Source organism: Watersipora subatra, chromosome 3 (genome assembly GCF_963576615.1).
Source record: "Watersipora subatra chromosome 3, tzWatSuba1.1, whole genome shotgun sequence".
Taxonomy (NCBI): Eukaryota; Metazoa; Bryozoa; class Gymnolaemata; order Cheilostomatida; family Watersiporidae; genus Watersipora; species Watersipora subatra.
In genome coordinates this window covers 34,073,469-34,145,557 of record NC_088710.1, presented here as the reverse complement: position 1 = coordinate 34,145,557, position 72,089 = coordinate 34,073,469, and positions in this window count along the sequence as shown.

Genomic DNA, 72,089 nt, shown 5'->3' with positions numbered 1-72,089 from the left:
AAGTGTTTGGGTAAGACACTATATAAAATGACTGCCCTAACACAACTACCACTGTTATAGTAATAGTTTTATGAGGAAATTGTTCAAGTGTTTGGGTAAGACACTATATAATATGGCTGCCCTCACACCACTACCACTGTTATAGTAATAGTTTTATGAGGAAATTGTTCAAGTGTTTGGGTAAGACACTATATAATATGGCTGCCCTCACACCACTACCACTGTTATAATATTAGTTTTATGAGGAAATTGTTCAAGTGTTTGGGTAAGACACTATATAATATGGCTGCCCTCACACCACTACCACTGTTATAATATTAGTTTTATGAGGAAATTGTTCAAGTACTTGGGTAAGACACTATATAATATGACTGCCCTCACATCACTACCGCTGTTATAGTAATAGTTTTATGAGGAAATTGTTCAAGTATTTGGGTAAGACACTATATAATATGACTGCCCTCACATCACTACCGCTGTTATAGTAATAGTTTTATGAGGAAATTGTTCAAGTGTTTGGGTAAGACACTATATAATATGGCTGCCCTCACACCACTACCACTGTTATAGTAATAGTTTTATGAGGAAATTGTTCAAGTGTTTGGGTAAGACACTATATAATATGGCTGCCCTCACACCACTACCACTGTTGTAATAATAGTTTTATGAGGAAATTGTTCAAGTGTTTGGGTAAGACACTATATAATATGGCTGCCCTCACACCACTACCACTGTTATAACAATAGTTTTATGAGGAAATTGTTCAAGTATTTGAGTAAGACACTATATAATATGACTGCCCTCACACCACTACCACTGTTGTAATAATAGTTTTATGAGGAAATTGTTCAAGTGTTTGGGTAACACACTATATAATATGGCTGCCCTCACACCACTACCACTGTTATAATAATAGTTTTATGAGGAAGTTGTTCAAGTATTTGGGTAAGACACTATATAATATGACTGCCCTCACGTCACTACAACTGTTGTAATAATAGTTTTATGAGGAAATTGTTCAAATGTTTGGGTAAGACACTATATAATATGACTGCCCTCACATCACTACCGCTGTTATAATAATAGTTTCATGAGGAAATTGTTCAAGTGTTTGGGTAAGACACTATATAATATGGCTGCCCTCACACCGCTACCACTGTTATAATAATAGTTTCATGAGGAAATTGTTCAAGTGTTTGGGTAAGACACTATATAATATGGCTGCCCTCACACCACTACCACTGTTATAGTAATAGTTTTATGAGGAAATTGTTCAAGTATTTGGGTAAGACACTATATAATATGGCTGCCCTCACACCACTACCACTGTTATAATATTAGTTTTATGAGGAAATTGTTCAAGTATTTGGGTAAGACACTATATAATATGACTGCCCTCACATCACTACAACTGTTGTAATAATAGTTTTATGAGGAAATTGTTCAAGTGTTTGGGTAAGACACTATATAATATGACTGCCCTCACATCACTACCGCTGTTATAATAATACTTTCATGAGGAAATTGTTCAAGTGTTTGGGTAAGACACTATATAATATGACTGCCCTCACATCACTACCGCTGTTATAATAATAGTTTCATGAGGAAATTGTTCAAGTGTTTGGGTAAGACACTATATAATATGGCTGCCCTCACACCACTACCACTGTTATAATAATAGTTTTATGAGGAAATTGTTCAAGTATTTGGGTAAGACACTATATAATATGACTGCCCTCACACAACTACCACTGTTATAATAATAGTTTTATGAGGAAATTGTTCAAGTATTTGGGTAAGACACTATATAATATGGCTGCCCTCACATCACTACCACTGTCATAATATTAGTTTTATGAGGAAATTGTTCAAGTATTTGGGTAAGACACTATATAATATGGCTGCCCTCACACCACTACCACTGTTATAATAATAGTTTTATGAGGAAATTGTTCAAGTATTTGGGTAAGACACTATATAATATGGCTGCCCTCACATCACTACCACTGTCATAATATTAGTTTTATGAGGAAATTGTTCAAGTATTTGGGTAAGACACTATATAATATGGCTGCCCTCACACCACTACCGCTGTTATAATATTAGTTTTATGAGGAAATTGTTCAAGTATTTGGGTAAGACACTATATAATATGGCTGCCCTCACATCACTACCACTGTCATAATATTAGTTTTATGAGGAAATTGTTCAAGTATTTGGGTAAGACACTATATAATATGGCTGCCCTCACACCACTACCACTGTTATAATAATAGTTTTATGAGGAAATTGTTCAAGTATTTGGGTAAGACACTATATAATATGGCTGCCCTCACACCACTACCACTGTTATAGTAATAGTTTTATGAGGAAATTGTTCAAGTATTTGGGTAAGACACTATATAATATGGCTGCCCTCACACCACTACCACTGTTATAATATTAGTTTTATGAGGAAATTGTTCAAGTATTTGGGTAAGACGCTATATAATATGACTGCCCTCACATCACTACCGCTGTTATAGTAATAGTTTTATGAGGAAATTGTTCAAGTATTTGGGTAAGACACTATATAATATGACTGCCCTCACACAACTACCACTGTTATAGTAATAGTTTTATGAGGAAATTGTTCAAGTGTTTGGGTAAGACACTATATAATATGACTGCCCTCACACAACTACCACTGTTATAATAATAGTTTTATGAGGAAATTGTTTAAGTATTTGGGTAAGACACTATATAATATGGTTGCCCTCACACCACTACCACTGTTATAATATTAGTTTTATGAGGAAATTGTTCAAGTGTTTGGGTAAGACACTATATAATATGACTGCCCTCACATCACTACCACTGTTATAATATTAGTTTTATGAGGAAATTGTTCAAGTATTTGGGTAAGACGCTATACAATATGACTGCCCTCACATCACTACCACTGTTATAGTAATAGTTTTATGAGGAAATTGTTCAAGTGTTTGGGTAAGACACTATATAATATGACTGCCCTCACATAACTACCACTGTTATAGTATTAGTTTTATGAGGAAATTGTTCAAGTATTTGGGTAAGACACTATATAATATGACTGCCCTCACACAACTACCACTGTTATAGTAATAGTTTTATGAGGAAATTGTTCAAGTATTTGAGTAAGACACTATATAATATGGCTGCCCTCACACCACTACCACTGTTATAATATTAGTTTTATGAGGAAATTGTTCAAGTATTTGGGTAAGACGCTATATAATATGACTGCCCTCACATCACTACCGCTGTTATAGTAATAGTTTTATGAGGAAATTGTTCAAGTGTTTGGGTAAGACACTATATAATATGGCTGCCCTCACACCACTACCACTGTTATAATATTAGTTTTATGAGGAAATTGTTCAAGTATTTGGGTAAGACACTATATAATATGACTGCCCTCACATCACTACCGCTGTTATAATAATAGTTTTATGAGGAAATTGTTCAAGTATTTGGGTAAGACGCTATATAATATGACTGCCCTCACACAACTACCACTGTTATAATAATAGTTTTATGAGGAAATTGTTCAAGTATTTGGGTAAGACACTATATAATATGGCTGCCCTCACACCACTACCGCTGTTATAATAATAGTTTTATGAGGAAATTGTTCAAGTATTTGAGTAAGACACTATATAATATGGCTGCCCTCACATCACTACCACTGTTATAATAATAGTTTTATGAGGAAATTTTTCAAGTATTTGGGTAAGACACTATATAATATGGCTGCCCTCACACAACTACCACTGTTATAGTAATAGTTTTACGAGGAAATTGTTCAAGTGTTTGGGTAAGACACTATATAATATGACTGCCCTCACACAACTACCACTGTTATAGTAATAGTTTTATGAGGAAATTGTTCAAGTATTTGGGTAAGACACTATATAATATGGCTGCCCTCACACCACTACCACTGTTATAGTAATAGTTTTATGAGGAAAGTGTTCAAGTGTTTGGGTAAGACACTATATAATATGGCTGCCCTCACACCACTACCACTGTTATAGTAATAGTTTTATGAGGAAATTGTTCAAGTGTTTGGGTAAGACACTATATAATATGACTGCCCTCTCACCACTACCACTGTTATAATAATAGTTTTATGAGGAAATTGTTCAAGTATTTGGGTAAGACACTATATAATATGGCTGCCCTCACACCACTACCGCTGTTATAATATTAGTTTTATGAGGAAATTGTTCAAGTATTTGGGTAAGACACTATATAATATGACTGCCCTCACATCACTACCGCTGTTATAGTAATAGTTTTATGAGGAAATTGTTCAAGTATTTGGGTAAGACACTATATAATATGGCTGCCCTCACACAACTACCACTGTTATAGTAATAGTTTTATGAGGAAATTGTTCAAGTGTTTGGGTAAGACACTATATAATATGACTGCCCTCACACAACTACCACTGTTATAGTAATAGTTTTATGAGGAAATTGTTCAAGTGTTTGGGTAAGACACTATATAATATGGCTGCCCTCACACCACTACCACTGTTATAGTAATAGTTTTATGAGGAAATTGTTCAAGTATTTGGGTAAGACACTATATAACATGGCTGCCCTCACACCACTACCACTGTTATAATATTAGTTTTATGAGGAAATTGTTCAAGTATTTGGGTAAGACACTATATAATATGGCTCCCCTCACACCACTACCACTGTTATAATATTAGTTTTATGAGGAAATTGTTCAAGTATTTGGGTAAGACGCTATATAATATGACTGCCCTCACATCACTACCGCTGTTATAGTAATAGTTTTATGAGGAAATTGTTCAAGTATTTGGGTAAGACACTATATAATATGACTGCCCTCACATCACTACCGCTGTTATAATAATAGTTTTATGAGGAAATTGTTCAAGTGTTTGGGTAAGACACTATATAATATGACTGCCCTCACACAACTACCACTGTTATAGTAATAGTTTTATGAGGAAATTGTTCAAGTATTTGAGTAAGACACTATATAATATGGCTGCCCTCACATCACTACCACTGTTATAATAATAGTTTTATGAGGAAATTTTTCAAGTATTTGGGTAAGACACTATATAATATGGCTCCCCTCACACCACTACCACTGTTATAATATTAGTTTTATGAGGAAATTGTTCAAGTATTTGGGTAAGACGCTATATAATATGACTGCCCTCACATCACTACCGCTGTTATAGTAATAGTTTTATGAGGAAATTGTTCAAGTATTTGGGTAAGACACTATATAATATGACTGCCCTCACATCACTACCGCTGTTATAATAATAGTTTTATGAGGAAATTGTTCAAGTGTTTGGGTAAGACACTATATAATATGACTGCCCTCACACCACTACCGCTGTTATAATAATAGTTTTATGAGGAAATTGTTCAAGTATTTGAGTAAGACACTATATAATATGGCTGCCCTCACATCACTACCACTGTTATAATAATAGTTTTATGAGGAAATTTTTCAAGTATTTGGGTAAGACACTATATAATATGGCTGCCCTCACACAACTACCACTGTTATAGTAATAGTTTTATGAGGAAATTGTTCAAGTGTTTGGGTAAGACACTATATAATATGACTGCCCTCACACAACTACCACTGTTATAGTAATAGTTTTATGAGGAAATTGTTCAAGTATTTGGGTAAGACACTATATAATATGGCTGCCCTCACACCACTACCACTGTTATAGTAATAGTTTTATGAGGAAATTGTTCAAGTGTTTGGGTAAGACACTATATAATATGACTGCCCTCTCACCACTACCACTGTTATAATAATAGTTTTATGAGGAAATTGTTCAAGTGTTTGGGTAAGACACTATATAATATGGCTGCCCTCACACCACTACCACTGTTATAATAATAGTTTCATGAGGAAATTGTTCAAGTATTTGGGTAAGACACTATATAATATGGCTGCCCTCACACCACTACCGCTGTTATAATATTAGTTTTATGAGGAAATTATTCAAGTGTTTGGGTAAGACACTATATAATATGACTGCCCTCACACAACTACCGCTGTTATAATATTAGTTTCATGAGGAAATTGTTCAAGTGTTTGGGTAAGACACTATATAATATGGCTGCCCTCACACCACTACCACTGTTATAATAATAGTTTTATGAGGAAGTTGTTCAAGTGTTTGGGTAAGACACTATATAATATGACTGCCCTCACATCACTACCGCTGTTATAGTAATAGTTTTATGAGGAAATTGTTCAAGTATTTGGGTAAGACACTATATAATATGGCTGCCCTCACACAACTACCACTGTTATAGTAATAGTTTTATGAGGAAATTGTTCAAGTGTTTGGGTAAGACACTATATAATATGACTGCCCTCACACAACTACCACTGTTATAGTAATAGTTTTATGAGGAAATTGTTCAAGTGTTTGGGTAAGACACTATATAATATGGCTGCCCTCACACCACTACCACTGTTATAGTAATAGTTTTATGAGGAAATTGTTCAAGTATTTGGGTAAGACACTATATAATATGGCTGCCCTCACACCACTACCACTGTTATAATAATAGTTTTATGAGGAAATTGTTCAAGTATTTGGGTAAGACACTATGTAATATGGCTGCCCTCACACCACTACCACTATTATAATAATAGTTTTATGAGGAAATTGTTCAAGTATTTGAGTAAGACACTATATAATATGACTGCCCTCACACCACTACCACTGTTATAATATTAGTTTTATGAGGAAATTGTTCAAGTATTTGGGTAAGACACTATATAATATGGCTGCCCTCACACCACTACCACTGTTATAATATTAGTTTTATGAGGAAATTGTTCAAGTATTTGGGTAAGACGCTATATAATATGACTGCCCTCACATCACTACCGCTGTTATAGTAATAGTTTTATGAGGAAATTGTTCAAGTATTTGGGTAAGACACTATATAATATGACTGCCCTCACATCACTACCGCTGTTATAATAATAGTTTTATGAGGAAATTGTTCAAGTGTTTGGGTAAGACACTATATAATATGACTGCCCTCACACAACTACCACTGTTATAGTAATAGTTTTATGAGGAAATTGTTCAAGTATTTGAGTAAGACACTATATAATATGGCTGCCCTCACATCACTACCACTGTTATAATATTAGTTTTATGAGGAAATTGTTCAAGTATTTGGGTAAGACACTATATAATATGACTGCCCTCACACCACTACCACTGTTATAATATTAGTTTTATGAGGAAATTGTTCAAGTATTTGGGTAAGACGCTATATAATATGACTGCCCTCACATCACTACCGCTGTTATAGTAATAGTTTTATGAGGAAATTGTTCAAGTGTTTGGGTAAGACGCTATATAATATGACTGCCCTCACACCACTACCGCTGTTATAGTAATAGTTTTATGAGGAAATTGTTCAAGTATTTGGGTAAGACGCTATATAATATGACTGCCCTCACACAACTACCACTGTTATAGTAATAGTTTTATGAGGAAATTGTTCAAGTGTTTGGGTAAGACACTATATAATATGACTGCCCTCACACAACTACCACTGTTATAGTAATAGTTTTATGAGGAAATTGTTCAAGTATTTGAGTAAGACACTATATAATATGGCTGCCCTCACATCACTACCACTGTTATAATATTAGTTTTATGAGGAAATTGTTCAAGTATTTGGGTAAGACACTATATAATATGACTGCCCTCACACCACTACCACTGTTATAATATTAGTTTTATGAGGAAATTGTTCAAGTATTTGGGTAAGACGCTATATAATATGACTGCCCTCACATCACTACCGCTGTTATAGTAATAGTTTTATGAGGAAATTGTTCAAGTGTTTGGGTAAGACACTATATAATATGGCTGCCCTCACACCACTACCACTGTTATAATATTAGTTTTATGAGGAAATTGTTCAAGTATTTGGGTAAGACACTATATAATATGACTGCCCTCACATCACTACCGCTGTTATAATAATAGTTTTATGAGGAAATTGTTCAAGTATTTGGGTAAGACACTATATAATGTGGCTGCCCTCACACCACTACCGCTGTTATAATAATAGTTTTATGAGGAAATTGTTCAAGTATTTGAGTAAGACACTATATAATATGGCTGCCCTCACATCACTACCACTGTTATAATAATAGTTTTATGAGGAAATTTTTCAAGTATTTGGGTAAGACACTATATAATATGGCTGCCCTCACACAACTACCACTGTTATAGTAATAGTTTTATGAGGAAATTGTTCAAGTGTTTGGGTAAGACACTATATAATATGACTGCCCTCACACAACTACCACTGTTATAGTAATAGTTTTATGAGGAAATTGTTCAAGTATTTGGGTAAGACACTATATAATATGGCTGCCCTCACACCACTACCACTGTTATAGTAATAGTTTTATGAGGAAATTGTTCAAGTATTTGGGTAAGACACTATATAATATGGCTACCCTCACATCACTACCACTGTTATAATAATAGTTTTATGAGGAAATTGTTCAAGTATTTGGGTAAGACACTATATAATATGGCTGCCCTCACATCACTACCACTGTTATAATAATAGTTTTATGAGGAAATTGTTCAAGTATTTGGGTAAGACACTATATAATATGGCTGCCCTCACATCACTACCACTGTTATAATATTAGTTTTATGAGGAAATTGTTCAAGTGTTTGGGTAAGACACTATATAATATGACTGCCCTCACACAACTACCACTGTTATAATTATAGTTTTATGAGGAAATTGTTCAAGTGTTTGGGTAAAACACTATATAATATGACTGCCCTCACACAACTACCACTGTTATAGTAATAGTTTTATGAGGAAATTGTTCAAGTGTTTGGGTAAGACACTATATAATATGACTGCCCTCACACCACTACCACTGTTATAATAATAGTTTCATGAGGAAATTGTTCAAGTATTTGGGTAAGACACTATATAATATGACTGCCCTCACACAACTACCGCTGTTATAATATTAGTTTCATGAGGAAATTGTTCAAGTGTTTGGGTAAGACACTATATAATATGGCTGCCCTCACACCACTACCACTGTTATAATAATAGTTTTATGAGGAAGTTGTTCAAGTGTTTGGGTAAGACACTATATAATATGACTGCCCTCACATCACTACCACTGTTATAGTAATAGTTTTATGAGGAAATTGTTCAAGTATTTGGGTAAGACACTATATAATATGGCTGCCCTCACACAACTACCACTGTTATAGTAATAGTTTTATGAGGAAATTGTCCAAGTATTTGGGTAAGACACTATATAATATGACTGCCCTCACACCACTACCACTGTTATAATAATAGTTTTATGAGGAAATTGTTCAAGTGTTTGGGTAAGACACTATATAATATGACTGCCCTCACACCACTACCACTGTTATAGTAATAGTTTTATGAGGAAATTGTTCAAGTATTTGGGTAAGACACTATATAATATGGCTACCCTCACATCACTACCACTGTTATAATAATAGTTTTATGAGGAAATTGTTCAAGTATTTGGGTAAGACACTATATAATATGGCTGCCCTCACATCACTACCACTGTTATAATAATAGTTTTATGAGGAAATTGTTCAAGTATTTGGGTAAGACACTATATAATATGGCTGCCCTCACACCACTACCGCTGTTATAATATTAGTTTTATGAGGAAATTGTTCAAGTATTTGGGTAAGACACTATATAATATGGCTGCCCTCACATCACTACCACTGTTATAATATTAGTTTCATGAGGAAATTGTTCAAGTGTTTGGGTAAGACACTATATAATATGACTGCCCTCACACCACTACCACTGTTATAATAATAGTTTCATGAGGAAATTGTTCAAGTGTTTGGGTAAGACACTATATAATATGGCTGCCCTCACACTACTACCACTGTTATAATAATAGTATTATGAGGAAATCGTTCAAGTGTTTGGGTAAGACACTATATAATATGGCTGCCCTCACACCACTACCGCTGTTATAATAATAGCTTTATGAGGAAATTGTTCAAGTGTTTGGGTAAGACACTATATAATATGACTGCCCTCACACAACTACCACTGTTATAGTAATAGTTTTATGAGGAAATTGTTCAAGTGTTTGGGTAAGACACTATATAATATGGCTGCCCTCACACCACTACCACTGTTATAGTAATAGTTTTATGAGGAAATTGTTCAAGTGTTTGGGTAAGACACTATATAATATGGCTGCCCTCACACAACTACCACTGTTATAGTAATAGTATTATGAGGAAATCGTTCAAGTGTTTGGGTAAGACACTATATAATATGGCTGCCCTCACACCACTACCGCTGTTATAATAATAGCTTTATGAGGAAATTGTTCAAGTGTTTGGGTAAGACACTATATAATATGACTGCCCTCACACAACTACCACTGTTATAGTAATAGTTTTATGAGGAAATTGTTCAAGTGTTTGGGTAAGACACTATATAATATGGCTGCCCTCACACCACTACCACTGTTATAGTAATAGTTTTATGAGGAAATTGTTCAAGTGTTTGGGTAAGACACTATATAATATGGCTGCCCTCACACCACTACCACTGTTATAGTAATAGTTTTATGAGGAAATTGTTCAAGTGTTTGGGTAAGACACTATATAATATGGCTGCCCTCACACCACTACCGCTGTTATAATAATAGTTTTATGAGGAAATTGTTCAAGTATTTGGGTAAGACACTATATAATATGACTGCCCTCACATCACTACAACTGTTGTAATAATAGTTTTATGAGGAAATTGTTCAAGTGTTTGGGTAAGACACTATATAATATGACTGCCCTCACATCACTACCGCTGTTATAATAATAGTTTCATGAGGAAATTGTTCAAGTGTTTGGGTAAGACACTATATATTATGACTGCCCTCACACCACTACCACTGTTATAGTAACAGTTTTATGAGGAAGTTGTTCAAGTGTTTGGGTAAGACACTATATAATATGGCTGCCCTCACACCACTACCACTGTTATAATATTAGTTTTATGAGGAAATTGTTCAAGTATTTGGGTATGACACTATATAATATGGCTGCCCTCACACAACTACCACTGTTATAGTAATAGTTTTATGAGGAAATTGTTTTGGTATTTGGGTAAGACACTATATAATATGGCTGCCCTCACACAACTACCACTGTTATAATAATAGTTTCATGAGGAAATTGTTCAAGTGTTTGGGTAAGACACTATATAATATGACTGCCCTCACATCACTACAACTGTTGTAATAATAGTTTTATGAGGAAATTGTTCAAGTGTTTGGGTAAGACACTATATAATATGGCTGCCCTCACACCACTACCACTGTTATAATAATAGTTTTATGAGGAAATTGTTCAAGTGTTTGGGTAAGACACTATATAATATGGCTGCCCTCACACCACTACCACTGTTATAATAATAGTTTTATGAGGAAATTGTTCAAGTATATGGGTGAGACACTATATAATATGGTTGCCCTCACACAACTACCACTGTTATAGTAATAGTTTTATGAGGAAATTGTTCAAGTGTTTGGGTAAGACACTATATAATATGGCTGCCCTCACACCACTACCACTGTTATAATATTAGTTTTATGAGGAAATTGTTCAAGTATTTGGGTAAGACACTATATAATATGACTGCCCTCACACCACTACCACTGTTATAGTAATAGTTTTATGAGGAAGTTGTTCAAGTGTTTGGGTAAGACACTATATAATATGACTGCCCTCACATCACTACAACTGTTATAATATTAGTTTTATGAGGAAATTGTTCAAGTGTTTGGGTAAGACACTATATAATATGACTGCCCTCACATCACTACCGCTGTTATAATAATAGTTTCATGAGGAAATTGTTCAAGTGTTTGGGTAAGACACTATATAATATGGCTGCCCTCACACCACTACCACTGTTATAATAATAGTTTTATGAGGAAATTGTTCAAGTATATGGGTGAGACACTATATAATATGGTTGCCCTCACACAACTACCACTGTTATAGTAATAGTTTTATGAGGAAATTGTTCAAGTGTTTGGGTAAGACACTATATAATATGGCTGCCCTCACACCACTACCACTGTTATAATATTAGTTTTATGAGGAAATTGTTCAAGTATTTGGGTAAGACACTATATAATATGACTGCCCTCACACCACTACCACTGTTATAGTAACAGTTTTATGAGGAAGTTGTTCAAGTGTTTGGGTAAGACACTATATAATATGGCTGCCCTCACATCACTACCACTGTTATAATAATAGTTTTATGAGGAAATTGTTCAAGTGTTTGGGTAAGACACTATATAATATGACTGCCCTCACATCACTACAACTGTTGTAATAATAGTTTTATGAGGAAATTGTTCATGTGTTTGGGTAAGACACTATATAATATGACTGCCCTCACACAACTACCACTGTTATAGTAATAGTTTTATGAGGAAATTGTTCAAGTGTTTGGGTAAGACACTATATAATATGGCTGCCCTCACACAACTACCACTGTTATAGTAATAGTTTTATGAGGAAATTGTTCAAGTATTTGAGTAAGACACTATATAATATGGCTGCCCTCACATCACTACCACTGTTATAGTAATAGTTTTATGAGGAAATTGTTCAAGTATTTGGGTAAGACACTATATAATATGACTGCCCTCACATCACTACCGCTGTTATAATAATAGTTTTATGAGGAAATTGTTCAAGTGTTTGGGTAAGACACTATATAATATGACTGCCCTCACACAACTACCACTGTTATAGTAATAGTTTTATGAGGAAATTGTTCAAGTATTTGAGTAAGACACTATATAATATGGCTGCCCTCACACAACTACCACTGTTATAGTAATAGTTTTATGAGGAAATTGTTCAAGTGTTTGGGTAAGACACTATATAATATGACTGCCCTCACACAACTACCACTGTTATAGTAATAGTTTTATGAGGAAATTGTTGAAGTATTTGGGTAAGACACTATATAATATGGCTGCCCTCACACCACTACCACTGTTATAGTAATAGTTTTATGAGGAAATTGTTCAAGTATTTGGGTAAGACACTATATAATATGGCTGCCCTCACACAACTACCACTGTTATAATATTAGTTTTATGAGGAAATTGTTCAAGTATTTGGGTAAGACACTATATAATATGACTGCCCTCACACCACTACCGCTGTTATAATATTAGTTTTATGAGGAAATTGTTCAAGTGTTTGGGTAAGACGCTATATAATATGACTGCCCTCACATCACTACCGCTGTTATAGTAATAGTTTTATGAGGAAATTGTTCAAGTGTTTGGGTAAGACGCTATATAATATGACTGCCCTCACACCACTACCGCTGTTATAGTAATAGTTTTATGAGGAAATTGTTCAAGTATTTGGGTAAGACACTATATAATATGACTGCCCTCACACAACTACCACTGTTATAGTAATAGTTTTATGAGGAAATTGTTCAAGTGTTTGGGTAAGACACTATATAATATGACTGCCCTCACACAACTACCACTGTTATAGTAATAGTTTTATGAGGAAATTGTTCAAGTATTTGAGTAAGACACTATATAATATGGCTGCCCTCACATCACTACCACTGTTATAATATTAGTTTTATGAGGAAATTGTTCAAGTATTTGGGTAAGACACTATATAATATGACTGCCCTCACACCACTACCACTGTTATAATATTAGTTTTATGAGGAAATTGTTCAAGTATTTGGGTAAGACGCTATATAATATGACTGCCCTCACATCACTACCGCTGTTATAGTAATAGTTTTATGAGGAAATTGTTCAAGTGTTTGGGTAAGACACTATATAATATGGCTGCCCTCACATCACTACCGCTGTTATAGTAATAGTTTTATGAGGAAATTGTTCAAGTGTTTGGGTAAGACACTATATAATATGGCTGCCCTCACACCACTACCACTGTTATAATATTAGTTTTATGAGGAAATTGTTCAAGTATTTGGGTAAGACACTATATAATATGACTGCCCTCACATCACTACCGCTGTTATAATAATAGTTTTATGAGGAAATTGTTCAAGTATTTGGGTAAGACACTATATAATATGGCTGCCCTCACACCACTACCACTGTTATAATATTAGTTTTATGAGGAAATTGTTCAAGTATTTGGGTAAGACGCTATATAATATGACTGCCCTCACATCACTACCGCTGTTATAATATTAGTTTTATGAGGAAATTGTTCAAGTATTTGGGTAAGACACTATATAATATGGCTACCCTCACACCACTACCGCTGTTATAATAATAGTTTTATGAGGAAATTGTTCAAGTATTTGAGTAAGACACTATATAATATGGCTGCCCTCACATCACTACCACTGTTATAATAATAGTTTTATGAGGAAACTTTTCAAGTATTTGGGTAAGACACTATATAATATGGCTGCCCTCACACAACTACCACTGTTATAGTAATATTTTATGAGGAAATTGTTCAAGTGTTTGGGTAAGACACTATATAATATGACTGCCCTCACACAACTACCACTGTTATAGTAATAGTTTTATGAGGAAATTGTTCAAGTATTTGGGTAAGACACTATATAATATGGCTGCCCTCACACCACTACCACTGTTATAGTAATAGTTTTATGAGGAAATTGTTCAAGTGTTTGGGTAAGACACTATATAATATGGCTGCCCTCACACCACTACCACTGTTATAGTAATAGTTTTATGAGGAAATTGTTCAAGTGTTTGGGTAAGACACTATATAATATGACTGCCCTCACACCACTACCACTGTTATAATAATAGTTTCATGAGGAAATTGTTCAAGTATTTGGGTAAGACACTATATAATATGACTGCCCTCACACAACTACCGCTGTTATAATATTAGTTTCATGAGGAAATTGTTCAAGTGTTTGGGTAAGACACTATATAATATGGCTGCCCTCACACCACTACCACTGTTATAATAATAGTTTTATGAGGAAGTTGTTCAAGTGTTTGGGTAAGACACTATATAATATGACTGCCCTCACATCACTACCACTGTTATAGTAATAGTTTTATGAGGAAATTGTTCAAGTATTTGGGTAAGACACTATATAATATGGCTGCCCTCACACAACTACCACTGTTATAGTAATAGTTTTATGATGAAATTGTCCAAGTATTTGGGTAAGACACTATATAATATGACTGCCCTCACACCACTACCACTGTTATAATATTAGTTTTATGAGGAAATTGTTCAAGTATTTGGGTAAGACGCTATATAATATGACTGCCCTCACATCACTACCGCTGTTATAGTAATAGTTTTATGAGGAAATTGTTCAAGTGTTTGGGTAAGACGCTATATAATATGACTGCCCTCACACCACTACCGCTGTTATAGTAATAGTTTTATGAGGAAATTGTTCAAGTGTTTGGGTAAGACGCTATATAATATGACTGCCCTCACACAACTACCACTGTTATAGTAATAGTTTTATGAGGAAATTGTTCAAGTGTTTGGGTAAGACACTATATAATATGACTGCCCTCACACAACTACCACTGTTATAGTAATAGTTTTATGAGGAAATTGTTCAAGTATTTGAGTAAGACACTATATAATATGGCTGCCCTCACATCACTACCACTGTTATAATATTAGTTTTATGAGGAAATTGTTCAAGTATTTGGGTAAGACACTATATAATATGACTGCCCTCACACCACTACCACTGTTATAATATTAGTTTTATGAGGAAATTGTTCAAGTATTTGGGTAAGACGCTATATAATATGACTGCCCTCACATCACTACCGCTGTTATAGTAATAGTTTTATGAGGAAATTGTTCAAGTGTTTGGGTAAGACACTATATAATATGGCTGCCCTCACACCACTACCACTGTTATAATATTAGTTTTATGAGGAAATTGTTCAAGTATTTGGGTAAGACACTATATAATATGACTGCCCTCACATCACTACCGCTGTTATAATAATAGTTTTATGAGGAAATTGTTCAAGTATTTGGGTAAGACACTATATAATGTGGCTGCCCTCACACCACTACCGCTGTTATAATAATAGTTTTATGAGGAAATTGTTCAAGTATTTGAGTAAGACACTATATAATATGGCTGCCCTCACATCACTACCACTGTTATAATAATAGTTTTATGAGGAAATTTTTCAAGTATTTGGGTAAGACACTATATAATATGGCTGCCCTCACACAACTACCACTGTTATAGTAATAGTTTTATGAGGAAATTGTTCAAGTGTTTGGGTAAGACACTATATAATATGACTGCCCTCACACAACTACCACTGTTATAGTAATAGTTTTATGAGGAAATTGTTCAAGTATTTGGGTAAGACACTATATAATATGGCTGCCCTCACACCACTACCACTGTTATAGTAATAGTTTTATGAGGAAATTGTTCAAGTATTTGGGTAAGACACTATATAATATGGCTACCCTCACATCACTACCACTGTTATAATAATAGTTTTATGAGGAAATTGTTCAAGTATTTGGGTAAGACACTATATAATATGGCTGCCCTCACATCACTACCACTGTTATAATAATAGTTTTATGAGGAAATTGTTCAAGTATTTGGGTAAGACACTATATAATATGGCTGCCCTCACATCACTACCACGGTTATAATATTAGTTTTATGAGGAAATTGTTCAAGTGTTTGGGTAAGACACTATATAATATGACTGCCCTCACACAACTACCACTGTTATAATTATAGTTTTATGAGGAAATTGTTCAAGTGTTTGGGTAAAACACTATATAATATGACTGCCCTCACACAACTACCACTGTTATAGTAATAGTTTTATGAGGAAATTGTTCAAGTGTTTGGGTAAGACACTATATAATATGACTGCCCTCACACCACTACCACTGTTATAATAATAGTTTCATGAGGAAATTGTTCAAGTATTTGGGTAAGACACTATATAATATGACTGCCCTCACACAACTACCGCTGTTATAATATTAGTTTCATGAGGAAATTGTTCAAGTGTTTGGGTAAGACACTATATAATATGGCTGCCCTCACACCACTACCACTGTTATAATAATAGTTTTATGAGGAAGTTGTTCAAGTGTTTGGGTAAGACACTATATAATATGACTGCCCTCACATCACTACCACTGTTATAGTAATAGTTTTATGAGGAAATTGTTCAAGTATTTGGGTAAGACACTGTATAATATGGCTGCCCTCACACAACTACCACTGTTATAGTAATAGTTTTATGAGGAAATTGTCCAAGTATTTGGGTAAGACACTATATAATATGACTGCCCTCACACCACTACCACTGTTATAATAATAGTTTTATGAGGAAATTGTTCAAGTGTTTGGGTAAGACACTATATAATATGACTGCCCTCACACCACTACCACTGTTATAGTAATAGTTTTATGAGGAAATTGTTCAAGTATTTGGGTAAGACACTATATAATATGGCTACCCTCACATCACTACCACTGTTATAATAATAGTTTTATGAGGAAATTGTTCAAGTATTTGGGTAAGACACTATATAATATGGCTGCCCTCACATCACTACCACTGTTATAATAATAGTTTTATGAGGAAATTGTTCAAGTATTTGGGTAAGACACTATATAATATGGCTGCCCTCACACCACTACCGCTGTTATAATATTAGTTTTATGAGGAAATTGTTCAAGTATTTGGGTAAGACACTATATAATATGGCTGCCCTCACATCACTACCACTGTTATAATATTAGTTTCATGAGGAAATTGTTCAAGTGTTTGGGTAAGACACTATATAATATGACTGCCCTCACACCACTACCACTGTTATAATAATAGTTTCATGAGGAAATTGTTCAAGTGTTTGGGTAAGACACTATATAATATGGCTGCCCTCACACTACTACCACTGTTATAATAATAGTATTATGAGGAAATCGTTCAAGTGTTTGGGTAAGACACTATATAATATGGCTGCCCTCACACCACTACCGCTGTTATAATAATAGCTTTATGAGGAAATTGTTCAAGTGTTTGGGTAAGACACTATATAATATGACTGCCCTCACACAACTACCACTGTTATAGTAATAGTTTTATGAGGAAATTGTTCAAGTGTTTGGGTAAGACACTATATAATATGGCTGCCCTCACACCACTACCACTGTTATAGTAATAGTTTTATGAGGAAATTGTTCAAGTGTTTGGGTAAGACACTATATAATATGGCTGCCCTCACACAACTACCACTGTTATAGTAATAGTATTATGAGGAAATCGTTCAAGTGTTTGGGTAAGACACTATATAATATGGCTGCCCTCACACCACTACCGCTGTTATAATAATAGCTTTATGAGGAAATTGTTCAAGTGTTTGGGTAAGACACTATATAATATGACTGCCCTCACACAACTACCACTGTTATAGTAATAGTTTTATGAGGAAATTGTTCAAGTGTTTGGGTAAGACACTATATAATATGGCTGCCCTCACACCACTACCACTGTTATAGTAATAGTTTTATGAGGAAATTGTTCAAGTGTTTGGGTAAGACACTATATAATATGGCTGCCCTCACACCACTACCACTGTTATAGTAATAGTTTTATGAGGAAATTGTTCAAGTGTTTGGGTAAGACACTATATAATATGGCTGCCCTCACACCACTACCGCTGTTATAATAATAGTTTTATGAGGAAATTGTTCAAGTATTTGGGTAAGACACTATATAATATGACTGCCCTCACATCACTACAACTGTTGTAATAATAGTTTTATGAGGAAATTGTTCAAGTGTTTGGGTAAGACACTATATAATATGACTGCCCTCACATCACTCCCGCTGTTATAATAATAGTTTCATGAGGAAATTGTTCAAGTGTTTGGGTAAGACACTATATATTATGACTGCCCTCACACCACTACCACTGTTATAGTAACAGTTTTATGAGGAAGTTGTTCAAGTGTTTGGGTAAGACACTATATAATATGGCTGCCCTCACACCACTGCCACTGTTATAATATTAGTTTTATGAGGAAATTGTTCAAGTATTTGGGTATGACACTATATAATATGGCTGCCCTCACACAACTACCACTGTTATAGTAATAGTTTTATGAGGAAATTGTTTTGGTATTTGGGTAAGACACTATATAATATGGCTGCCCTCACACAACTACCACTGTTATAATAATAGTTTCATGAGGAAATTGTTCAAGTGTTTGGGTAAGACACTATATAATATGACTGCCCTCACATCACTACAACTGTTGTAATAATAGTTTTATGAGGAAATTGTTCAAGTGTTTGGGTAAGACACTATATAATATGGCTGCCCTCACACCACTACCACTGTTATAATAATAGTTTTATGAGGAAATTGTTCAAGTGTTTGGGTAAGACACTATATAATATGGCTGCCCTCACACCACTACCACTGTTACAATAATAGTTTTATGAGGAAATTGTTCAAGTATATGGGTGAGACACTATATAATATGGTTGCCCTCACACAACTACCACTGTTATAGTAATAGTTTTATGAGGAAATTGTTCAAGTGTTTGGGTAAGACACTATATAATATGGCTGCCCTCACACCACTACCACTGTTATAATATTAGTTTTATGAGGAAATTGTTCAAGTATTTGGGTAAGACACTATATAATATGACTGCCCTCACACCACTACCACTGTTATAGTAATAGTTTTATGAGGAAGTTGTTCAAGTGTTTGGGTAAGACACTATATAATATGACTGCCCTCACATCACTACAACTGTTATAATATTAGTTTTATGAGGAAATTGTTCAAGTATTTGGGTAAGACACTATATAATATGACTGCCCTCACATCACTACAACTGTTGTAATAATAGTTTTATGAGGAAATTGTTCAAGTGTTTGGGTAAGACACTATATAATATGACTGCCCTCACATCACTACCGCTGTTATAATAATAGTTTCATGAGGAAATTGTTCAAGTGTTTGGGTAAGACACTATATAATATGGCTGCCCTCACACCACTACCACTGTTATAATAATAGTTTTATGAGGAAATTGTTCAAGTATATGGGTGAGACACTATATAATATGGTTGCCCTCACACAACTACCACTGTTATAGTTATAGTTTTATGAGGAAATTGTTCAAGTGTTTGGGTAAGACACTATATAATATGGCTGCCCTCACACCACTACCACTGTTATAATATTAGTTTTATGAGGAAATTGTTCAAGTATTTGGGTAAGACACTATATAATATGACTGCCCTCACACCACTACCACTGTTATAGTAACAGTTTTATGAGGAAGTTGTTCAAGTGTTTGGGTAAGACACTATATAATATGGCTGCCCTCACATCACTACCACTGTTATAATAATAGTTTTATGAGGAAATTGTTCAAGTGTTTGGGTAAGACACTATATAATATGACTGCCCTCACATCACTACAACTGTTGTAATAATAGTTTTATGAGGAAATTGTTCATGTGTTTGGGTAAGACACTATATAATATGACTGCCCTCACACAACTACCACTGTTATAGTAATAGTTTTATGAGGAAATTGTTCAAGTGTTTGGGTAAGACACTATATAATATGGCTGCCCTCACACAACTACCACTGTTATAGTAATAGTTTTATGAGGAAATTGTTCAAGTATTTGAGTAAGACACTATATAATATGGCTGCCCTCACATCACTACCACTGTTATAGTAATAGTTTTATGAGGAAATTGTTCAAGTATTTGGGTAAGACACTATATAATATGACTGCCCTCACATCACTACCGCTGTTATAATAATAGTTTTATGAGGAAATTGTTCAAGTGTTTGGGTAAGACACTATATAATATGACTGCCCTCACACAACTACCACTGTTATAGTAATAGTTTTATGAGGAAATTGTTCAAGTATTTGAGTAAGACACTATATAATATGGCTGCCCTCACACAACTACCACTGTTATAGTAATAGTTTTATGAGGAAATTGTTCAAGTGTTTGGGTAAGACACTATATAATATGACTGCCCTCACACAACTACCACTGTTATAGTAATAGTTTTATGAGGAAATTGTTGAAGTATTTGGGTAAGACACTATATAATATGGCTGCCCTCACACCACTACCACTGTTATAGTAATAGTTTTATGAGGAAATTGTTCAAGTATTTGGGTAAGACACTATATAATATGGCTGCCCTCACACAACTACCACTGTTATAATATTAGTTTTATGAGGAAATTGTTCAAGTATTTGGGTAAGACACTATATAATATGACTGCCCTCACACCACTACCGCTGTTATAATATTAGTTTTATGAGGAAATTGTTCAAGTGTTTGGGTAAGACGCTATATAATATGACTGCCCTCACATCACTACCGCTGTTATAGTAATAGTTTTATGAGGAAATTGTTCAAGTGTTTGGGTAAGACGCTATATAATATGACTGCCCTCACACCACTACCGCTGTTATAGTAATAGTTTTATGAGGAAATTGTTCAAGTATTTGGGTAAGACACTATATAATATGACTGCCCTCACACAACTACCACTGTTATAGTAATAGTTTTATGAGGAAATTGTTCAAGTGTTTGGGTAAGACACTATATAATATGACTGCCCTCACACAACTACCACTGTTATAGTAATAGTTTTATGAGGAAATTGTTCAAGTATTTGAGTAAGACACTATATAATATGGCTGCCCTCACATCACTACCACTGTTATAATATTAGTTTTATGAGGAAATTGTTCAAGTATTTGGGTAAGACACTATATAATATGACTGCCCTCACACCACTACCACTGTTATAATATTAGTTTTATGAGGAAATTGTTCAAGTATTTGGGTAAGACACTATATAATATGACTGCCCTCACATCACTACCGCTGTTATAGTAATAGTTTTATGAGGAAATTGTTCAAGTGTTTGGGTAAGACACTATATAATATGGCTGCCCTCACATCACTACCGCTGTTATAGTAATAGTTTTATGAGGAAATTGTTCAAGTGTTTGGGTAAGACACTATATAATATGGCTGCCCTCACACCACTACCACTGTTATAATATTAGTTTTATGAGGAAATTGTTCAAGTATTTGGGTAAGACACTATATAATATGACTGCCCTCACATCACTACCGCTGTTATAATAATAGTTTTATGAGGAAATTGTTCAAGTATTTGGGTAAGACACTATATAATATGGCTGCCCTCACACCACTACCACTGTTATAATATTAGTTTTATGAGGAAATTGTTCAAGTATTTGGGTAAGACGCTATATAATATGACTGCCCTCACATCACTACCGCTGTTATAATATTAGTTTTATGAGGAAATTGTTCAAGTATTTGGGTAAGACACTATATAATATGACTGCCCTCACACAACTACCGCTGTTATAATATTAGTTTTATGAGGAAATTGTTCAAGTGTTTGGGTAAGACACTATATAATATGACTGCCCTCACATCACTACCACTGTTATAGTAATAGTTTTATGAGGAAGTTGTTCAAGTGTTTGGGTAAGACACTATATAATATGGCTGCCCTCACACCACTACCACTGTTATAATATTAGTTTTATGAGGAAATTGTTCAAGTGTTTGGGTAAGACGCTATATAATATGACTGCCCTCACATCACTACCACTGTCATAATAATAGTTTCATGAGGAAATTGTTCAAGTATTTGGGTAAGACACTATATAATATGACTGCCCTCACACCACTACCACTGTTATAGTAATAGTTTTATGAGGAAATTGTTCAAGTGTTTGGGTAAGACACTATATAATATGGCTGCCCTCACACCACTACCACTGTTATAATATTAGTTTTATGAGGAAATTGTTCAAGTATTTGGGTAAGACACTATATAATATGACTGCCCTCACACCACTACCACTGTTATAATATTAGTTTTATGAGGAAATTGTTCAAGTATTTGGGTAAGACACTATATAATATGACTGCCCTCACACAACTACCGCTGTTATAATATTAGTTTTATGAGGAAATTGTTCAAGTATTTGGGTAAGACACTATATAATATGGCTGCCCTCACATCACTACCACTGTTATAATATTAGTTTCATGAGGAAATTGTTCAAGTATTTGGGTAAGACACTATATAATATGGCTGCCCTCACACAACTACCACTGTTATAGTAATAGTTTTATGAGGAAATTGTTCAAGTGTTTGGGTAAGACACTATATAATATGGCTGCCCTCACACAACTACCACTGTTGTAATAATAGTTTTATGAGGAAATTGTTCAAGTGTTTGGGTAAGACGCTATATAATATGGCTGCCCTCACATCACTACCACTGTTATAATAATAGTTTCATGAGGAAATTGTTCAAGTGTTTGGGTAAGACACTATATAATATGACTGCCCTCACATCACTACAACTGTTGTAATAATAGTTTTATGAGGAAATTGTTCAAGTGTTTGGGTAAGACACTATATAATATGACTGCCCTCACATCACTACAACTGTTGTAATAATAGTTTTATGAGGAAATTGTTCAAGTGTTTGGGTAAGACACTATATAATATGACTGCCCTCACATCACTACCACTGTTATAATAATAGTTTCATGAGGAAATTGTTCAAGTGTTTGGGTAAGACACTATATAATATGACTGCCCTCACATCACTACAACTGTTGTAATAATAGTTTTATGAGGAAATTGTTCAAGTGTTTGGGTAAGACACTATATAATATGACTGCCCTCACATCACTACAACTGTTGTAATAATAGTTTTATGAGGAAATTGTTCAAGTGTTTGGGTAAGACACTATATAATATGACTGCCCTCACACCACTACCACTGTTTTAATAATAGTTTCATGAGGAAATTGTTCAAGTATTTGGGTAAGACACTATATAATATGGCTGCCCTCACATCACTACCGCTGTTATAGTAATAGTTTTATGAGGAAATTGTTCAAGTATTTGGGTAAGACACTATATAATATGACTGCCCTCACATCACTACCACTGGTATAATAATAGCTTTATGAGGAAATTGTTCAAGTGTTTGGGTAAGACACTATATAATATGACTGCCCTCACATCACTACCACTGTTATAATAATAGTTTTATGAGGAAATTGTTCAAGTGTTTGGGTAAGACACTATATAATATGGCTGCCCTCACACCACTACCACTGTTATAATAATAGTTTTATGAGGAAATTGTTCAAGTGTTTGGGTAAGACACTATATAATATGACTGCCCTCACACAACTACCACTGTTATAGTAATAGTTTCATGAGGAAATTGTTCAAGTATTTGGGTAAGACACTATATAATATGTCTGCCCTCACACAACTACCACTGTTATAGTAATAGTTTTATGAGGAAATTGTTCAAGTGTTTGGGTAAGACGCTATATAATATGACTGCCCTCACATCACTACAACTGTTGTAATAATAGTTTTATGAGGAAATTGTTCAAGTGTTTGGGTAAGACACTATATAATATGACTGCCCTCACATCACTACAACTGTTATAATATTAGTTTTATGAGGGAATTGTTCAAGTGTTTGGGTAAGACACTATATAATATGGCTGCCCTCACATCACTACCACTGTTGTAATAATAGTTTTATGAGGAAATTGTTCAAGTATTTGGGTAAGACACTATATAATATGGCTGCCCTCACACCACTACCATTGTTATAATAATAGTTTTATGAGGAAATTGTTCAAGTATTTGAGTAAGACACTATATAATATGACTGCCCTCACATCACTACCACTGTTATAATAATAGTTTTATGAGGAAATTGTTCAAGTATTTGGGTAAGACACTATATAATATGACTGCCCTCACACAACTACCACTGTTATAATAATAGTTTTATGAGGAAATTGTTCAAGTATTTGGGTAAGACACTATATAATATGGCTGCCCTCACACCACTACAACTGTTATAATAATAGTTTTATGAGGAAATTGTTCAAGTGTTTGGGTAAGACACTATATAATATGACTGCCCTCACATCACTACCACTGTTATAATAATAGTTTCATGAGGAAATTGTTCAAGTGTTTGGGTAAGACACTATATAATATGACTGCCCTCACATCACTACCACTGTTATAATAATAGTTTCATGAGGAAATTGTTCAAGTGTTTGGGTAAGACACTATATAATATGACTGCCCTCACACCACTACCATTGTTATAATAATAGTTTTATGAGGAAATTGTTCAAGTATTTGAGTAAGACACTATATAATATGACTGCCCTCACATCACTACCACTGTTATAATAATAGTTTTATGAGGAAATTGTTCAAGTATTTGGGTAAGACACTATATAATATGTCTGCCCTCACACAACTACCACTGTTATAGTAATAGTTTTATGAGGAAATTGTTCAAGTGTTTGGGTAAGACGCTATATAATATGACTGCCCTCACACCACTACCACTGTTATAATAATAGTTTCATGAGGAAATTGTTCAAGTATTTGGGTAAGACACTATATAATATGTCTGCCCTCACACAACTACCACTGTTATAGTAATAGTTTTATGAGGAAATTGTTCAAGTGTTTGGGTAAGACGCTATATAATATGACTGCCCTCACACCACTACCACTGTTATAATAATAGTTTCATGAGGAAATTGTTCAAGTGTTTGGGTAAGACACTATATAATATGACTGCCCTCACATCACTACCACTGTTATAGTAATAGTTTCATGAGGAAATTGTTCAAGTGTTTGGGTAAGACATTATATAATATGGCTGCCCTCACACCACTACCGCTGTTATAATAATAGTTTCATGAGGAAATTGTTCAAGTGTTTGGGTAAGACACTATATAATATGGCTACCCTCACACCACTACCACTGTTATAGTAATAGTTTTATGAGGAAATTGTTCAAGTATTTGGGTAAGACACTATATAATATGGTTGCCCTCACACCACTACCACTGTTATAATAATAGTTTCATGAGGAAATTGTTCAAGTGTTTGGGTAAGACACTATATAATATGACTGCCCTCACATCACTACCACTGTTATAATAATAGTTTCATGAGGAAATTGTTCAAGTGTTTGGGTAAGACACTATATAATATGGCTACCCTCACACCACTACCACTGTTATAGTAATAGTTTTATGAGGAAATTGTTCAAGTGTTTGGGTAAGACACTATATAATATGGCTGCCCTCACACCACTACCACTGTTATAATAATAGTTTTATGAGGAAATTGTTCAAGTATTTGGGTAAGACACTATATAATATGGCTGCCCTCACACCACTACCACTGTTATAATAATAGTTTTATGAGGAAATTGTTCAAGTGTTTGGGTAAGACACTATATAATATGACTGCCCTCACATCACTACAACTGTTGTAATAATAGTTTTATGAGGAAATTGTTCAAGTGTTTGGGTAAGACACTATATAATATGACTGCCCTCACACAACTACCACTGTTATAGTAATAGTTTTATGAGGAAATTGTTCAAGTGTTTGGGTAAGACACTATATAATATGGCTGCCCTCACACCACTACCACTGTTATAATATTAGTTTTATGAGGAAATTGTTCAAGTGTTTGGGTAAGACACTATATAATATGACTGCCCTCACACCACTACCACTGTTATAATATTAGTTTTATGAGGAAATTGTTCAAGTATTTGGGTAAGACACTATATAATATGGCTGCCCTCACACCACTACCACTGTTATAGTAATAGTTTTATGAGGAAGTTGTTCAAGTGTTTGGGTAAGACACTATATAATATGACTGCCCTCACACCACTACCACTGTTATAGTAATAGTTTTATGAGGAAATTGTTCAAGTGTTTGGGTAAGACACTATATAATATGACTGCCCTCACATCACTACCACTGTTATAGTAATAGTTTTATGAGGAAGTTGTTCAAGTGTTTGGGTAAGACACTATATAATATGGCTGCCCTCACACCACTACCACTGTTATAATATTAGTTTTATGAGGAAATTGTTCAAGTGTTTGGGTAAGACGCTATATAATATGACTGCCCTCACATCACTACCACTGTCATAATAATAGTTTCATGAGGAAATTGTTCAAGTATTTGGGTAAGACACTATATAATATGACTGCCCTCACACCACTACCACTGTTATAGTAATAGTTTTATGAGGAAATTGTTCAAGTGTTTGGGTAAGACACTATATAATATGGCTGCCCTCACACCACTACCACTGTTATAATATTAGTTTTATGAGGAAATTGTTCAAGTATTTGGGTGAGACACTATATAATATGGCTGCCCTCACATCACTACCACTGTTATAATAATAGTTTTATGAGGAAATTGTTCAAGTGTTTAGGTAAGACACTATATAATATGACTGCCCTCACATCACTACAACTGTTGTAATAATAGTTTTATGAGGAAATTGTTCAAGTGTTTGGGTAAGACACTATATAATATGACTGCCCTCACATCACTACCGCTGTTATAATAATAGTTTCATGAGGAAATTGTTCAAGTGTTTGGGTAAGACACTATATAATATGACTGCCCTCACATCACTACAACTGTTGTAATAATAGTTTTATGAGGAAATTGTTCAAGTGTTTGGGTAAGACACTATATAATATGACTGCCCTCACATCACTACCGCTGTTATAATAATAGTTTCATGAGGAAATTGTTCAAGTGTTTGGGTAAGACACTATATAATATGACTGCCCTCACACAACTACCACTGTTATAGTAATAGTTTTATGAGGAAATTGTTCAAGTGTTTGGGTAAGACACTATATAATATGGCTGCCCTCACACCACTACCACTGTTATAATAATAGTTTTATGAGGAAATTGTTCAAGTATTTGAGTAAGACACTATATAATATGGCTGCCCTCACACAACTACCACTGTTATAATAATAGTTTTATGAGGAAATTGTTCAAGTATTTGGGTAAGACACTATATAATATGACTGCCCTCACACCACTACCACTGTTATAATAATAGTTTTATGAGGAAATTGTTCAAGTATTTGAGTAAGACACTATATAATATGGCTGCCCTCACACAACTACCACTGTTATAATAATAGTTTTATGAGGAAATTGTTCAAGTGTTTGGGTAAGACACTATATAATATGGTTGCCCTCACACCACTACCACTGTTATAATAATAGTTTTATGAGGAAATTGTTCAAGTGTTTGGGTAAGACACTATATAATATGGTTGCCCTCACACCACTACCACTGTTATAATAATAGTTTTATGAGGAAATTGTTCAAGTATTTGGGTAAGACACTATATAATATGGCTGCCCTCACACAACTACCACTGTTATAATAATAGTTTTATGAGGAAATTGTTCAAGTATTTGGGTAAGACACTATATAATATGACTGCCCTCACACAACTACCACTGTTATAATAATAGTTTCATGAGGAAATTGTTCAAGTGTTTGGGTAAGACACTATATATTATGACTGCCCTCACATCACTACAACTGTTGTAATAATAGTTTTATGAGGAAATTGTTCAAGTGTTTGGGTAAGACACTATATAATATGACTGCCCTCACATCACTACCGCTGTTATAATAATAGTTTCATGAGGAAATTGTTCAAGTGTTTGGGTAAGACACTATATAATATGACTGCCCTCACACAACTACCACTGTTATAGTAATAGTTTTATGAGGAAATTGTTCAAGTGTTTGGGTAAGACACTATATAATATGGCTGCCCTCACACCACTACCACTGTTATAATAATAGTTTTATGAGGAAATTGTTCAAGTATTTGGGTAAGACACTATATAATATGACTACCCTCACACCACTACCACTGTTATAGTAATAGTTTTATGAGGAAATTGTTCAAGTGTTTGGGTAAGACACTATATAATATGGCTGCCCTCACACCACTACCACTGTTATAATAATAGTTTCATGAGGAAATTGTTCAAGTGTTTGGGTAAGACACTATATAATATGACTACCCTCACACCACTACCACTGTTATAGTAATAGTTTTATGAGGAAATTGTTCAAGTGTTTGGGTAAGACACTATATAATATGACTGCCCTCACACAACTACCACTGTTATAGTAATAGTTTTATGAGGAAATTGTTCAAGTGTTTGGGTAAGACACTATATAATATGGCTGCCCTCACACCACTACCACTGTTATAATAATAGTTTTATGAGGAAATTGTTCAAGTGTTTGGGTAAGACACTATATAATATGACTGCCCTCACACCACTACCACTGTTATAATAATAGTTTTATGACGAAATTGTTCAAGTATTTGAGTAAGACACTATATAATATGACTGCCCTCACATCACTACCACTGTTATAATAATAGTTTTATGAGGAAATTGTTCAAGTATTTGGGTAAGACACTATATAATATGTCTGCCCTCACACAACTACCACTGTTATAGTAATAGTTTTATGAGGAAATTGTTCAAGTGTTTGGGTAAGACGCTATATAATATGACTGCCCTCACACCACTACCACTGTTATAATAATAGTTTCATGAGGAAATTGTTCAAGTGTTTGGGTAAGACGCTATATAATATGACTGCCCTCACACAACTACCACTGTTATAGTAATAGTTTTATGAGGAAATTGTTGAAGTATTTGGGTAAGACACTATATAATATGGCTGCCCTCACACCACTACCACTGTTATAGTAATAGTTTTATGAGGAAATTGTTCAAGTATTTGGGTAAGACACTATATAATATGGCTGCCCTCACACAACTACCACTGTTATAATATTAGTTTTATGAGGAAATTGTTCAAGTATTTGGGTAAGACACTATATAATATGACTGCCCTCACACCACTACCGCTGTTATAATATTAGTTTTATGAGGAAATTGTTCAAGTGTTTGGGTAAGACGCTATATAATATGACTGCCCTCACATCACTACCGCTGTTATAGTAATAGTTTTATGAGGAAATTGTTCAAGTGTTTGGGTAAGACGCTATATAATATGACTGCCCTCACACCACTACCGCTGTTATAGTAATAGTTTTATGAGGAAATTGTTCAAGTATTTGGGTAAGACACTATATAATATGACTGCCCTCACACAACTACCACTGTTATAGTAATAGTTTTATGAGGAAATTGTTCAAGTGTTTGGGTAAGACACTATATAATATGACTGCCCTCACACAACTACCACTGTTATAGTAATAGTTTTATGAGGAAATTGTTCAAGTATTTGAGTAAGACACTATATAATATGGCTGCCCTCACATCACTACCACTGTTATAATATTAGTTTTATGAGGAAATTGTTCAAGTATTTGGGTAAGACACTATATAATATGACTGCCCTCACACCACTACCACTGTTATAATATTAGTTTTATGAGGAAATTGTTCAAGTATTTGGGTAAGACACTATATAATATGACTGCCCTCACATCACTACCGCTGTTATAGTAATAGTTTTATGAGGAAATTGTTCAAGTGTTTGGGTAAGACACTATATAATATGGCTGCCCTCACATCACTACCGCTGTTATAGTAATAGTTTTATGAGGAAATTGTTCAAGTGTTTGGGTAAGACACTATATAATATGGCTGCCCTCACACCACTACCACTGTTATAATATTAGTTTTATGAGGAAATTGTTCAAGTATTTGGGTAAGACACTATATAATATGACTGCCCTCACATCACTACCGCTGTTATAATAATAGTTTTATGAGGAAATTGTTCAAGTATTTGGGTAAGACACTATATAATATGGCTGCCCTCACACCACTACCACTGTTATAATATTAGTTTTATGAGGAAATTGTTCAAGTATTTGGGTAAGACGCTATATAATATGACTGCCCTCACATCACTACCGCTGTTATAATATTAGTTTTATGAGGAAATTGTTCAAGTATTTGGGTAAGACACTATATAATATGACTGCCCTCACACAACTACCGCTGTTATAATATTAGTTTTATGAGGAAATTGTTCAAGTGTTTGGGTAAGACACTATATAATATGACTGCCCTCACATCACTACCACTGTTATAGTAATAGTTTTATGAGGAAGTTGTTCAAGTGTTTGGGTAAGACACTATATAATATGGCTGCCCTCACACCACTACCACTGTTATAATATTAGTTTTATGAGGAAATTGTTCAAGTGTTTGGGTAAGACGCTATATAATATGACTGCCCTCACATCACTACCACTGTCATAATAATAGTTTCATGAGGAAATTGTTCAAGTATTTGGGTAAGACACTATATAATATGACTGCCCTCACACCACTACCACTGTTATAGTAATAGTTTTATGAGGAAATTGTTCAAGTGTTTGGGTAAGACACTATATAATATGGCTGCCCTCACACCACTACCACTGTTATAATATTAGTTTTATGAGGAAATTGTTCAAGTATTTGGGTAAGACACTATATAATATGACTGCCCTCACACCACTACCACTGTTATAATATTAGTTTTATGAGGAAATTGTTCAAGTATTTGGGTAAGACACTATATAATATGACTGCCCTCACACAACTACCGCTGTTATAATATTAGTTTTATGAGGAAATTGTTCAAGTATTTGGGTAAGACACTATATAATATGGCTGCCCTCACATCACTACCACTGTTATAATATTAGTTTCATGAGGAAATTGTTCAAGTATTTGGGTAAGACACTATATAATATGGCTGCCCTCACACAACTACCACTGTTATAGTAATAGTTTTATGAGGAAATTGTTCAAGTGTTTGGGTAAGACACTATATAATATGGCTGCCCTCACACAACTACCACTGTTGTAATAATAGTTTTATGAGGAAATTGTTCAAGTGTTTGGGTAAGACGCTATATAATATGGCTGCCCTCACATCACTACCACTGTTATAATAATAGTTTCATGAGGAAATTGTTCAAGTGTTTGGGTAAGACACTATATAATATGACTGCCCTCACATCACTACAACTGTTGTAATAATAGTTTTATGAGGAAATTGTTCAAGTGTTTGGGTAAGACACTATATAATATGACTGCCCTCACATCACTACAACTGTTGTAATAATAGTTTTATGAGGAAATTGTTCAAGTGTTTGGGTAAGACACTATATAATATGACTGCCCTCACATCACTACCACTGTTATAATAATAGTTTCATGAGGAAATTGTTCAAGTGTTTGGGTAAGACACTATATAATATGACTGCCCTCACATCACTACAACTGTTGTAATAATAGTTTTATGAGGAAATTGTTCAAGTGTTTGGGTAAGACACTATATAATATGACTGCCCTCACATCACTACAACTGTTGTAATAATAGTTTTATGAGGAAATTGTTCAAGTGTTTGGGTAAGACACTATATAATATGACTGCCCTCACACCACTACCACTGTTTTAATAATAGTTTCATGAGGAAATTGTTCAAGTATTTGGGTAAGACACTATATAATATGGCTGCCCTCACATCACTACCGCTGTTATAGTAATAGTTTTATGAGGAAATTGTTCAAGTATTTGGGTAAGACACTATATAATATGACTGCCCTCACATCACTACCACTGGTATAATAATAGCTTTATGAGGAAATTGTTCAAGTGTTTGGGTAAGACACTATATAATATGACTGCCCTCACATCACTACCACTGTTATAATAATAGTTTTATGAGGAAATTGTTCAAGTGTTTGGGTAAGACACTATATAATATGGCTGCCCTCACACCACTACCACTGTTATAATAATAGTTTTATGAGGAAATTGTTCAAGTGTTTGGGTAAGACACTATATAATATGACTGCCCTCACACAACTACCACTGTTATAGTAATAGTTTCATGAGGAAATTGTTCAAGTATTTGGGTAAGACACTATATAATATGTCTGCCCTCACACAACTACCACTGTTATAGTAATAGTTTTATGAGGAAATTGTTCAAGTGTTTGGGTAAGACGCTATATAATATGACTGCCCTCACATCACTACAACTGTTGTAATAATAGTTTTATGAGGAAATTGTTCAAGTGTTTGGGTAAGACACTATATAATATGACTGCCCTCACATCACTACAACTGTTATAATATTAGTTTTATGAGGGAATTGTTCAAGTGTTTGGGTAAGACACTATATAATATGGCTGCCCTCACATCACTACCACTGTTGTAATAATAGTTTTATGAGGAAATTGTTCAAGTATTTGGGTAAGACACTATATAATATGGCTGCCCTCACACCACTACCATTGTTATAATAATAGTTTTATGAGGAAATTGTTCAAGTATTTGAGTAAGACACTATATAATATGACTGCCCTCACATCACTACCACTGTTATAATAATAGTTTTATGAGGAAATTGTTCAAGTATTTGGGTAAGACACTATATAATATGACTGCCCTCACACAACTACCACTGTTATAATAATAGTTTTATGAGGAAATTGTTCAAGTATTTGGGTAAGACACTATATAATATGGCTGCCCTCACACCACTACAACTGTTATAATAATAGTTTTATGAGGAAATTGTTCAAGTGTTTGGGTAAGACACTATATAATATGACTGCCCTCACATCACTACCACTGTTATAATAATAGTTTCATGAGGAAATTGTTCAAGTGTTTGGGTAAGACACTATATAATATGACTGCCCTCACATCACTACCACTGTTATAATAATAGTTTCATGAGGAAATTGTTCAAGTGTTTGGGTAAGACACTATATAATATGACTGCCCTCACACCACTACCATTGTTATAATAATAGTTTTATGAGGAAATTGTTCAAGTATTTGAGTAAGACACTATATAATATGACTGCCCTCACATCACTACCACTGTTATAATAATAGTTTTATGAGGAAATTGTTCAAGTATTTGGGTAAGACACTATATAATATGTCTGCCCTCACACAACTACCACTGTTATAGTAATAGTTTTATGAGGAAATTGTTCAAGTGTTTGGGTAAGACGCTATATAATATGACTGCCCTCACACCACTACCACTGTTATAATAATAGTTTCATGAGGAAATTGTTCAAGTATTTGGGTAAGACACTATATAATATGTCTGCCCTCACACAACTACCACTGTTATAGTAATAGTTTTATGAGGAAATTGTTCAAGTGTTTGGGTAAGACGCTATATAATATGACTGCCCTCACACCACTACCACTGTTATAATAATAGTTTCATGAGGAAATTGTTCAAGTGTTTGGGTAAGACACTATATAATATGACTGCCCTCACATCACTACCACTGTTATAGTAATAGTTTCATGAGGAAATTGTTCAAGTGTTTGGGTAAGACATTATATAATATGGCTGCCCTCACACCACTACCGCTGTTATAATAATAGTTTCATGAGGAAATTGTTCAAGTGTTTGGGTAAGACACTATATAATATGGCTACCCTCACACCACTACCACTGTTATAGTAATAGTTTTATGAGGAAATTGTTCAAGTATTTGGGTAAGACACTATATAATATGGTTGCCCTCACACCACTACCACTGTTATAATAATAGTTTCATGAGGAAATTGTTCAAGTGTTTGGGTAAGACACTATATAATATGACTGCCCTCACATCACTACCACTGTTATAATAATAGTTTCATGAGGAAATTGTTCAAGTGTTTGGGTAAGACACTATATAATATGGCTACCCTCACACCACTACCACTGTTATAGTAATAGTTTTATGAGGAAATTGTTCAAGTGTTTGGGTAAGACACTATATAATATGGCTGCCCTCACACCACTACCACTGTTATAATAATAGTTTTATGAGGAAATTGTTCAAGTATTTGGGTAAGACACTATATAATATGGCTGCCCTCACACCACTACCACTGTTATAATAATAGTTTTATGAGGAAATTGTTCAAGTGTTTGGGTAAGACACTATATAATATGACTGCCCTCACATCACTACAACTGTTGTAATAATAGTTTTATGAGGAAATTGTTCAAGTGTTTGGGTAAGACACTATATAATATGGCTGCCCTCACACCACTACCACTGTTATAATATTAGTTTTATGAGGAAATTGTTCAAGTGTTTGGGTAAGACACTATATAATATGACTGCCCTCACACCACTACCACTGTTATAATATTAGTTTTATGAGGAAATTGTTCAAGTATTTGGGTAAGACACTATATAATATGGCTGCCCTCACACCACTACCACTGTTATAGTAATAGTTTTATGAGGAAGTTGTTCAAGTGTTTGGGTAAGACACTATATAATATGACTGCCCTCACACCACTACCACTGTTATAGTAATAGTTTTATGAGGAAATTGTTCAAGTGTTTGGGTAAGACACTATATAATATGACTGCCCTCACATCACTACCACTGTTATAGTAATAGTTTTATGAGGAAGTTGTTCAAGTGTTTGGGTAAGACACTATATAATATGGCTGCCCTCACACCACTACCACTGTTATAATATTAGTTTTATGAGGAAATTGTTCAAGTGTTTGGGTAAGACGCTATATAATATGACTGCCCTCACATCACTACCACTGTCATAATAATAGTTTCATGAGGAAATTGTTCAAGTATTTGGGTAAGACACTATATAATATGACTGCCCTCACACCACTACCACTGTTATAGTAATAGTTTTATGAGGAAATTGTTCAAGTGTTTGGGTAAGACACTATATAATATGGCTGCCCTCACACCACTACCACTGTTATAATATTAGTTTTATGAGGAAATTGTTCAAGTATTTGGGTGAGACACTATATAATATGGCTGCCCTCACATCACTACCACTGTTATAATAATAGTTTTATGAGGAAATTGTTCAAGTGTTTAGGTAAGACACTATATAATATGACTGCCCTCACATCACTACAACTGTTGTAATAATAGTTTTATGAGGAAATTGTTCAAGTGTTTGGGTAAGACACTATATAATATGACTGCCCTCACATCACTACCGCTGTTATAATAATAGTTTCATGAGGAAATTGTTCAAGTGTTTGGGTAAGACACTATATAATATGACTGCCCTCACATCACTACAACTGTTGTAATAATAGTTTTATGAGGAAATTGTTCAAGTGTTTGGGTAAGACACTATATAATATGACTGCCCTCACATCACTACCGCTGTTATAATAATAGTTTCATGAGGAAATTGTTCAAGTGTTTGGGTAAGACACTATATAATATGACTGCCCTCACACAACTACCACTGTTATAGTAATAGTTTTATGAGGAAATTGTTCAAGTGTTTGGGTAAGACACTATATAATATGGCTGCCCTCACACCACTACCACTGTTATAATAATAGTTTTATGAGGAAATTGTTCAAGTATTTGAGTAAGACACTATATAATATGGCTGCCCTCACACAACTACCACTGTTATAATAATAGTTTTATGAGGAAATTGTTCAAGTATTTGGGTAAGACACTATATAATATGACTGCCCTCACACCACTACCACTGTTATAATAATAGTTTTATGAGGAAATTGTTCAAGTATTTGAGTAAGACACTATATAATATGGCTGCCCTCACACAACTACCACTGTTATAATAATAGTTTTATGAGGAAATTGTTCAAGTGTTTGGGTAAGACACTATATAATATGGTTGCCCTCACACCACTACCACTGTTATAATAATAGTTTTATGAGGAAATTGTTCAAGTGTTTGGGTAAGACACTATATAATATGGTTGCCCTCACACCACTACCACTGTTATAATAATAGTTTTATGAGGAAATTGTTCAAGTATTTGGGTAAGACACTATATAATATGGCTGCCCTCACACAACTACCACTGTTATAATAATAGTTTTATGAGGAAATTGTTCAAGTATTTGGGTAAGACACTATATAATATGACTGCCCTCACACAACTACCACTGTTATAATAATAGTTTCATGAGGAAATTGTTCAAGTGTTTGGGTAAGACACTATATATTATGACTGCCCTCACATCACTACAACTGTTGTAATAATAGTTTTATGAGGAAATTGTTCAAGTGTTTGGGTAAGACACTATATAATATGACTGCCCTCACATCACTACCGCTGTTATAATAATAGTTTCATGAGGAAATTGTTCAAGTGTTTGGGTAAGACACTATATAATATGACTGCCCTCACACAACTACCACTGTTATAGTAATAGTTTTATGAGGAAATTGTTCAAGTGTTTGGGTAAGACACTATATAATATGGCTGCCCTCACACCACTACCACTGTTATAATAATAGTTTTATGAGGAAATTGTTCAAGTATTTGGGTAAGACACTATATAATATGACTACCCTCACACCACTACCACTGTTATAGTAATAGTTTTATGAGGAAATTGTTCAAGTGTTTGGGTAAGACACTATATAATATGGCTGCCCTCACACCACTACCACTGTTATAATAATAGTTTCATGAGGAAATTGTTCAAGTGTTTGGGTAAGACACTATATAATATGACTACCCTCACACCACTACCACTGTTATAGTAATAGTTTTATGAGGAAATTGTTCAAGTGTTTGGGTAAGACACTATATAATATGACTGCCCTCACACAACTACCACTGTTATAGTAATAGTTTTATGAGGAAATTGTTCAAGTGTTTGGGTAAGACACTATATAATATGGCTGCCCTCACACCACTACCACTGTTATAATAATAGTTTTATGAGGAAATTGTTCAAGTGTTTGGGTAAGACACTATATAATATGACTGCCCTCACACCACTACCACTGTTATAATAATAGTTTTATGACGAAATTGTTCAAGTATTTGAGTAAGACACTATATAATATGACTGCCCTCACATCACTACCACTGTTATAATAATAGTTTTATGAGGAAATTGTTCAAGTATTTGGGTAAGACACTATATAATATGTCTGCCCTCACACAACTACCACTGTTATAGTAATAGTTTTATGAGGAAATTGTTCAAGTGTTTGGGTAAGACGCTATATAATATGACTGCCCTCACACCACTACCACTGTTATAATAATAGTTTCATGAGGAAATTGTTCAAGTATTTGGGTAAGACACTATATAATATGACTGCCCTCACACCACTACCATTGTTATAATAATAGTTTTATGAGGAAATTGTTCAAGTATTTGAGTAAGACACTATATAATATGACTGCCCTCACATCACTACCACTGTTATAATAATAGTTTTATGAGGAAATTGTTCAAGTATTTGGGTAAGACACTATATAATATGTCTGCCCTCACACAACTACCACTGTTATAGTAATAGTTTTATGAGGAAATTGTTCAAGTGTTTGGGTAAGACGCTATATAATATGACTGCCCTCACACCACTACCACTGTTATAATAATAGTTTCATGAGGAAATTGTTCAAGTATTTGGGTAAGACACTATATAATATGTCTGCCCTCACACAACTACCACTGTTATAGTAATAGTTTTATGAGGAAATTGTTCAAGTGTTTGGGTAAGACGCTATATAATATGACTGCCCTCACACCACTACCACTGTTATAATAATAGTTTCATGAGGAAATTGTTCAAGTGTTTGGGTAAGACACTATATAATATGACTGCCCTCACATCACTACCACTGTTATAGTAATAGTTTCATGAGGAAATTGTTCAAGTGTTTGGGTAAGACATTATATAATATGGCTGCCCTCACACCACTACCGCTGTTATAATAATAGTTTCATGAGGAAATTGTTCAAGTGTTTGGGTAAGACACTATATAATATGGCTACCCTCACACCACTACCACTGTTATAGTAATAGTTTTATGAGGAAATTGTTCAAGTATTTGGGTAAGACACTATATAATATGGTTGCCCTCACACCACTACCACTGTTATAATAATAGTTTCATGAGGAAATTGTTCAAGTGTTTGGGTAAGACACTATATAATATGACTGCCCTCACATCACTACCACTGTTATAATAATAGTTTCATGAGGAAATTGTTCAAGTGTTTGGGTAAGACACTATATAATATGGCTACCCTCACACCACTACCACTGTTATAGTAATAGTTTTATGAGGAAATTGTTCAAGTGTTTGGGTAAGACACTATATAATATGGCTGCCCTCACACCACTACCACTGTTATAATAATAGTTTTATGAGGAAATTGTTCAAGTATTTGGGTAAGACACTATATAATATGGCTGCCCTCACACCACTACCACTGTTATAATAATAGTTTTATGAGGAAATTGTTCAAGTGTTTGGGTAAGACACTATATAATATGACTGCCCTCACATCACTACAACTGTTGTAATAATAGTTTTATGAGGAAATTGTTCAAGTGTTTGGGTAAGACACTATATAATATGACTGCCCTCACACAACTACCACTGTTATAGTAATAGTTTTATGAGGAAATTGTTCAAGTGTTTGGGTAAGACACTATATAATATGGCTGCCCTCACACCACTACCACTGTTATAATATTAGTTTTATGAGGAAATTGTTCAAGTGTTTGGGTAAGACACTATATAATATGACTGCCCTCACACCACTACCACTGTTATAATATTAGTTTTATGAGGAAATTGTTCAAGTATTTGGGTAAGACACTATATAATATGGCTGCCCTCACACCACTACCACTGTTATAGTAATAGTTTTATGAGGAAGTTGTTCAAGTGTTTGGGTAAGACACTATATAATATGACTGCCCTCACACCACTACCACTGTTATAGTAATAGTTTTATGAGGAAATTGTTCAAGTGTTTGGGTAAGACACTATATAATATGACTGCCCTCACATCACTACCACTGTTATAGTAATAGTTTTATGAGGAAGTTGTTCAAGTGTTTGGGTAAGACACTATATAATATGGCTGCCCTCACACCACTACCACTGTTATAATATTAGTTTTATGAGGAAATTGTTCAAGTGTTTGGGTAAGACGCTATATAATATGACTGCCCTCACATCACTACCACTGTCATAATAATAGTTTCATGAGGAAATTGTTCAAGTATTTGGGTAAGACACTATATAATATGACTGCCCTCACACCACTACCACTGTTATAGTAATAGTTTTATGAGGAAATTGTTCAAGTGTTTGGGTAAGACACTATATAATATGGCTGCCCTCACACCACTACCACTGTTATAATATTAGTTTTATGAGGAAATTGTTCAAGTATTTGGGTGAGACACTATATAATATGGCTGCCCTCACATCACTACCACTGTTATAATAATAGTTTTATGAGGAAATTGTTCAAGTGTTTAGGTAAGACACTATATAATATGACTGCCCTCACATCACTACAACTGTTGTAATAATAGTTTTATGAGGAAATTGTTCAAGTGTTTGGGTAAGACACTATATAATATGACTGCCCTCACATCACTACCGCTGTTATAATAATAGTTTCATGAGGAAATTGTTCAAGTGTTTGGGTAAGACACTATATAATATGACTGCCCTCACATCACTACAACTGTTGTAATAATAGTTTTATGAGGAAATTGTTCAAGTGTTTGGGTAAGACACTATATAATATGACTGCCCTCACATCACTACCGCTGTTATAATAATAGTTTCATGAGGAAATTGTTCAAGTGTTTGGGTAAGACACTATATAATATGACTGCCCTCACACAACTACCACTGTTATAGTAATAGTTTTATGAGGAAATTGTTCAAGTGTTTGGGTAAGACACTATATAATATGGCTGCCCTCACACCACTACCACTGTTATAATAATAGTTTTATGAGGAAATTGTTCAAGTATTTGAGTAAGACACTATATAATATGGCTGCCCTCACACAACTACCACTGTTATAATAATAGTTTTATGAGGAAATTGTTCAAGTATTTGGGTAAGACACTATATAATATGACTGCCCTCACACCACTACCACTGTTATAATAATAGTTTTATGAGGAAATTGTTCAAGTATTTGAGTAAGACACTATATAATATGGCTGCCCTCACACAACTACCACTGTTATAATAATAGTTTTATGAGGAAATTGTTCAAGTGTTTGGGTAAGACACTATATAATATGGTTGCCCTCACACCACTACCACTGTTATAATAATAGTTTTATGAGGAAATTGTTCAAGTGTTTGGGTAAGACACTATATAATATGGTTGCCCTCACACCACTACCACTGTTATAATAATAGTTTTATGAGGAAATTGTTCAAGTATTTGGGTAAGACACTATATAATATGGCTGCCCTCACACAACTACCACTGTTATAATAATAGTTTTATGAGGAAATTGTTCAAGTATTTGGGTAAGACACTATATAATATGACTGCCCTCACACAACTACCACTGTTATAATAATAGTTTCATGAGGAAATTGTTCAAGTGTTTGGGTAAGACACTATATATTATGACTGCCCTCACATCACTACAACTGTTGTAATAATAGTTTTATGAGGAAATTGTTCAAGTGTTTGGGTAAGACACTATATAATATGACTGCCCTCACATCACTACCGCTGTTATAATAATAGTTTCATGAGGAAATTGTTCAAGTGTTTGGGTAAGACACTATATAATATGACTGCCCTCACACAACTACCACTGTTATAGTAATAGTTTTATGAGGAAATTGTTCAAGTGTTTGGGTAAGACACTATATAATATGGCTGCCCTCACACCACTACCACTGTTATAATAATAGTTTTATGAGGAAATTGTTCAAGTATTTGGGTAAGACACTATATAATATGACTACCCTCACACCACTACCACTGTTATAGTAATAGTTTTATGAGGAAATTGTTCAAGTGTTTGGGTAAGACACTATATAATATGGCTGCCCTCACACCACTACCACTGTTATAATAATAGTTTCATGAGGAAATTGTTCAAGTGTTTGGGTAAGACACTATATAATATGACTACCCTCACACCACTACCACTGTTATAGTAATAGTTTTATGAGGAAATTGTTCAAGTGTTTGGGTAAGACACTATATAATATGACTGCCCTCACACAACTACCACTGTTATAGTAATAGTTTTATGAGGAAATTGTTCAAGTGTTTGGGTAAGACACTATATAATATGGCTGCCCTCACACCACTACCACTGTTATAATAATAGTTTTATGAGGAAATTGTTCAAGTGTTTGGGTAAGACACTATATAATATGACTGCCCTCACACCACTACCACTGTTATAATAATAGTTTTATGACGAAATTGTTCAAGTGTTTGGGTAAGACACTTTATAAAATGACTGCCCTCACACAACTACCACTGTTATAATAATAGTTACAAGAGGACATTGTTTAAGTATTTGGGTAAAACACTATATAATATGTCTGCCCTCACACCACTACCACTGTTATAATAATATTTTATGAGGAAATTGTTCAAGTGTTTGGGTAAGACACTTTGTAAAATGACTGCCCTCACACAACTACCACTGTTATAATAATAGTTTTATGAGGAAATTGCATAAGTATTTGGGTAAGACATTATGTAATATGGTTGCCCTTACACAACTACCACTGTGATGATAATAGTTTCATGAGGAAATTGTCTAAGTATTTGGGTAGACACTTTTTAATATGACTGCTTTCACACCACTACCACTGCTATAATCCCATGACCAAACACGAGCAAAATGATTGTTTGGGAGATTTATGATAAATGAATATGTGCACACAACTCCCAAAAAATTATCCGTCAACGGCCATGACCAAACCCTTGTACCGAAATCTTTTCAACAAATTTAGCCATTTTTGTGTAGAGTCGTTTAAGTATAATAATGGTGCAAAGCACATATAAACCTATTTAAATATGTGACCAAGTCTTGGAAAGGTTACCGCAACACCTTAAAACTAACCCATCTGATCGAATGATACATAAATAGACCGATGAGTTCGGCCTAAAGTTGAAATAAAAACTTGACAAGCCTATTTTAATCAAAATTAAGATCAGCCAACGAAACACCGATAAGGCCGTCTGACAGAAAGTAGAACTATTAAGTCGTGCGCATTTCACGAAAAAAACTGCGCCTATTTCGCCAGTCTATCACATTGTCTAATTGCCTAAGGTTTCTGTAATTAACGAAGAAGTACTGAGAATTAATCGGTTTTTTGTCGATTCTACTGGACTCTAACATTTTGGACACATAATGAATACATTGAAAATGACAATGATATTTTTCCAACGATTCTTATAAGATTATTACAATATTTAATTGTAAGAATAATTATTCGATTTTGTAAGATTTATTTATAAGAATAATCATTCGAATTTACAAGATCAAAGTGTATAGTAACCGATGGTGTGCAATATGTTACTGTTATTTCTTTTCTAAAGTACTGTATTTGTTGATAGTACTACGGCTTTGCCCAATTTTGCGGTACTGCCAAGCCGTTTTTAATATCTGCAAAAATAAGTAATAGGCCTACATTCTTTTATAGATACACATCTATTTCTATGACAACTAGCTAAAATCTGTTTAGATTTTTAAATTCAGCATAATTCTTTTAGATATAAATAAAGAAATCTAGATAAATATCACAACCTCTAGATATTGGTTGCTATGACCTGGTATGCTATGGCTGCTATATACAGCCCCTGGCTATATATATATATATATATATATATATATATATATATATATATATATATATATATATATATATATATATATGTATATATACAGCTGGCGAGTGTAAAAATTAAGCGAGGCATCTATCAAGGTGACTCCTTATCACCGCTGCTCTTCTGCATATGCCTAAACCCTCTAAGCAATATGCTGGAGGAGACTCAATATGGGTACCAGTTTAAGAGTGGCAACAAGATTAACTACCTCTTCTACATGGATGACATCAAGCTGTATGCTAACAAAGAAAGGGCCATTGATTCGCTAATACACCTCACTCAGGTATACAGCAAGGACATCGGAATGACCTTCGGTATTGAGAAATGTGGAAGGCTAATTCTCAAGAAGGGTCATTCTATGCTCACAGATGGCCTAAGAATGCCAAATGGTACCATCAAAGATATAGAAGAAGGGTACAAGTACTTGGGGATTATGCAAAGCAACATCAATCACGAAGCCGAGGTACGTCACAAAGCCATTACCGAATACAAGAAACGCCTTCGGCAGGTCTTACGGAGCCAGCTCAATGCCAAGAACCAAGTCATGGCAATAAATACCTACGCACTGCCAGTAATATGATATCCAGCAGGCATAATAAAGTGGATAGAGGAAGCCATCAAAGAAACAGATACAGCAACTCGTAAACTGCTGACCATGCATGGAGCGCTTCACCCAAAATCTGATACTGCTAGATTGTATCTTGATAGGAAAGATGGCAGTAGGGGGCTCAAAAGTGTACATCAGACAGTGAAAGAGGAGGAGCAAAACATCAAAGCATATGCAGCCTCCATGGCCATTTCAGATAAGTTGCTAGATGAATTTCAATCGGCTGCTCTTACAACGGACCTACGCCCTGATGATGAGGAAATTGACTGGCACACGAAACCTCTTCATGGTGCTTACCACCAACAAATATCTAAGGTTGGCGATCTTCACCAGACATATATGTGGTTGAACAAAAGAAACCTAACGGCCAATACAGAGTCGCTAATCATGGCAGCCCAGGAGCTAGTGCTCCCAACAAGGCAACTCCAAACGAAAATCTATCACACTAGAGACGATCCTAGATGCAGACTGTGCAAAGACGCACCTGAGACCATCCAACACATCATCAGTGGATGCAAACAGCTAGCTGGTAATGCATACACTGAGCAGCATAATCATGTCGTAGGTGTTGTGTATAGACGTCTATGTGATGAGTATGGCCTTAATAAACCACAACACTGGTGGGAAGCTCCTGGTAAGGTCAATGAAAATGACCGCACTAAGATCCTCTGGGACTTCTACATCCGAACTGACAAGCATGTCCTAACAAACCAACCAGATATAGTGGTGGTAGACAAGGAGAACAAGAGAGCTACTATAATAGATATGGCAGTACCCAATGACTACAATATAGCCAGCAAAAAAAAAAGAAAAAGTAGAGAAATATCTCCCTCTTGGAGAAGAGATTGAAAAATGCTGGAATGTAAAAACAACTGTAATCCCAGTATTCATTGGGGCACTGGGCGCAATAACACCGGCGCATAAAATGTGGCTTGCCCAACTACCAACAACAATCAACTCAGGTGAGTTGCAGAAAAGAGCGCTATTGGGAACAGCTAAGATCTTGAGGCGAGTGCTCAAACTCCCAGGTCTCTGGTAGGGGACCCGAGTTAGAGCAGAATTTACCACCCATACGGAGTATCCGGGGTGAGGAAACAATTTTTTTTTATATATGTATATATATATATAAAATCCAAGTAAAATTTCCACACAGAGTGCTTGATATTATGAAATAAAGCCTGTTATACAGAAACGGAAGTTTAAAACTTATGGTTAAAACACTTTTATTACTACTAGTTTCATGCTCTGAAGGAGCAATCATCAGATAAAATATGTCAATCAACTACAGGTGTTTATATAATAGAGGTGGAGTAGCTAGCAGATTGAAATTTTTAACTATATATATATATATATATATATGTAAATGTTTATCTAAATGTATATATGTATAGTACACAGCAGCTTGCCATTTTACTTCTATTATGGAATTTATCCTATCGCAGGGAGAGATATAGACATGTCATCTTTTCCTTTCATTATTGCTGTTTGTTGTACATAATAACACCCAGTACATTACAGCTACCATTGCAGCTACCATTGCAGTTCCCCTATTGCACTGCACTGTCATTTGACTGCTAATATTGCATTTCTCAACCAGCAGTACCCTTTCTTTTTCCTTTATCACTTTGGTCGTGGACTGTAATGACAGGGGAATTTCTAGTATTAGTTTTATGAGGAAGTTGTTTAAGTATTTGAGTAAGACACTTTATAATATGGCTGCCCTCACACTACTACCTCTGTTATAATAATAGTTTTATGAGGAAATTGTTTAATTATTTGGGTAAGACACTTTATAAAATGGCTCCCCTCACACCACTACCACTGTTATAATTATAGTTTTATGAGGAAATTGTTCAAGTATTTGGGTAAGACACTATATAATATGGCTACCCTCACACCACTACCACTGTTATAATTACAGTTTTATGAGAAGATGTTTTAAATATTTAGGTAAGACACAGTATAACAGGGTCGTGATGCATTTGAACTGCTCTGCATCATTGTAGTGCAGCATGCAGTTATTTTACACAGCATTATAATTTTTTAACGCTCGGTAGACATTTTTTGCTACTACTAGACACTCCACTGTCATACAGCCCACGACTAAAGTGATAATGGAAAAAAGAAAGGATACTGATGGTTGAGAAATGCAATATTAACAGTTAAATGGCACTGCAGTGCAATAGGATAACTGCAATGGTAGCTGTAATGTACTTGGTATGGGTGTTATTATGTACAACAAACAGCAATAATGAAAGGAAAGGATTATATGTTTATATCTCTCCCCCTGCAATATAGGAGAAATGCAATATTAGAAGTAAAATGAACTGATATTATTAGAATATAGTAATACAGTAATAATAGAAAACCAATGCACATTTTTGTTTACATTCCAAAACGTAACAGCTAGCAATATCAAGAAGTTGTGATATTTATATAGATTTTTAGAAAATCTATTTAACAAAACTATTTAGAAAAAAAATAACAGCAACATATTGCCTATCATCGATGTTGTTAGTGTGATTATAACACTTCAATAGTCATCCAAACTTATAACTAAAATTGTAATAATCTCATAAGAATCGTTAGAAAAAATATCATCGTCATTTTCTTTGCTTTCACTGCGTTGGACATCAGTTAGAATACCAAAGTACTCAAACGTGTCTAAAATGTCATTAATTTTGAATAGGCAAAAAAGAAACGATTATATTTCAGTACTCCTACGCTAATTACAGAAACCTTTGACAATGCTATAGACTGGTGAAATGTGCACATTGTGTTTCGTGAAATGCGCATGACTTAATCGTTCTAATCCCTGTCGCTCGGCATTTCAATTTCGGGTCTTCACTTTGAAAAAAGTGAGGCTTAGCAAATTTTAATAACGATTTTCGTCCAAATAAATCTGTCTATTTGTGTATAATCCGATCAGGTGGGTAAGTTTTAAGAGAATTTCGATAATTTACAAAGACTTGGTAACATATTTAAATAGGCCTGTATCTGTTTTGTATCGTTATTATACTTTAACTAATCTACAAAACGATGGTTAAATTTGTTGATGAAATTTTTTTACAAGGGTTCGTCTCATTGTTGATGAATAATGTTCGTAAGTTGTGTGCACATGCATTTATCATAAAAACTCCCAAACTTCGCATCCGCTCGTTTGGTCGTGGGATAATATGAGAGTCATTAAATAATTTGGCTAAATGGTCATTATGCATTTCTATATTGAATAAAATTCGAGTGCGATTGTAGCAGCTTTCACAATTTACAGTATATAGTCCAAGACACATAACCCGACACGCAAGAAAAATACTAACGCGAATTGCCATAGTAAATACAATGCCACTGACTTTATTGCGCTAAAGATGGCATCTCTTTTTACAACGGAACTTTATGCTAAAACTACATTGTTATTATTAAAAAAGAAACGATATGTAGCCATGATGTCCAAACGATAAAGAACCAACAATAGCGCAATTTATTCAGTTGCATTGTATATACTATGTTAAATCGCGCTGGTATTTTTAGTGTGTGTCATAATACATGTCTTGGACTATACCGAGTCGAAAAGTTGTTAAAATCACGATCACTAATAACTTGCTCATCCAATTAAAAGCGTTTCGTCAACGATTTCGGTATGCATGCACAGCTCTGACAATTCTGTGAATTTCAGTCGACTAATGCTGTGTTTTTCGTTTATTTCGGGATTTTGGTTCGAACTAATGAAAAAATTGTCATATGTGGCCGTACCTTAACTCACACTGCGAAGCAGTAACACATCCACAAATGGAAAAACTGAAAAGTTATATAGTAAACCAAAAGAATAATCTACAGTTAATTGGCTACCAATGATTGAGTCAACTGCTGCCACTGCTCTATCTAGTCATTCCGTTAATTAGTTATGATAAGTATTTACAGGTTATAAACCATAGACAACTAGAGAGCACATTGACTCACCAAAGTACTTAGGCTTGCGACTTGTTGCAGGGCTTGTCGGTATCGAGTTTTATATATATTAGTTTAGTTAGAATTATTGTCCAAGTAGCATTTATTTTAGTCCAGGATACAAGAGAAACAATACGTTCGTTTTTTAGTAAGCCAAAACGAAGAATGCCGGATGTGAGTAATGAACAAGTATGTCATCTATACAGGAAATACCTCACTGAGCATGTGTATGTCATCACCATGGTAACAAGTAAATATATAAGTTTGTAAACTAAAAACTGTTACAGTCGGTACGTCTACCTCTGAGTGTTGTCCAACTTCAAGTCTGTGGAGCTCACTGAGATTGGGAGCTGCAGATTTCTTATTCTAAAATCAACCACTCAGAGGCAGTATCTAGAAACTGGTAGGCTGTCTTTACCCTTATTTGAGCCATAAGGGATCCAATGCTGTGTGTCTTTCAAGGTTAAATTATTCATTCTTACATCAGCATTGGTTCCGTTGAAGTATGTATAATTAGATGGTAATACTTAGTTCATAGGATATGCCAGTCATGAATCGTGGCTTTTGTTTCGGAAGGGCAACTGCGTTAGCTATAGCTTACTATGTATAATTTGTAGTCCTTTGTTTCTATGTGCTAATCAGGTATACTAATTTTGCACATATCACCACAATAAACTATTTCAAACGCAGAAATGATATTTTTTGTCGCTAACTAATCATGTAATACGATTATTAACAATTTTCTGAGTAACATGCAAGTATTAAAACAGTATGGTAATGAATTGTTAATATAAAAACTTGCTATTATGAAACATACATATTTACTACAATGAACAAGTATTAAGTGAGCACATTGTAATTAACTATTTAGTGCCAATATTTCTATCCAAAGAGCTTCGTTCTGCAATGAATATGGTGAGAACTTTGTGTCATAATTATTGCCAACTTTTTTTATTACACAGAGTCTGTTTAACTCAGTTTTTAGTGCTAGTCTTTACAGCTTGCTTTCATATCATAATATGAGTAGTCACATGATCTCTATAAAATTTAATAAACTCGGCCTTTTCGTTTAGTTTGTTCACAGTTACATAGAAGGTTGAGTTGTTGTTGTACCTTACCCTTTATTAAATTTGTTACGCTATCCGTTCAGTAAAGTTACTCTAAAGTTATGTACGTATATAACTATATGTTGGAGCTATCTTCTGTTTAAGGTAACACGACCGAGAGTACTGACCTCAGATCGGCAAGTTTTTATTGTCTGTGTTTAGAAAAAGAATTAAAAAATAAATATGCCATTGATTAAACTTAAATCTGGAACCCTCTAAGTGAGATCGACTAAATTCTACATGTTTAAACATATTTACTGAAATAACTAGCATGTAATATACTCTTCTGTTAAAATTCTTCAAGTGCTTCTTTTTTATATCTTTACCAAAATCATGCACCCAAATATTTTTGCAAAAGTGTGTTCAAGGAAAACGACCTTTGCTAAACCTAACTGGATGAAACCCACCATGGCGAAAACACAAACACTCGTTCAACTTATGTTGATAAACAGGAGTTGCAAAGCTTTGCAGCTAGTTCATTACTGCCATCAGCCAAGGCCCACCTAGCTCAAGCCATCTAATACAACCTAGTCATGTCAGCTACCATTGTAGTTACACTAGTAGCCTTAGTAACGAAAGTTCCGCTTTCTTATGTGAAAATATTGATAGCAGTTGTTATGATAACAGCTATCTACTTTCAGCACAGGAGAAAAACTACTCCAATACTTGCACTAGTAAATTAGCAGTCAGCCAAACAACGCTAGAATTTCTTTCATTGTTAAAAAGTTTGTCAACAGGTAGGTGTTGAGGAGACTCAGGCTCTAGAAGAGTTTAAACACCGTAAACTCTTCTAAAGCCTACATATATATTATTGTTGTTAGAACCTCTGAGTGTAGAGCTTCGCGTAAATATTTCTGTCTGAGAATTTTCAATATACATGCAGAAGCTCAAAAAAATTTTTACATGGAGTTTCTGTAAAGGATTTTTTAATCTGCCATCACTACAGGCAGAATCTAGTTTTTTGGTCATCCTAATAATTATTTCTACTTATTGAATAAAAATTTATTGATGTCGTTATATTCGGATACAGTAAAGTTGTGTGTGGCTCTCTAATATAGCAGTTCTTTGAGCTGCTGTAAAACTAACAATAGTTAGTGAACAACAATAAGTAATGTTTGCTCATGATAACAACTAAAATTATCATGTTATTATTGCTGTGGAGCTACTTTTAAGTTAAAATTAAATTAAGAGGTATTTTATCGAAAGAGGAAATTAGATATAACTTATTCAACTTACCAAATATGGAATGACAAAAAGAACTTTGAATAAAAAGCGGCTCATTTTCTCACTGACCTACAATATTGTACATAGATAACAATGTAAATTGGAACAGCTTGCTATGTAGGTTGAATGCATAATAAACCAACTTAAGTGTTGATATGAAAATTTTATCGTTGATAGAAACAGCTTAAACTTACATAATTTAACAGTGAAGACTTGAAATCTCGCGACTTTGAAGTGAATTGCTTTTCATAGCTTTTTCAAATTAAAACAGTTATTCATAGTTATGACTAATATTTAATTTAGTGGCAAATAATCTGAAAATTAAAGCAACCAACTTCATACATAATATCATTAACAGATAATTCTATTATTCAATATTACCTTAGCATAATATGAACACTATTGTATCGCCTTATAGTGTTGAGCTTTTATTAAGGAGTATCTGTAATGGATTCAGTGTTAAGTTATGTAAGTTTATATCAGTGTGTTGTTTTATTCAGAATAACTATTGAAGTCTTATAATTGCAGTAGCTCAGTGATATCTTCAAAACTGGCAGCTGATAGATGTGGATTTTCATGAACCATTTCACTATGCAGCAAAATGGTCTGGCCTTGCTGGATGCCACAGCGCCCTTAATAGCCAAGACACTCAACTACATGTTATGCTTTTTCCTGGGATCTCTATAATTATTCTTGTCATGCATAGCTAGAATTACACCAAAGCAGGCATTTCTTATCATTCATAAAAGCACTGCATATGTTATTGTGCTAGCTTAATAGAGGCATGTGTGTGTTTGTATTTATTTACGTTTATGTACTGAGAATTCTAGTTATTTGGTTTTTACAGAATAGCAAAATATGATTAGGAACTTGTACTTATGCTCAGTCAATGCCTTTATCGGAAAAAAAACTTTTCGTGATCGCAATGTGAGTACTCATTATAAAGCATAAGTGTTATAGCGCTGATCATATGCCCCATTCATCATCCATGCATAAAACACTTGACAAGCAGGTAGGTACTGGATGCCAAAGTCAATTGGTAATTAACATTTACAAAACAAACAAAACATGCCAAACTCTGCTAAAACTTGCTTTTGATTGTATAAAGCAAGATCACTGAGATACTTATTTGTGCAACCAATATATTAGCTCCCTCTTTTGTGAGAGACCACATTGATGTACTCAAGGTCGTAACCTATTCACATTCTGAATAGGTTTAAAATAATACTGCACTCAAATGAACAAAGAAGCATCTAGGGCTGGGAATTGTGAGTGCTTAGCGTCGTTACCTGCTTTGCTAATGCCTACATTTTATCGTTAGTACATTTGAGTGTAGAGCTTCAAGTAAATACTGCTGTCTGAGAACCGGCAATATTTTTGTGCATAAGCTCGAAGAAATTGTTATGTGACAGTTTCTTCAGCCGTTTGGTTCAACCTTCGTATAGGATTCTTACATCTGCCATCATTACAAGTAGACTTTTTTTCTTGGTGGCTCTGATACTTTTGCATATATACATATTGCATAAAAAATGTTTCGGAATGGTTCAGTCGTGATACAATGAAATGGTGTGTAGCTTTCTTAAAATAGTTCTGTTAACTGCCAGTAGACAAAAATTAGACTGTGAACAACAGCTAGTAATGGTTGCTCGTGATAACAACTATAATTATCATGTTATTACTGCTGTACACCTGCTTTTAAATTAAAATTAATCCAAAGATAATTTCATTGAAAGAGAAAGTTAGATATAACTTATTCATTTTCCCAAATTTAGAATGACCAAAAACACTTTAAATAAAAAACCACTCGTTTTCTCACATGCACACAATATTGTACATAGATATTTAATAATGTAAAGTTTGACTAACTTGTAATGCTGGTCAAATGAATGATAAACTAATTCAATTGTCGATAGAAACAGTTTAAACTTGGGTAATTTAGAAGAATTAGACAATTGAATATCTCTCATTTTTGAATTGAATGGCTTCTCATAGCTTTTGTAAATTTTACAGTCATTCATAATAATCCCACGGCAAAATACGAGCGAAGCAATTGTTTGGGAGCTTTATGATAAATGCATATGCGCACACAACTACCGAAAAAGTATCCGTCAACGGCAGTGACCAAACCCTTGTACCAAAATCCAATCCAAAAATATAACCATTTTTGTGTAGAGTCGTTTAAGTACATGTATAATAAGAATACAAAACACATATAAACCTATTGAAATATGTTACCAAGTCTTTGAAAAGTGTTGACAATATCTTAAAACTTACCCATCTGATCGGATTATACATAACTAGACAGAATAATTTGGCCTAAAATCGCAATGAAAACTTGACAAGCGTTTTTTAAACAAAATTAACACTGGCCAACAAAACGCCGATATTGTCACAAAAATGCGACAGAAAGTAGAATCATTAGGTCATGTGCATTTCATGAGAAAAACGTGCACATTTTACCAGTCTATGGCATTGTTCAATTGCCAAAGGTTTCTGTAACTAACGTAGAGTAGAAGTACTGAAAAATAATCGTTTCTTTTTTGCCGATTTTACCGGACTCTGACATTTTGGACACTTATAATGAGTACTTTGGTATTCTAACTGATGTCCAAAGCAGCGAAAGTAAAGGAAATGACGATGATATCTTTTTCTAACTATTCTTATAAGATTATTACAATGTTCAATTGTAAGAATAATTATTCAATTTTATAAGATCGAAGTACATAGTGACCGATGGTGTGCAATATGTTACTGTTATTATTTGTCTAAAGATTTTGTTGATGATACTACGGCTGTGTCAAATATCGCAGTGCTGACAAGCCGTTTTATAAATGCAGTAGCTCAGTGACGTCATCAATACTAGCAGCTGATAGATGTTAGTTTTCACAAACCACTCACACTATGTGGCGAGATGGTTTGACCGTACTGGATGCCACAGCATGCTTAGTAACCAACTCGCTCAACAAAAGTTTATGCTTCTTCCTGGCAATGCCCAGGCATAAAGATCAGACAAACCAGTTCAAAAACCAGTTAATAGCCCAACTCTGACAGCTGAGAAAAATCAAAAAAAACACACACTAACCCGTATAAAGCCTCAGCCATTGATACGGTAAAACGTCGCTAACAGCAGCTAAGTGGCTCAGGGCATTGCTGCTAACGAGGGGCAAAGGTGAGTGTGATCTGCCCTTTCTTCAGCAAAAACGTAATGAGCAAATTGTGGGCAGTACGTACAAGAGTGTAAATTATACATGTGGACATTTATTGCTCACATGAAGTGCGAGTATATGCAGTATTATTGTACAGTATATGCCAAATGTATAACTATACATAGGATGTTAGGTAGATGCAACAAATAAAATGAGTCAATTTGTACAATATGTACTTATCTACGCCTCGCAGGGATGAGTTTTTTAAGTTTTTACAGTAAATATGAGTGTGTTTAGTTTGAAATAATACTCACTATATAGCGTAAGTGTGATAGTGCTCAACATATGTCACGTTCATCATCCATGCATGAGACACTTGACAGCTAGGCAGGTGCTGGCTGCCAGAGTCGATTGGTGACTATCGCTTATAAAAAAGAAACTCGTATAGCTCCACTCAAAATTTGCTTTTGATTACATGAAGGAAGATTCCCTAGATACTCATTTGTCCAACCAATATATTAGCATCGTCTTTTGTGAGACACCTTATTGCTGTACTCATGGTCGTAACCTATTCACATTCTGAATAGGTTTAAAATAATACTGTGCCCAAATGAACAAAGAAGCAACCAGGGCTTGTATTAGTTAGAGTTTAGAATTGCTAACTGTTTTTTAGACCCTAAATACATGTGTTATTGTTAGCACAATTGAGTGTAGAGCTTTGAGTAAATATTTTTGTCTGAGAGTTTGCTATATGCATGCATAAGCTCAAAGAAATTGTTAAGTGGCAGTTTATTACACAACTTGGCTTGGCCTTTGTAAAGGATTCTTAAATAAAACACTGTTACAAGTAGAATTTTTTTCTTGTCATCCTGATATTTCTACAAATTTTATAAAAAAAGTTTATCGGCAAAGTTTAGTTTCGATACAGCGAAACTGTGTGCAGCTAGCCTACAATAGTTCTGTTAGCTTTTGTTCGCTGTTCTGTTAGTTTAACAAAAAAGAAAACATTAGACTGTCAACAACAGTATGTAACGGTTACAGCAGTATGTAACGGTTGCTCAGGATAACAACTAAAATTATCACGTTATTATTGCTGTAAGCCTGCTTTTAAATTAAAATTAATAAGGACAATTTTATTGAAAGAGGAAGTTAGATGTAACTTAGGCATCTTACCAAGTTTAGAATGACCAAAAGCAACATTGTATAAGAAAGATCACTCGTTTCCTCACTAACATACAATATTGTACATGCATGAATAATTATGTAAAAGTGGACAGGCTTGTTAGGCAGACTGAATGCATAATAAAATAAATTAATTGCTGATATGAAACTGTCAATGCTTGTAGAAACCATTCAAACAATAATTTATTGTAGCTTATCATGACTTATCATAAATCTGCCGTATTTTAGAAGTTAATATTAAATATCACTACTGGTAATATTCAGCAACAAATAATTCAATAAACAAAACAATAAATTTATCAAATACGAATATTAAGTAAAAATTTTGTTTATTAATATTAATTTAGCATAATATGATGATTATTGTATCACCTGCCAGTGTTGAGCTTTTATTAACCTGTGACTGTAGGTCATTCAGAGTATAATTATGTAAGTTTATATCAGTGTGCTGTTTTATTCAGAATAACTATCAATTGAAGTCATATAAACGCAGTATTTCAATGGTATCATCAAAACTGGCAGCTGATTGATGTAGGTTGTCATGAACCACTTCACTGTGCAGCAAGATGGTCTGGCCTTGCTGGATGCCACACCGCCCTTAATAGCCAAAATGCTCAACAAAAGGTTATGCTTCTTCTTCGGATTGCCCAAGCAGATACGTGTACATACGAACCAGAAAGCTCAGATCAAAAGCCAGTGAATAGACAAAGCTCAGTGATGTCATCAATACTGACAGCTGATAGATGTTGGTTCTCTTGAACCACTTCACTATGTGACAAAATAGTCTGGCTGTATTAGATGCCACAGCATCCTTAGTAGCCAAAATGTTTAACTAAATGTTATGCTGCTTTATGAGATTGCCTGAGCAGATACATACAGAGCAGAAAGCTCAGCTCAAAAGCCAGTGAGTGGCCAAAGTTTGACAGATGAGGCCAACTGAACAAAAAACACACCAACTGGTATTATTCTTAAAGATGTAGTTGCGTCAAAAAATTCAATTTAATGAAATTCAGACCCATTAAAGGCTAAAACATCAGCTACAATTTGATGCCATTTTTGTCTTTGTTGACCGGCCCTGTCCAGAGATATATGCGTTTGAATGAGGCCCTCTTTTAAAAAGCTCACGTTCTAGCGGGTGCCTCTTTCGTGACGTCACAAGCAAGGTATCTGAAACGAAACCACGAGCAATAAATATGAGGTCGCTTCGTTAGCCAATCATGTGCGCGAAATTTTTATATAGGCCGTAATAAATGTTATCACTCGTAAAACGCGTTGTCTGTGATCTCGAAGATTCTCATCGCTAGAGAATTCATTATCATCGTTACTGATTCAACGCGTTTCAACAATTACTAAGTTATACATAGTTTTAAAATGGCTTCAAGTTCGAGCGACCGCTGCTCAAAGTTATCTGAGCAACTTTTAGTAAAAGATTGGAGTAGACAGCCTATGGTCAAAGCTGACAGGCGTCAGCAGCGTTTTGCTGCAGAGGAAGACAGAATGGAGGTAAATTAACTTAGAGTCTTCTATACCTAAGTAAATGTAATATTTTTATAGTCATAAATACATACACTAATTAATAAAATGATAATTCTTTGCTATCTCCAATCATCGCTTCATAGCTTATCTGCCGTTTTACCTAGCTATAATATTTTTTTCGAATTTTCTTTGGTAAATTAGAGCCATGATTACAAATTATTTTCACTCGTAGGAAGTGGGTAAAATCGATTGATCATTGCAAATCTTTAATCTCCAGAACCAAAGCTTCGAATCGTTGGCTTGGCGTACTTGTGCCTTTATTAAATGTTTATTCGTTTTTTAAAATTACACTCGCAATCTCGAATTCAACTTGCAATCCTACTCCCAATTTGGAAGCTGTCAATAGATACGCTTTAGAATGACATATCTATGAATGACATATTCTTTGCATTTGTTTTACTGATTACAGAATGTTTATGTCGTCCCACCAGCCAAAGAAGCTTTGTCAGTGTGGAAACTGCCATAAAGGGGAAAGAGAGACTTGAATGCGTGCTGCATAAGCCATGATGTTTTGTTTGAGTTTGTTGCAGTAGATGAATTTGTCTTATTGTATCAGCTAATACTATGTGAGTGGCCACGACTTGATGAATATTTTTAATAAAAGCTTTATGCCGAGATGAAAATATTTTTGCTTGTAAAATTTATATAATAAAATAATATTGTTGAAGATTATGCAAAACATGATTTGCAGAATATTGTAGTGAATTTGATATGGTATATGGATGTCCGCAAAACTGGAGAATGTGAGTTCAAATCCAGTTTGCAGCAGACTTCTCATCCTTAAAACTCTATCCCTGTCTATATTCTTTTCAAAGACGTGGCTTGCTTTTTTCACTTAGGTAGTATTCAGTAAGAATAATACTAGTAAGAAACTAGTACGTAGACGGTGCAGGCAATGATATACAGCTCCGCCCCAAGGATAGGCGACATGTGGGCGGGGCTTATGGGAGGCTATATATCGTTAGTATGGGTAGCTGCTGAACTGTGCTGATACAAAGACCGCGTTCTACATAAGTGACTAGACAGATTTACCGTAGACCGGTAAAATTGGTAGTCGGTACCCAAATGTTTACACAACATTTGGAGAAAGTGAGTAGAACAAATTTTCAATTTTCGTTATTTGAGGCCTTTGAAACATTCATAATAATGCATCTGCAGCAGGATTTAAAATTTTATTTTAGCCAACATGAGCAAATACAAAATAAGATATATGCCAATAGAGCCGCGTAAGACTAGACTTTTATCGCAAATACCCGATGTGAATACGAGAGATAGAGACAGGTTGCCTAACGCGTGACATCATTTTGGGCAAGTCTGGGCACGTTTTGGTGGTCTGAGCGTTTTTACGGCAATCAGATTTTTTCGGTTTCAATCTTCAAATATCTTGGCAATGCGATCACGTAACACAACAAACAACATATCAACTGATAGAGAAAAAAAATGCTTTCTTTTAAGATCAACTTAAATTTGACGCAACTACATCTTTAAGCCAATGATATGGTTGAAAGTAACTATCGCTGGCTAAGAGGCTTAGGGTACTACTCCTAATAAGGAGCAAAGATGAGTGCAACCTGCTCTTCTCTCAGCAAAAAATTAAAGAACGTATTGTAGGCAGTATGTAAAATGGTATACATTATACACAAAGTACATATAGTACACACATTATGTACAATTATACATATTACACAATTACGCTTTATCTTCCATACTAGATTTAACATGTGGCGTACCTGAAGGTTCCATCCTTGGTCCAACTATTTTTTAATATACATAAATGATTTAACACATGTCACCAAATTTTTCACACCTTTGCTCTATGCAGATGACACTAATTTCTTTTTCGAATCCTCTAACATCAACGAGTACATAGATTGTTTAAATAACGAACTTTTCGCTATTCAAAACTGGTGCACTTCTAACAAACTCACCTTAAATGTTGATAAGACTAATTTTATGTTACTAAAAAGTCCCCAAAATAAATTTCATCTAGATAACACTCATCCCTTTTTCATTTTCAACAAACTAATTTGTCAGACAGATCACACTAAATTCTTAGGTATTTTCATTGATTCTAATCTCACTTGGAAAAAACACATCGAATATTTACTAAACAAACTGAGACCCTTATCAGGCTTACTTTACCGCACATCTGAATATTTACCCCGCAAACCTCTGCTTTTATTATATAATTCTATGGTTAATTCTAAACTTTCATATTGCATTGAGGCATGGGGCAATGCACCTGCTACCCATCTTACAAATTTAATAACACTTCAAAAACGCATGATAAGGATCATTCACAAAAAAAAACGTCATCTCACCCACACCAAACCTCGTTTGACCAAGTGGTTTAGAACACCCACCTAGAAACAACAGTTTGTACATGAGGCGTTCAACCAGCAGCAATTATCAAAAATGGCCGCTGGTGGTGACAGGAATTATATCCAACTTTAAAATTGCTCTCTGCAACACACTGGTTAGTGTGCGAGGGGACATTGCATTAGAAGGACTGGTCTTATGTACTAAATATTATATGGAATGTTTATCGAGTTTGATATGATTGTCACGACGGTAAGGGCTTAGGGCACAAATAAACAAACTTTCCATGTAGCTGAACTAGAGCATATTGATAACATATTAGTAAGCCTACAACACGTATAATAAAAACACAGACATGGAAAATTTGCAATAGTGATGGAAAAATGCAAGAAATATGTCTAGATCTCACCTGTCCCACGGTTATTGATCCCGATTCAATTGGTTATGGGGAATTCACTGTTGAGCCAAACCTGTGTATGGTTGGCAGATAGACCATAGTAGTGATGATTGACTAGATAGCGATTAGACGATTAGTTGCAAGGATAATGGCCAGATCTTGTGAGATTCATTCTAAAAAATCGCAAACAAACCACACTAGAGATCTTGCAAACAACAAATCGATAAGCTATCTATATGGTAATGAATCAGATGGACTTGAGTTGAGATTGAACCGATAACCTTGTAGTTGCAAACCCTAAATCTTGCCACTAAAAACTGATGGTTGGTCACTACTAATATTGCTCAACATTTTCCAACTGAATAACAAGTTTAGTAGCTCAGTGACTAACAAACATGTCTTTACTAACTTGATATGCGTAGAGATCTTCATCTTTATGAAATTTTGGAGACAAAAATAATGGCAAAGAAAGAATTCTTCAAATTAAGTTTAGGAAATGGCGTTCAAACTTGTATCAGAGTTTGTCACATCAGAGTTGTCTTCTCTAATTTATGTCAGTCAAAAACTATTAATGATTCACCAGTACTCCGTTTGTACGCAACACACAGTCTCTCGCAATGAGATTTATTATCAACAATGCCTCTGAAGTAGGTAATGAAATCAAAAGACACATGCTACTACTCGGTTACATGCTTTACACCTTTTTCCACGCATATAGGGCTTCAAAGCAATTTCAATTATATTATCAAAAGCTCACTCAACCAGCAAGTGTTTTTATCAGTTGTTAAGACATTCGATAACATCGCTGTGATACGTGAAAAAGTCATATTAAAAGTTGTATTTCTCTTGAAGCACAGAGGTACAGTTAAAGAACGAAAGCAATATGTAACACTTTAGTGCCATACTCTTTTTAATGAATTCCAGTTTACAGACGCGTGACATTTTAAAGGCAAATTATATCCATTCTATGACTCGCAAATGCTTTTCAAGCTGTTTTCCAACATCAAACAAATCCAAGAACGATAATCCACTGCAGTTTACCACCATGGAGTGCAATTATTTAGAAACAACGTCTTTAAACCTCGGTTTTATTTACAGAAAAAAACCTGAATTTGTACCAATGCAAAAAACTTTACTCACCTGCAATAACGATCGCAAAAAGCGTCAATATCAATTATTACTATATTGTGAATTTTATTGCAAGTATTGCAGATGAGTTAAGCATCGTTAAATCATCAATTAAACTACAAACAAAGGAAAAATAAATCAATATGGCGGATATTTCCTCCTCCTAGTTCTGCACAGTCCGATATTTTTAGGCATAATACGATGTAGATGCATACCTTCGAAATCTTCCGAAGAAGTACATGTACGATGCGGATTTTCAGCTTTCCAACGCGTCGGACTTCATAAAATTCAAACTATTATAACTAAATTTTATGTCTACGCACACAAACAACCTCGGTTGATATTTTGGTTTATTATACAGTAGTACAGAAGAGTGTTTAATCTCTTTGTAAAGATTTAATAGACGTAAACTGACAAAACGTCGTAAAACCACGGTTATGGAGGACCAAGCGAGTCATACTCAACGCCGAATACCTGTTAGAGATTCCGAGAAGTGATTTTTTTCTGAAATTACCAATGTGATTACCGCTGCCTATACTCATGATGTGGTGTTAAAACTGTTAAAAGAGTTCTGAATGGATATCGCCGAGTGATTTATTTACTACTACTACTGGACGTAATTTGACGCTATTTGGTAATAAACCTCACTTGTTGATCAGTTACAAAACTGCCTTACACAATGCCACTGCACATTCGCAGACCTGCGAAAATTGTGCCTGAAGGGTTGAAATCAACTTGATATCGAATAATAAATACCATATTTGCCTTGTAGTGACCGATTTAACTCATGCACTGATGTAAGCCCCTCTGTGGGGCTTACAGACAATTTCAATCAGACGGAGAGCCGCTCACTGGGGCTTTTTATATTATGTGGTTTGGTTCTCTTTTTGTGGCTACAAGTGAATGGATTCAGATTTCCTTGGTTCAAATGCTTAGTATGGAGACTATTGTAGCGTGTGTTCATGTGAAACTGACAGTAAAGTATGCTTATAAGTATATATATACATACAGTGGTGTGCATAAACTTGGAATCACCAGTTAAATCTTCAAATATGTATGTTTATATGCTGTTGTCTAAGAAATTCTTTGGAGTTAAGTGCCTCAACCCCATCAGTATATATATATATATATATATATATCATTTGAAAGGGAAAATTCTGAAAAACAAGATGATGCCAAATATTCGAAAATATTCTCAGATTTTTATCGCTGGGGGTGGATCTACTGAAAGGCAGACTTATTGCAGGCTATGAATGTTGTTAGTGAAAATTGATAAAATAGGATACAAACAAACTCTTTTATACAAATTGGTGGCCCTGAAAAGGGCCGTTGGGTTATTGTTGGTCTTCAGAAGGACTGGTAAGGTGTCTTGAGCTGAGCATTAGTATTTTATTGGCCAGCCCTTTTTCTTGATCACCATCTGACACCGTCGAGGCATGCTGTTTACCAACTTTCTGAGCTCTTCAGGAGTGATGATGTGATGCCAAGCATGAATAATCTTCTCTATGAGCTCCCGTTTTGTCTTTGGTTTATCTTTGCTGACTATCACACCAATACGCTGCCAAAGATTTTCAATGGGATTCAGGTCAGGGCTTTGTGCTGGCCAGTCTATTACCCTCACATTACTTCTGGTCATCCACTCCTTGACTCTCTTGGCACGGTGGCAGGGTGCATTTTCATCCTGGTAGTACCAGGGTTGGTCCTTGCTGGTGAACAGGCTCCGAGCACTTGGAAGCATGACATCTTCCATGGTCTTGATGTATTTGTCTCCATTCATCATGCCTTCACAAATGGAGAGTCTTCCCACACCAAAAGCTGTCATGCAACCCCATACCATGACTCCAGTAGGGTGCTTGATGGTTGGTAGTGTACAAGCCGGGCTGTACTCCTCTTCAGGTCGTCTCCTCACATAACAATTTCCAGAGTGGTTTTGGATGGTAAATGTTGACTCATCACTGAACAAGACCCTTTGCCATTGGGCTGTTGTCCAGAACCGTTTATCTTTAGCCTACTCTAGACGACGCTTTCGCTGTTTCTCAGAAACTAAGGGCTTGCGCCTTGCCTTGCAGCCTTTCAAACCATTTGCAAGCAGTCTTCTTCGCACTGTACGGAGGTGAATCTCAATATCTCTGTTGTCCTTGATCTCCTTACAAAGTTGAGTACTGTTCAGATGTCTGTCAGCGAGGGATCTTCGTACCAGGTACCGATCTTCACGGATAGTCGTCTTCTTGGGTCGTCCAGCAGAGTAGGTGGGTTTAAGACTGCCATTGGAGGTCCAAGTCTTGATTGCTGTGTAGACTGCCTTATGAGAACAACCACATCTTCTGCTGATCAGATTTATATGTAATATCTGGCATGGCATCATAATTGGCGGGAAAATAGAAAGCAAATGGAAGATCCATTCGATATAGAGTGAACAAAACAATGTGATTCCAAGTTTATGCATACCACTGTATATATAATATATATATATAATATTAAATAATATAATATATATAATAATATATATATATAGCATTTGTATTCATTTCATGTGAAACGTTAACTGCGGATGATTCCCAACATCTTTCAGAGTACATGTCATTGTCTGATAAATCATGACGATAATCATGTGATAATCGAAAAGTGCTGCAAAAATTATTTGCGAAGTATTGGGTCACATGATCAGATTATGACTTGACGATTAGATCAAGCCGAAACAAAACTGTAAAGTAGCGAACATCTATGTTTGATACGCGGTCTTCGGTAAAACCCGAAGTGTTTGTCATAAACTAGTGCTACGATAAGTTTTATATTGAGCTTTTTATTGGCCTTTCAATTCACGTGAGAACATCATGTGACAAGACAATAACCAAGCTGTCATGACTACGTCAGAGAAATAAACAGATTCCAATCTACGGCGGCTTTTCGTTTTTGAGCTTTCAAGAGCTTGTAATCACATTTCCACATATGTGGCACCTACAACACAGCATTGTAAGACATGGTGAATCTTTTGACACTAAATAACTGTAATGTGAATTTTGTTGCAAGTCAACCTTTAAGACTAAAACTAAACCTTTGGAGGCTAAGCTGCCTTCCATCAACAACAAAAACTTCAGCTTTTTAAAATTCACTCTCAGAGCTGCAGTAGAGCTCACATGTGCGCTATACGGCTCTATTCACGTCTACACATACTGTTGCAACGATAGAGCTATCTCTCCTTGGAGCAGACAATTCCACTTCTCCGGTAACTTTTAACAACCAAACAGCTATGGCATTCGTTAAAAAGTATTAGTCAGCCCAGCTTATAGCTCTACGAGGGGTGATCATAAAGTTCCCGGAATCGTTTTCCTAGTCAAATACAAGACCATGTGCAGTTGTTTTGATTGTTCCATGTTGCTAAGCAGCACGGGATTTTCCCATAGCCAAAGTTTTACGCTTGTCAGAGCACCCGCAATGAAGTTATAGTAGGCAATGTCAAGGTCATTTTTTATCGTTTGTCAGATTTTTCGAAAATGAATGAAGTAGAAGAGCAACGCGTTCGTGTAAAATTTTGTGTAAAACTTGGAAAGTCCGGTGCTGAGACGCTCCAAATGTTGCGGACAGCTTATGGAGACTCTGCCCTTAAGAAAACAGCCTGTTATGAATGGCACAAAAGATTTAAAGAGGGAAGAACAAGTACTAAAGATGATGACCGCATGGGCAGACCGGCAACTTCAAGGACCACAACTGCCACAGACCTTGTGAGGCAGCAGGTGATGGGAGATAGGCGATTGACTATACGGGAAATATCAGCCGAAAGTGGGCTTTCTTATGGTACATGCCATCTTATTCTCACTTAAGATTTAGGCATGAGAAGGATCTCTGCAAAGATGGTACCCAAACTGCTCACTGACGACCAAAAAGAAAAAAGAGCTGTTGTATCGAACTAAAAGATGCTTTAACACAAGATCCTGACTTTATTTCAAAAGTTGTGACTGGGGATGAAAGTTGGGTCTATAGATATGACCCAGAGACCAAATCACAAAGTTCTCAATGGAAACCCTCTGGCTTTCCTAGGCCTAAAAAAGCTAGAATGTCTCGCTCAAATGTAAAAACGCTTCTGATAACATTTTTCGACATTCATTGTTTATGGGAAGGTTTGGCAAAATCTTTCCATCCTGTGATTTATTCTGAGCAGCTGAACGATCTTCTGATAAGTCTGCTGCGTAATTATAATTAATAATTGTTCCTCAAAGTTTTTTGTTTACAATAGAAATATTTAGCTCAAATACATAAAAACTACCAATGAAACAGTGTCCTGTCTCCATGCGTATGGTATCTAGGAGGCGAAGTGACTTCGGATGCCGTGTGACATGTAGCTTAGCCGAATCGAAGTAAACTAACCTCCAAACCTAAGTCGGTTCTGTCATTGCGTGACCACGGCTTTAGCGTGTCACCTTTGCAACATTACTAAAAGGCTGTGTTTCAAGTAAGCGAGTCTATTACTGGTGCACCTGCCATTGCATCACTTGGTCCATACATGCATACATAGCTGAGAGGTTCTATAAAGGTCCGAAGGGCTATACAATATTACATAGCCTTTTGCAGAGGTCTCTCCAAAGTCGTTCTGTTATCGAAGATGTCATTGGCAGCTGACCAAAATTAAAGTAAAACAACCATGATAGTTAGTGTAATTAATATAATTGTTCAATAAGTTAAAGCAATAGTAAAATAAATTGTGGCAATATGTTACAATGCAATACTGTTAGCAGCGGATGACATTCAATCTATATATATATATATATAAATGTGAGCGTTTGTCGGTCGGTTTTAGTAATAAAAAATTCGCTTCGCAGAGGATTTATACACGCGAAGATTGTAACCGCAAGTTGGCAAACACGCATACCTAACCACAAAATTGTGGTTTTCGGCCATCTTTTTTTCAGTATGCTTATTGCGATTGTAGGTTACAAGCTAAATGTATATATGTAATTTTTACTATTAACTAATATCACCATTTGTTTCATTTTTATAAAGTCATTTTAAAATCCATCACCTATCTTTTAATGTGCCGTTTCAATTTCAGATGTCCCGCTACACTCCTATTTTCAGTTTCTTATAAAGCAATCGCTAAATCTACAAAGTACCCTGGTGTGCTTCATTGCTATACATTTGTACCGGTATCGTCCATAGTTGTCCATTGTCCATATTGTCCAGTAGCTTATGCTGCAGCAGTAACCTTTTTATACACTTGCGTCTATATAGTCACTGTTATTAATAATTCAGCCTAGTCATGATTTTTATATTATTTTTTCAATTAAATAGTGCAAGTGCTCTAGTATATCGAATATCAGAATAGGATGAGGTTAAGCACTTCACAAAGAATCACAGCCGTCTTTGGTACAAAAAATGATCAGTGCTTGTCCAATTACTACATGAATTATGATGTTATACCAATTTCTTTGGCAATTAGGCTCATTTGTGCTGTCTGTCCAAGGTTGGAAGGAGCAGAAAAGCCTCTGACCTCTTGTATAGAACGCACTAGAGTTTGCTTAAGCAGAGTGTCTCAATAGTTTAATAACCTAACCAGTATGGACAATCATTTGTGTCGCTTTGGTTGTCCACTAGTTTATCGAATGATTCATAAGCATTGGTTGCTTGTGTGTGTGTGCTCTGGTCACTTGCCTATTCCCATACACGTCGCAAAGTACTGGCGACAGCACCGTATGCTATTAGCAGTGAAATGGGAACCTATGCGCCGGGTACAGCCAAGGACCGCCGATAGTTGCAGGCGGCCTCGCAATAGTTTAGGGCTGTTCAAATGTCGCAAAAGGCCGCAGGCAAAACCTTCATGTAATGCTCGTACAGGTGAAGGTCACCATTATAGAAACGGCATGGCGAGCGAACATTTTATGTGATTCCTCGATTATGTTTAGAGATGCAGCTTATATGTGAACATATGCCACCGAGCCTAGCATCGCAAGCGTTTTGCTGCGCAAGTTACCACCCGAGTTTCGCAATCGATATGTGAACCAGGCTTTAGTATTAAGCTGCGTTCAGATCAGCCAATGTGCAAAGGCCAAGTTTGATCTGAGAGTGGGTGATTTGGTCCGTTTTTTATTTGCAGGGTCAGATAACTTTAGCTGATATATTTTAGTGAGTCACGCCTTGAATTTTGCTGACTGTTTCCTACAATGTTTTTAGTGAACTTTTTTAGCAAGTTGCCTGATTATTTTGCACCGCTCGCTCATCGCTAATAATGGATAACCATAAGGAGGAAGATCTTTTGCTAACATAATGTGCTTTAATTATTATAATAACAGCAGATGCTTCAATTAGCATGTGGTTGCTATGATAATTGATCCTGAGCAACAATTCCGCAGCAGTTTTCCGGATTGCTGTTACTCATGAGTGAAGCTATGACAATAGCATACACAGGTGTGAAGACAAATATGGTGTTCATATTAAAGCCTGGTTTCCATATGACAGCGCAAGGCCCCGACGTCCTGCGTGCGTAGGCCAGCTGTGATATGGAAACTTCAACGCACGACAATCGCGCGACGTGCGTACGCTGATCGTTGATCGCAAGGATCCAACAGAATGGTTCCTTGCGATGGGTGCGCGCGATGATGTATCCCACAATACACCCCTAGTCCTTGTCAACCCATCCCATAATTCAAACGGAAGGCTGTTTTCCGAAGAAATCTGTCAGGAAATTATCCACCCTGTCCAATGCAAGCGTGGCGCCTACGCGCGATATGGAAACACTACATGGCGGCCCATGAAATGCATTGTGCACAATCATTGTGCTGTCATATGGAGACCAGGCTTTAATGACACTGTGACTCACTGTAAAAAAGATGTCATTGGCTACTCAAATAAAATATCGGCCTTGAAAAAAAAATTTCTCTCTCGACTATATATATCGGTCTCAAGCTTGTTTGCGCTGTTCACACGATACGATTCTCGGTCAGTAGAAAAATTGGTCAGAGAATAGACCCAAAATCGGCTGCTGTGACCGCAGCTTTAGTCTGTTGGATTTAGCTTTCTGCTTTTAGGAAGAAACTTATGTTATGCAAAAGCGATTATAACGAATATTGTTGGTTGGTCACATCGTGTATCTGCTCTAGTAGGGCAGTGGTGTCGGGTTTAATGCTTATTAGTTTGTTGTAGGAGCTTAATAGAAACTGATGGCTTTTTTCTTATCTAGAGGGTATTCTCAGTAGAAGCATATATCTGGTTTTAGTTCATTTTTGGCTATTGTTTCCAGTTCTAATTTATTGCAGCTTCAGTGGTAGTGTCTGCCTTTGAATTTTGAGCTAATATAATCGTGCATTGTGGTGCCATTTCTATGTCATCAGTCAACTATTCAATTGACAAGTTCATTACTGAAGCAGCATGTTCGTGGTGGTCGTAGATAGTAGTTTGTGATTTAGCTGCCAGCAACTTTCTGACAACAAATTGTTTCCAGCAAAACTGTTGAAAATCTGAGTGTATTGATTTTAACTATATACATTGTATCTTAACCGCATTACATCACTAACTTCCATACTATACTCCAAACAAGTTGCTTGTAAAACTGTGAATCTCATAACTGAATATTGTAAGATGGCAGATCTCTTCATGAGTATCTCTATTGTATCCTCAAAAATCTGGTTAATCATTGATTGGCTTGGTTTGCTGAGCATTAGTATCTTTGTCAGATTTATTATTGTTGGCATAGGCCTAAAATCCTCAATTGCTTTATTTGTTTTCTCTATAAAACATGTTATAATGGAACTCTATACATAACAACCCAAAGGTAGACAAATGTATTTTATTTTATAATTTTGAAAGTATAGCACTATGATTCTTCGTCTTAACTTATTAGCATGCTGGATTTGGTAGATGACATCGAAATCTGCAAGCAAACACATTAACAATCAAATATATTACAGAATAGGAGAACGTGTTCTAAAAATGGTAACTATCCTTGTTGCTAAGCTCTCACCTATTTTTTGGATCAGCTTTAAAATGGCTTTTTTGCTAGAAAAGCAGCAATACTGTTTCTAGTGCTTTTTGATTCAACTTAACTACCCGTGTTTATTACATTTACTGTGACTAGCATGCTCACTTATCACCACTTGCGACTCTACTACATGCCATTCAGTCACCTAAATGCTGAGTATTATTTAATTTTATATGTCAACCAGCTTTACGGATGCAAAGCTTTAATGTTAATTTAATAATATTTTTAAAAGTAATTGCTTTTAAATCTAAGTGGTAGGTACAATGGCTGGTTTGGAAACTTTGGATAAATTTTGGCACAGTATCTTGATGTCACTCATAAGAAGATCCTGAGACTTACCGAAATTTATTAAAAATAGCACTCTTTGCAATTGTGTTATGCAATTAAAACTTGATTTTAATGACACAGATGGCTCCTGCCCCTACTACTCTTATCTAAACCAAAAAAAGGTCATGTAGAAAGTGACGATGACTTCCATGATGATTTGGAATCAAGCGAACAGCTGGAAATGGAACTGTCAAGGTCTGGCTCGGACATAGTGGAGAGCATCTGTAGGTAAATATGACCAATATATCCAGGTTTTTTACAAAACAAAATATCTGGCACACATTGCAGCCTTGCTGCATATGCTAAACTGCATGGCTGCTCATATTGTGGTGCATAATTTGGGTATATAAATGTATTTTGGTATTAGCTACTTTTACTTACTGTTAGTGTATAAAGCAGATATACAGAAAGCAGAGTGGCTGTAAATAATACTGCAGCAGATCAGTGAAATGTAGTTATATTTATTTTACGGTTGATACATATGCTTTTTATAATAATATTAGCATATGATATTTATTTAGCAGGTTATGAGGTACGGAGCTTAAAACTCAACTGCAATGACTGCACCAGCTTTATAGCCTCCTGTCCAGGTTTACGCACCAGGGATGATGCGATACTAATCAGTGTAAAAGATAGAGGTGGTCTGTTTCCACCTCATCCTGTCATCACAAAGATATGTCTAGGCTCAGAATGAGCATACGGCAGGGTGTCGACTTACAAGGACATACACAAGCTGGTGGTCACTAAGACTTTTTCATCGGTTTTACAAAGCAATTTGCATCAGGGATTTTCATGCAACGTTAATTAAAATATCACATCCAGATATTTCAGGAATATAATTCATCAGGAGGCTACAGAGGTAGCAGCTAACAAGAGTAATCTCAGATCAAGGCCCAGCCGACTGGTCGTCTTTAGTCATGGCTAGCCTTTCACAGTATGTCTAGAAAAGTGTACCATTTGTTGCTTGTTTTCTACGAGTTTGCTGATGCGGTTTGCATAACACCCAAGACCCAACATTTATATTCATGGCAGACTGCAATCAGCGTACGATGTACCAGTGTGTATGCATTTGAAATCAGTTTGTACACCTAGCTATCTGACATGTTAGCCCATAGCATATGGCAACATTGATAATTTTGCAATATTTTTTGGAATACATGTGCATCAATATACACTTTTACTCGCACTTTTCATATGAAATATTCAACTTTGTTTATAAATTTGCAGGGTAGGAAATACATAGTCTATAAGCTTTGTATCTAAAATTTGAAACAAATATCTTGTGTACTTTAGTAGTGATATCAAATTACATGTAGCAACAAAAATGTCTCTTGATTCTTTCAGTGTAAACAATGATGACTCACTTGCCTGACCAGCTGCAAGTGAACAAAGCATTACCCTTCTGTCACAAAGCATGCGGCTATTTATGTAGGACACCATGGCTTTGCATTGCCCAGTCTCCTATAGCTAATAGGTCTACGCTCGCTTGTAAATGTCACCTTCAAGAAAGGATCATCGGTGTAGTGAGCTTCAGCCAGCGCATCGGCATTTAAAAAACACCAAAGGTCAAGCTGAGAATTGAACATGAGTAGCAGTACACAGACCAACACACACGGTCTTGTAAACGCATGCAATTGGGGACACGATATTTTTACCATCACTTTGAGGACATTTTTCATCTATCATTAAGAGCTTTAAAAAATAACATATTAAAACAGTTTTTGTTGGGTTTACAAATGCACTGATTTTTGGAGCTGTCATCTTATCCGTTTTTCAGTTATAGCTCATGAGAATTTAACACTAACTTTGGGGACATCATATCACACACATGTATGAATTTTTTATCTAATAAACGGGGACTTTTGCGTAGAGAAGATAACTCTGGCTTATTTTTGTTTTTTTCAACCATTTTGGAGTTGTCGGTATGTGATAATTTTCCCACACTTTCGTAAATGTTGTTGCAAAAACCATACATTTAATTGTAATTCTATTCAAATATTTAATAACAAGATTGACTGAACTTTTAGTGCAGATATGACCAAAAGTATGCAAAATATTTTAACCATTAGCTTGGGAGTGTTAAATAAATACTATCACTGCACACACTGATTTGAGCTATCTCGGTACTATTGAAATAAACTTTGTTCCATTTGAAGGCGTGTACGTCATTCAAATTATGTATGATACTACAGACAATGTTTTTTGAAGTACTTGGCCAGTTATTGTAACTGCAAACCGTCAAAGATAGTCTCAAATATGTTGTCATACAATTTTTCTGATGTATGATGTAAACATAAAAGAAAAGTGTGTTTGTATTAGTATACAGGTATATTAGTTATTTATGTACAATTGACAAACTATTAGAAGTGCACACGATATCACAAATTCGCTCAATGCTAGTCAAATAGGGAGTCTGTACTTTTCACCATCAACTATTTAGAGGTCAATATGAACACAAGGGAATGTTTGGTATTTTAATCAGCAAGTTTGTAACCATTAGTTTAACAAATTAGTAGAAATATTATCATGAAAATATATCCCAATATTGGTAGTAGAAAAATTATCGCAGGTGTGTATGATATTTTTACTATTGATTTTGGGACACTTACTGATTATTTTATTTGAAATCACAGTCATCATCATTCCTAATACCATTGCTGCTCGATGTTCCAAATTTAATGCCAAAATACCAACTCCAATGAATGTGTTTTTTAAGAAGTTTTCTGAGCACATTGACCAATTAAAACAGAAGAACACAGTCAGTCATAGACAATGTCAACACCATTGCAACAATATGTCCCCAATTTGATGGTAAAATTATTCTCACAGGTGTGTATGATATTTTAACCATTGATTTGGGGACATTGACTAATTATTTTATTTGAAATCACAGTCATCATCATTCCTAATACCATTGCTGCTCGATGTTCCAAATTTAATGCCAAAATATCAACTCCAATGAATGTGCTTTTTAAGAAGCTTTTTGAGCACATTGACCAATTAAAACAGAAGAACACAGTCAGTCATAGACAATGTCAACACCATTGCAACAATATGTCCCCAATTTGATGGTAAAATTATTCTCACAGGTGTGTATGATATTTTAACCATTGATTTGGGGACATTGACTAATTATTTTATTTGAAATCACAGTCATCATCATTCCTAATACCATTGCTGCTCGGTGTTCCAAATTTAATGCCAAAATATCAACTCCAATGAATGTGCTTTTTAAGAAGCTTTTTGAGCACATTGACCAATTAAAACAGAAGAACACAGTCAGTCATAGACAATGTCAACACCATTGCAACAATATGTCCCCAATTTGATGGTAAAATTATTCTCACAGGTGTGTATGATATTTTAACCATTGATTTGG